Source organism: Chrysemys picta, chromosome 23 (assembly GCF_011386835.1).
Source record: "Chrysemys picta bellii isolate R12L10 chromosome 23, ASM1138683v2, whole genome shotgun sequence".
NCBI lineage: Eukaryota > Metazoa > Chordata > Testudines > Emydidae > Chrysemys > Chrysemys picta.
Window position 1 is genome coordinate 13,774,777 of NC_088813.1, and position 54,051 is coordinate 13,828,827.

The window sequence follows — 54,051 nt, forward strand, 5'->3', positions numbered from 1 at the left end:
CTCCAGCCAGGCCCGTGGGCGCGTCCAGTGCATTGTGGGCCGGCACTAGCAAGGGATCAAATGGCAATGTGGGTACAGCCATGTGGCACGTGATGTCGTGGCAGCAAGGGTCAAGTGGTTTAGCCCTAGCTGCCCAGAATGGTTCAGTCCTGTCAGCCCTCCTGGGAATGGTACCTGCCTGCGTTATTTCCCCCACCCCCCATTTTCTGAGAAATGGTACTTTCCCTTTACCTCCCCCCCAATGGTAAACTTCGGTCTGACCAGACCCCTATTCTTCGGAATGGTACAGTCCTGCCAACCCGTTCCTCCTTTTCTCCCCCTTCTCTGGGAATGGTACAGTCCAGGAACACTTGCGCTCTACCTATTGTGCTAATCCTACCGCCCCGCCCTACCTGACTTCTCATTGGCTGCTCCGAGGGAAGTGGGGACAAGCCACTCCCCGATAGGTCTGCTGCCCCGCGGGGGCGGGAGGAACTGCTCGCGGGGTGCTTGGCCCCCGGGGCGCGTTCGGTTGCGCTGCGGGAGGGTTTGGTGCGGTCGGGCGGCAGGAAAATGGCGCTGACACAGGGGACCAAGCGGAAAGTCTGTTACTACTATGATGGTGAGAGCCCCGGGCCGGTCCTCGCGGGGGGTGAGGGGGGAGCAGGAGGCTTTGGGCGGGGGAGGGAGACATAGGATGGGGGCGCTGGGGAAGGGCCTGCGGGGGGGGCGCTGGGGAAGGGGGCGCTGGCCTTCGGGGGGGTGAGGAAGAGGAGGAGGGGGTGCTGGGGAAGGGCCTGTGGAGGGGGGGCGCGGAGGAAGGGTCTGTGGAGGGGGGCACTGGGGAAGGGCCTGCGGGGGGGTGAGGAAGAGGAGGAGGAGGAGGGGGGCACTGGGGAAGGGCCTGTGGAGGGGGGGGCGAGGAGGAGGAGGGGGGCACTGGGGAAGGGCCTGTGGAGGGGGGGGCGAGGAGGAGGAGGGGGGCACTGGGGAAGGGCCTGTGGAGGGGGGGGCGAGGAGGAGGAGGGGGTCGCTGGGGAAGGGCCTGTGGAGGGGGGGCGAGGAGGAGGAGGAGGGGGGCGCTGGGGAAGGGCCTGTGGAGGGGGGGCGAGGAGGAGGAGGGGGGCGCTGGGGAAGGGCCTGTGGAGGGGGGGCGAGGAGGAGGAGGGGGGCGCTGGGGAAGGGCCTGTGGAGGGGGGGCGAGGAGGAGGAGGGGGGCACTGGGGAAGGGCCTGCGGGGGGGTGAGGAAGAGGAGGAGGAGGAGGGGGGCACTGGGGAAGGGCCTGTGGAGGGGGGGGCGAGGAGGGGGGCGCTGGGGAAGGGGGTGCTGGCCTTCGGGGGGGTGAGGAAGAGGAGGAGGGGGTGCTGGGGAAGGGCCTGTGGAGGGGGGGCGCGGAGGAAGGGTCTGTGGAGGGGGGCACTGGGGAAGGGCCTGCGGGGGGGTGAGGAAGAGGAGGAGGAGGAGGGGGGCACTGGGGAAGGGCCTGTGGAGGGGGGGGCGAGGAGGAGGAGGGGGTCGCTGGGGAAGGGCCTGTGGAGGGGGGGCGAGGAGGAGGAGGAGGGGGGCGCTGGGGAAGGGCCTGTGGAGGGGGGGCGAGGAGGAGGAGGGGGGCGCTGGGGAAGGGCCTGTGGAGGGGGGGCGAGGAGGAGGAGGGGGGCGCTGGGGAAGGGCCTGTGGAGGGGGGGCGAGGAGGAGGAGGGGGGCGCTGGGGAAGGGCCTGTGGAGGGGGGGCGAGGAGGAGGAGGGGGGCGCTGGGGAAGGGCCTGTGGAGGGGGGGCGAGGAGGAGGAGGGGGGCGCTGGGGAAATGCCTGTGGAGGGGGGGCGAGGAGGAGGAGGGGGGCGTTGGGGAAGGGCCTGTGGAGGGGGGGCGAGGAGGAGGAGGGGGCGTTGGGGAAGGGCCTGTGGAGGGGGGGTGAGGAGGAGGAGGAGGGGGGCGTTGGGGAAGGGCCTGTGGAGGGGGGGTGAGGAGGAGGAGGAGGGGGGCGTTGGGGAAGGGCCTGTGGAGGGGGGGGGCGAGGAGGAGGAGGGGGGCGTTGGGGAAGGGCCTGTGGAGGGGGGGGCGAGGAGGAGGAGGGGGGCGCTGGGGAAGGGCCTGTGGAGGGGGGGGCGAGGAGGGGGGCGCTGGGGAAGGGCCTGTGGAGGGGGGGGCGAGGAGGAGGAGGGGGGCGCTGGGGAAGGGCCTGTGGAGGGGGGGGCGAGGAGGAGGAGGGGGGCGCTGGGGAAGGGCCTGTGGAGGGGGGGGCGAGGAGGAGGAGGGGGGCGCTGGGGAAGGGCCTGTGGAGGGGGGGGCGAGGAGGAGGAGGGGGGCGCTGGGGAAGGGCCTGTGGAGGGGGGGGCGAGGAGGAGGAGGGGGGCGCTGGGGAAGGGCCTGTGGAGGGGGGGGCGAGGAGGAGGAGGGGGGCGCTGGGGAAGGGCCTGTGGAGGGGGGGGCGAGGAGGAGGAGGGGGGCGCTGGGGAAGGGCCTGTGGAGGGGGGGCGAGGAGGAGGAGGGGGCGCTGGGGAAGGCGCTGTGGAGGGGGGGGCGAGGAGGAGGAGGGGGGCGCTGGGGAAGGCGCTGTGGAGGGGGGGGCGAGGAGGAGGAGGGGGGCGCTGGGGAAGGCGCTGTGGGGGGGGCGAGGAGGAGGAGGGGGGCGCTGGGGAAGGCGCTGTGGAGGGGGGGCGAGAGGGGGGGGGCGCTGGGGAAGGGCCTGTGGAGGGGGGGCGAGGAGGAGGAGGGGGGGCGCTGGGGAAGGGCCTGTGGAGGGGGGGCACTGGGGAAGGGGGTGCTGGCCTGCGGGGGGGGGAGGAGGGGGGCACTGAGGAAGGGCCTGTGGGGGGGGGTGAGGAGGAGGCACTGAGGAAGGGCCTGTGGGGGGGGTGAGGAGGAGGAGGGGGGCACTGGGGAAGGGCCTGTGGGGGGGCGTGAGGAGGAGGAGGGGGGCACTGGGGAAGGGCCTGTGGAGGGGGAGTGAGGAGGAGGGGGGCACTGGGGAAGGGCCTGTGGAGGGGGAGTGAGGAGGAGGGGGGCACTGGGGAAGGGCCTGTGGAGGGGGCGGCGAGGAGGAGGAGGGGGGCGCTGGGGAAGGGCCTGTGGAGGGGGTCGAGGAGGAGGAGGGGGGGCGCTGGGGAAGGGCCTGTGGAGGGGGGGCGAGGAGGAGGAGGGGGGCGCTGGGGAAGGGCCTGTGGAGGGGGGGCACTGGGGAAGGGGGCGCTGGCCTGCGGGGGGGGTGAGGAAGGGGAGGAGGGGGGCACTGGGGAAGGGTCTGTGGAGGGGGAGTGAGGAGGAGGGGGGCACTGGGGAAGCGCCTGTGGAGGGGGAGTGAGGAGGAGGGGGGCACTGGGGAAGGGCCTGTGGGGGGTGTGTGAGGAGGAGGGGGCACTGGGGAAGGGCCTGTGGAGGGGGGGCAAGGAAGAGGAGGAGGAGGGGGGTGCTGGGGAAGGGCCTGTGGGGGGGGTGAGGAAGAGGAGGAGGGGAGCACTGGGGAAGGGCCTGTGGAGGGGGGTGAGGAGGAGGAGGGGGCGCTGGGAAAGGGTCTGTGGAGAGGGGGCGCTGGCCTGTGGAGGGGGGGTGAGGAGGAGGGGGCGCTGGCCTGCGGGGGGTGGTGAAGGAGAGGGGCACTGGGGAAAGGTATGTGGAGGGAGGATGAGGAAGAGGAGGAGGGGGTGCTGGGGAAGGGCCTGCAGGAATGGGGGTGTGGATGATGAGGGGGGCGTTGGTAAAACACCTTTTGGGCTGTGTGAGGAAAAGCGGGTGCTGGGGAAGGGCCTGTGGGGGGTGAGGATGAGGATGGGGGGGTGCTGGGGGAGGGAGTGTGGCTGGGACACTGGGGAAGGGTCTCCTCCTTGATACTTTTGAAAACTTTCAGATCTATAGTGGTAATATCAAACGGACCTTTCTCTTTCTGTCTTCCTTCAGAACAGCTGCTTGCTTTTAGTTGGGGATGTTCTGTGGCCGGGGTATTATTTAATATCAGGCATATGCTTGGTTGGATTGTGGGTGTAGGTACTGGCTATGGGCGGCAGCGCTGTGTGTGTGTTTAATCATTCCATGACACTTCCCCAAATGTTGGGTGTTAGCTCCTGGTGCCCTGGCCAAATTGCAACCTGGGTAATTCTATTCTGCCTCTCCTTCTTCCCCCTGTAGTTCAGTGGGAGAAATCACAATCACATAACTGCTGTTTGCTGTTCCACACTTACTGCTGTGTTACTTGCCAGCAGGGGGTGTGCTTCAGTGATGGATGAAATGATCTCTTACAGGTTGTGATCTTCCTTCATAAAAGATGTTGTGGAAATATCATGTTTATCATAATTTTTTTAATCCTTGTAGCAGAATAACTATTAGTGGTCGTCTTGTGGGGTTAGGACAGGGTGTGCAAACTACGGCCTGTGGGATTGCCACCGCCGTGGGCCCTGCACCCCTACTGGAAGCAGCCAGCACCAGGTCCCTGGGGGAGGGAGGGAGGCAGAGGGCTCTGTGCACTGCTCTTGCCTGTGGGTACATCTCTCTTCCCCCTCCGCAGCTCCCATTGGCCAGGAATGGGGAACCACGGCCAATGGGTGCTTTGGGGGAGGTATCCACAGGCAAGGGCAGCACACGGAGCTGCCCGTCCCCCCTCTTTCTCCCCCTCCCCCGAACTCCCAGGCTGCAAGGACGCAGGCAGCGCACCACTGCCACCCCAGAGCCGCTCCTGGCTGGAGCCCACACCCCAAACCCCTCCTGCACCCCGCAACCCAACCCCCTGCCCTGAGCCCCCTCCTGCACTATGCACCTCTCCTGTGCCCCAACCCCCTGCCCTGAGCCCCTTCCTGCACACTACACTCCCTCCCGCACCCCAACCCCCTGCCCCAGCCCTACATTCATGGCCCTGCATATATTTTCCCAGATGTGGCCCTTGGGCCAAAAAGTTTTCCCACCCCCTTGGTTAGGAGGTGCTTGTAGTGATCATTCAGGCATTTTAGTATGATTAATTTAAGTGCTCTGCTCCATCAGGTATATATCAGTGACTTTTATCTCTTCAGTACAGTAACTTGCAATGTTAGGCCCTGGTTCTAAAATGAGATCCACCCCTGCATGCGCACTGTACCCCATTGATTTCAATGGAGTGCTAGACAGGGGTCGACCCCTGCAAAACTTGTTGCTGGATTGGGACCTTAAGTTAGGCCAGTTACCATGATATTGCAAGTCTGACTTTCATCCTTCTAATATCCACAGGTGATATGTGCACATTAGATATAAAATCAAAGTATTTGTGACCTATCAGTGCCACATTAATGCCCTGAGGTTTTTGGTGCATCCTTCAGGGTTCCTGGAAATACTGGTTTCTGGTGGTGGTAGTTGTGGGAATGTTGTACCTATGTCAGTGACTGTCAGATGGTGAATGAAGGCTCTGTTTGAGGGTCCACAGTGCCCCTCTGGTCTGGAGACACACAATTTTCACACGTGTACTCACGCATTGGTGATAAACTAGCGCTTTGTTGTCACGGATACAAAGGTGGTGTTTGTTTTTGTTTTTATTGGTTTTGTTTTTTACAGAGGATAACTAACATGCCGTTAGTTTTATTGCTGTAAAATCTGAAGTGGGGACAAGGCACTTGTAGTTTTTATAACAAGGTAGCTAGGCAAAGTCAGCACTCTAGCTCCTCCACCGCCTGCTTATGCTTGATCTAACAGTAAAATTATGGTGCTTTGTCTCTAGCGTGTTCTTACAGCGGGATAGGTAATGCCTGTTAGTGATGATAAAACTTTTTTTTTTTTTGTAATCAGTCTATACATAGACTGGATGCTAGTAGAGTCTAGCTTGTAATAGCATCTTAAGGTACATCTACACAGCCAAAAAAATAGGGCGGGGGGTACTCAATTTAGTAACAGTGAAGATCCAGCAGCTCAGGTTAGCAGCTCAAGTTCAGTACAGGCTCCCTTTAGGCTTTAACTTGAGCCCGTAACCCAACTTAAAAGCGGAGTTGCCATGTCTTTACTGCTATTTTAACCTGATTTTGCTAACCCAAGTTAAGAACACACCTTTTTTTGCAGTGTAGACATGCCCTTAGAGGCTGCAAAGATATTCCCACTGCTTATGAAAAGAGAGATGGTAAATAACTTTTTGGTTTAGTAAAATAAACCTCAAGATAGACTGGTCAGTTCAAATCACTTGTGAGTTGCCCACTGCATTTCATTGGAGGGTAGAAGACAAGTGACCATTCTCTCCTAGACTGCTGTTAGTTTGGTATTTAGAAGGTGCTGGCTGCCAGATGATTCCCTAGCTAGGCTCTTCAGCTTTCTCTGTGGTTCTTTCAGGTCTTGTTAATGCTTGGGATTAACCTAATTTTCAGCACTGGTATTGCTGCACCAGTGCAAAGTTCTGTGTTAGACAAGGAAAGCTGCAGTCTACCCCAGTTTCAAGCAGAGTTAAATTCCACCAGTGGAAATTGTGGTTTTATTCTTGTCTACACTAGGGGAAGCGTAGAAAAGGTTTCAGTCTCTGCAGGCTGCGGGGGCAGTGAAAATTACTCCTGAATGTTGAGATCTATGACGAAACATTACAGACTCTCAACTGAGTCACCCGCCAGACCAGATTGCCTCTCTTACCTCCTAGGATGGTTTGGGGTTGTGAAACTAGTTGACTTTTTTTTTTTTTTTTTGGTCAATGTTGAGTGTGAATCACGCATAGGATAAGCCTTGATGCACAGCCTGGTAAGGACGGATGAATTAAAATAATTGGGGCCATAAAATATTAGGATTTTGTTGATCTTCAAAGTGCATTGCAGGCATTAACTGTCTTAGCAGCACAATACACATACACGTCTGCCCCTGCGAGTGAGGAAACATTATTGCCATTTTACAGACGAGGAAGATGAGGCAGAGAGTCCAAGTGATTTGCTTGAGGCTATTAGACAAGATGTTGTCTGAGCTGGCATTAGAACTCGAGAGTTCCTGGCTCCAGACCAGAACTTCGGCTACACAGTGCTTCATTAAATACAGCAGAGTTACAATTGATCCTAACCATATGGAGGTGACCCTAGAAGGTTTCGAATTTTGGGAGATGGCGACACTAAGAGACAACTATGTGTAAAATGTCTGGCAATGCTGTTCTTGCCCCTCAGAAGCTGCTTGTACATGGTGGGATCTTTCCGTGTATGGTACAAACTCGATTAACCAACCCTCAATGATTTGCAACAGTGTCACGTTCCCCAACATCTGTTAATTGCCCTGAAAACTTCCTTGGTTTTCCAAGACATCAGTTATCCAGGCTCCCATGAAACTATGATAGAGTTGGTCCAAATCTGTGAAGGAAAAAAAAGGGGGGGGGAGTGGAGGAACATGACAAGCATACATATTGCTGTAGAAAAGAGAAAATGACAAAATAAAGGTCAGATGGGACGGAGCTCCAGGTGGCTCCTGTCATCTTCCTCTGCAGTGACGCTGCTCAGAGGAGAAAATGTTCTTTTCCACTGTAACCAAATGCTTATCGCTCTCAGGGGATGTTGGAAACTACTATTATGGCCAGGGCCATCCAATGAAACCCCACAGGATCCGAATGACCCACAACCTACTGCTGAACTACGGCCTTTACAGAAAAATGGAGATATATGTAAGTATAGGCCCAGACACAGAGAGAGAGAGAAGTAGGAAGCTTGTATGGAGGGGCTTGATCCACTTCCCGAGCTGTCACTGTATTGCAATGGCACAGGGTCTTGCAGACTCTCACGTGTTTTATTGGGAAACTTGTAGAGAAACAAGATGGAGGAAAAAGAGTTGGAAAATATTCCTGGGGAATAGGTCAGGGTGAAGGTAATTCAAAGAGATTGTTGCTTTTAAGATTTCCACTGGTCTTGTGTTTAGCAGGGTGTTCCTTGTTTTGTTCCAAAGTTCAGGTAATCTATATATAGGAAATGTTTTTCTCCCTATACCGTGACTGTTTCGTATGGCTAGGCATATAATAAAAAGCCCCAGTCTCCTATAATAACATTCCTCTTCCCCTTAGAACAGGGGTGGGCAAACTTTTTGGGCCGAGGGCCACATCTGGGTGGGGAAATTGTATGCAGGGCCAGGGCAGGGGGTTGGAGTGCGGAAGGGGGTGCGGTGTGCTGGAAGGGGCTCAGGACAAGGGATTGGGGCAGAGGAGGGGTGCGGGATGTATGAGGGGGTTCAGGGCAGGAGTGCAGGAGGGGTGCGGACTGTGGGAGGGGGCTCAGGGCAGGGAGTTGGGGTGCGAGGTGCAGGCAGAGGGCTTAGGGCAGGGATTTGTGGGGCAGAGTGCAGGCGGGGGATCGTGCTCTGGCCCGGCGCCACTTACCTAAAGCGGCTCCGGGGTGGCAGCGGTGCACACGCTGCACCACTCCAGGAAGCGCTGCGGCTCCTGGGGGGTACGGGTGGAGCGGAGGGTTCCATGTGCGCTGCCCTTGCTGCGCCTTCAGGTACCTCCTTCGAAGCTCCCATTGGCCGTGGTTCCCCGTTCCCAGCCAATGGGAGCTGCGGGGGGCAGTGCCTGGAGGCAAGGGCAACGCACGGAGCCCTCTGCCCCCATGCCCGGGGGCCGCAGGGCTCGCGGTGTCACGGGGCGATCCCGCGGGCCGGATCCAAAGCCATGAGCGACCGGATCTGACCCGCAGGCCGTAGTTTGCCCACCCCGCCTTAGAAAGTAGACTTATTTTTGCTTTAATAGCACTGGCTTTAGCTGTTGCTATTCTTGAGAGTAGGCAGGCATTGGAGTAGGAGAAGGAATATATGTCAAATAAACCTTGTTTTGTTCTCTCCTTGCAGCGCCCCCACAAAGCAAATGCAGAAGAAATGACCAAGTATCATAGTGATGACTACATTAAATTTCTGAGATCTATTCGCCCTGATAACATGTCTGAGTACAGCAAGCAGATGCAGAGATGTAAGCCATGCGTATGGTATTGTAGCTTCTAGCCTGAATAGCTGTAGTCCTGGGAACCCTGGTTAGCTCTTAGAGCTCATTGTCAAAAGAGCAGGGAGAATCTTATGAAACTTGTCTCTTTTTATTATTATTTTCATGTTAACCTAACCACTTAGATTATTTTTTTGCCAGAGTTCCACACTGTTTTCCTCCATTGTGGTTCTGTCCCTAACTCCTTTGATGTTGAGATTTGGTGGAAGCTCTTTCATCTTCTTTTCTAGCTTATAAACGGAACAGTGTGGACATACCTGTACAACAGATATTCTGCATAAGCAACTTGTAACCTAAGGTTCTGGAGTTGTTAATAATGGTGACGTTCTGGGGACCAACTTTCCCAGATATCGGTAGGATGGGTTTTTTGAAGCAGGAGTACTGTTGTTGGTCACAGCATGGTAGATATGCAGAGAGCCGGTCTTTATTTTAGAATCTGTAGATCTATGTAATATTTTCATAATCTGGGAATACTAGTGTCACTATTTCCTATTGTAATAGGAGGTATATTGTTGGTAACTGTCTTCCTTTTGGGGATATTTCTAGAGATCTGTGGAATTCATGTCCTTACCAGTATAAAATATTCTGGGATTTTTATCAGTCAGCATCAAGAAATCTGGCTGCTTAAATTGTGGCTTCACAATTCGTTCTATTCTGACTAAGATTTAGATCCTGCAAGCCCTGAATTCAAATTGACTTCAGCTGAAGTTCTGTGCACTGAAGGCTTTGGGGACCAGGCCCTCAATGCTGAAAGTGGTGTTAGTTTCAGTTCTGATGTCACACCTGACAGGCAACTTCATCTGTATTATGCAGGATGTTGGACTAAATGACTAAAGTTCTTTCTGGCCTTAGAATATCCTTAGAGGCATGGATTTTTTTTTCTCTCCATGTGGAAAAATCTTTTGCAGCTTTCATGTTATAAAATCTTAAATACCTTTTCAGACTTTCTGCAGCTCTGTGCTAACATTTTCCAGCAATTAATAGGTAATGAACTATAGTTTTCTGGCTGATTTGGACAAATAAAATGGCTAGGAGTTCACTAAAACAGTATATTGGTTGTGTGCACTCTCTTCATTCCTGAAATCTGTAGTATTGTTGGCCATGGGGCTTATTTTTATGAAGTGTATATGTAATCTCCTGTTAACTCTTGAAAGAGTTAGTCTAGAGAGTGAATTATATGCACTTTTAAACTATTGTGAGCCAAAATGCACACTGTATTTAGGCACCTGAGTGTAACGACTAAAGGAATGAGTAATATCTGTAATCTGTACCAAAGTACTTCCTGGGGTAAATAATATGCCTTAACATACTAAAGTACATATTTACACAAGCCTAACTGCTTACCACTGAGACTGGAATGGCTCATAAACACCCACACTGGTCTCCCTCTGGTCAGCTTGGCATTTTCTATACTGTACTTCAAGCAAGGGTTTTACTTTAAGGAAATTAAATGTGAAATTTTTTTAGTATGTATGGAGGTGAGACAAAAGCCAATTCACAATTCAGTCCAATGACCCCTCCTTGACAGGGGTTGCAAAATATATCCTCCACCACCTAGCCAGAGGACTAATCCTATGAGCCAGAAATAGAGATTAAAGATGGAGGTAATGGGGCCCACCACCCAAGTGCAAGGACAGTGCCTGGTGAGGAGCTTAGCCTCCTTTCTGCTCTTAGCTGTTGAGAAAGGAGTGGGTGCTGGGATTTCCACGGGGGTGCTATCATGGGGTCTCCCATCTTTGATATGAGTGGCCTAATGGGTAGGGCACTGGACTGGGATACCTGTGTTCTATTCCTGGCTCTGCCACTGGCTTGCTGGGTGACCGTAGGCAAGTCACTTTGCCACTCCATGCCTCAGTTTTCCCATCTATACAATGGAAATAATGATACTGACCCCCTTTGTAGAGTGCTTTGAGGTCTGTTGAGGAAAAATGCCATATAAGAGCTAGGTAGTATTATATTGGGCTCTGACTAGTGGGCATATCATACATATGATGCTCCTGACCCTGCTCTAGCTGTTGGAAATGAGAGAACTTTTTCTCTTCCCTGTCCAGAGCCACATATTGCTGTAAAAGGCTTGATATCCTGGCTGCTTTGAAGGGCTTGGTGGGAAGAGGTCTCCGTATGAATGAATAGCTCCACCATTTGCTTCTGCTTATACAGAGGGCCATATCTTTGCCAAGCAGAAGCAGTCACACTATTAAAAATTGTCCGTTTTGCTGCTGCCCACAAGGTTCTGAATGGTAGCAGTGATACTAAACGGTCTCTTTAATCTCAGTCTATCGATAGATATTCTGTCTGTCTGAAGACTCAAGAAGATTATATTGCAGCCATAAGGGCTAGAAATTTAATTTGTTGTAATGGGAAGCTTACATTCTGCAGCAACAGACCTCCCCACTTGCTGGGAATAGATTCCCACACATCTCTGATAAGGGAACTATTCAACTATTGCTAATTACCATGCCCCACTGGAACACTTGTACAAATTGGAACATTTCGTTTTGACTCTCCTGATTCTTACAGTCCATTAGAAACGAGTTCCATTTAAATCTGGAGACTGCTTAAACTTGCTCATTCAACTGTACTGTCTCCATGATTTTTCACTAGCCTTTTTGGAGGCGAAGAATTGAATGAAAGCAGCATTTCACATGCTGGGAAGATTCATGCGAGATGAGTCCTGCCTAAGTACAAAGGGAAAAGTTCCGCTCAACTTCATTACAACATACAGATTTTTGTAAAAACAGGTTTTGCAAAACATAGGCCCTATGAAACTTTTTAAAAATAATAAAAAGAACAGGAGTACTTGTGGCACCTTAGAGACTAACAAATTTATTAGAGCATAAGCTTTCGTGGACTACAGCCCACTTCTTCGGATGCTCTAATAAATTTGTTAGTCTCTAAGGTGCCACAAGTACTCCTGTTCTTTTTGCGGATACAGACTAACACGGCTGCTACTCTGAAACCTGTCTTTAAAAATCATGTAAGCATTTCTAACAGGAAATAAATGGTTTCCCTGCAGTGTTTCCAACCCAAACATGCTACAGGATTGAGAACCTAGAAGAAAAATTTGCCTTTTTTTTAATCCAAGCTATGAAATACGCAAAGTAAATGAACAGCATACCTCATGAGACTCAAACTGAACTTTTGAAATGTTCAGTCTTGATAATCTAAGGTGATGTTAGTGACATATTGAAGGAGACCTGTTTACAACATGTGTGTTTTTTTTAATTGATAGTGTCACGACTCACTTTCTAACACAATTAACTGACAATTGGGTTTTATTATAGCTTATTCCACTAGGTGGTGCAACTCTAGTGTAGATCCAGAGTGCATGTGAAATGCTGGTTTCATTCTTTAGTGTCTTCTCAAAGTGCAGCAGGGGACTTGCACTTATAGCAGCTCTCTGTACCAACGGAGAGCTTTTACAACCTTAAGTGCCGGTTCTGTCCTTTCCTGCAAGCTGTCACAGTAATGGCAGTGGGCTGAGCAAAGACTGAAGGGAAGGTTGCATCAACTGACTACTGATACAATGAAGTCTTTAGTGAAGGGATGATTGTCTACTTCTCATTGAACACTTTATTATATACATGTAAATTAAATAAATGATGCTAATATATTTGATGCTCTACTGAATCTGTTTATGTCCTTAAGTTAGATTTACTGCATAAACTTTGCCTCTGGTATGCAGGCTTGTCCTGCTAACACTTACTTATGTCTTTCTTTTTCAAGTCAATGTTGGGGAAGATTGCCCGGTGTTTGATGGGTTGTTTGAGTTTTGTCAGCTGTCTGCAGGAGGCTCTGTTGGTAAGCACAAGAATCCTAGATGCTTTCTCTTTTTAGGAGAATGTCCATAATGTCGCTCTGTCAGAAAAGAAACATGATGTTGGAGACATTTCTAGATTCCGTAAAAAATTGGTCTGACATGTTGTGATCATTCTCAAGCCCCGATGCATTGGAATGAGATTGGTCAGTGGTTGAGAATGCTTTGACTGTATGTAAGGTCTGGGTCTTCAACATTAGCCATATTCTCACTCATCCAAAGATCATTTAAGTGGTCATGTTGAGGAGTTTCTGTGTATGGAATGAAAGCATCGTGAATGACTTTGTTTCAGTAAAGCTAGCCCTCTGTTGTTGAAACCTTGGTTTATTTAAAGATATCTTGTTTTTTTTATAAAAACTTGCTCCAGGTCTGTGTGACCACAGCCTCAGAGCAGGTGTTTTGTTTTACAAAAAGAAATCCACTTGTCTCTCTCTTTTGATAAGAAGGAAAAACAAAAGCAGGAAGATTTCAACAAACTCTCTAAAACCTGTATCATTTAAAATAAAATGGCATCCTTATTCGTGAGTTTTTGGTACAGTGTAATGCAGCGTTGAGAGACTTTTACTGAACATGTGCTTAAAAGCTTTGTGGCTTACTACAGACTGATAGATATCCTTATTTTCTGAAATATAAAGCCTGACTACACTCAAACTCCAAAAAGATAAACATATGCTTGTCCAGCTGACAGACACATCTGAAGTACCTATTCCGGTCTCTTATCACTAAGGCTCTGATCCTACAAAAGGATTCATCTGTGCTGACCCTTAGACCCATGCAAAGTTGCACTGAGCATAAGAATGGCCATACTGGGCCAGATGGACCTTTGGTCTGACCCAGTATCCTGTCTTCAGACAGTAGCCAATGCCAGGTGCCGCAGAGGGAATGAACAGAACAGGGAATCACCAAATGATCCATCCTCTGTTGCCCATTCCCAGCTTCTGGCAAAACAATTCTAGGTTCTACCAAGATCTGAACCGCATGGAACCACACAGTGGAATTGTGTGCAGGCTCTAGGGTTTGTGGGAAGTCCCTTTGCCTAGTTATCTATACAAAGGACTAAACAAAGCTAACTGTGTACATGACATAAAACTATCCATGAAAGGTTCTCTTTAGGAAACTGATAAATAAAACTAACCTGTACTTTAACCGTGACTCGAGCTAGCAGGCTGTGGACCTGTTTTCAAATCAGGCTCCCCATTTATGTTCTGAACTAGAGGTGTGGCATGGGAGCAAGACTGTGCTGTAAAAATAGATGCTTAATCTGAGCCCTCCCAGCACCTTTACATTACACTGATCTCTCTTCTACAGAGATATTACACTAGTGTCACCCAGTAGTGTCACCCCAGAAGACCCCAGAGAGTCTTCTGCCTTACTGGTTTGTATGAGAAATTCAGTGTTTAAACCTTTGATATTTGTACTGTTATACATGCAGGCATATGGAATGACACTTGACCCCACAGGGCATGCTGCCTTTGTGTGTTCTCCAGAGTTTGTCAGGGCTCTAGTCTGTCTTTCTTGCTAACGTTCTGCAATTCTTCTCCCTGCAGCCAGCGCTGTGAAGCTGAACAAGCAACAGACAGATATTGCTGTGAATTGGGCAGGAGGCCTTCACCACGCTAAGAAATCGGAGGCTTCTGGCTTCTGTTATGTCAACGACATTGTCTTAGCCATCTTGGAGCTACTAAAGTACGTGCAGTACTTCTTATCCCTTTTGTTTGTCCGTTCTGCTGCATTTTCTTTGAGTCCTTTCCACTTTCTTCCTAATTTGCTCCTTTTTGTTACCTTGTTAGCTGTCTTTTCTCAGGAGGGCTTTATCAGACGTCTTTTTTTGGATGCGGTGCCCTCTCTTCAGCAGGGGTTGCTGTACTTATGGTATGATGCAGTAGATGAAAGGCCTCTTTGGTGCTTCTTCCTTGGCACAAAAAAGTGGCACTCCTGTAATTTGTGTCCTGATGGTTACCATCCTGGCGACTTTTGGCATGAGGCAGCTCTAAGTAGGAGGCTTGGACATAAAATGTGCGATTCACTGGTTGTCTGTATAAACGGAATTGATCAAAGGTCAGTTGCTGCAGCAATAGCCACTTCGATTTCCTCGGTGATTCTTTTCCGCTGCCAACCAGTTCAAGGCGCATGTCAGTGCTCTGCGTCTGTTTTGCTGAGAGACTCCAGAGCGAGACAGCAAATTGGTAACCATACAGCCTGGGGATTAGCACCAAGTTCTTTACTCTCCTCCCATTTGCTCTGCTGCTGAAGACTGTTTCCATTCTGAAGAAATGCAGCATTTTGACTCCCTTCTGATTCTAGGTACCACCAGAGGGTGCTGTATATTGACATTGATATTCACCATGGAGATGGCGTGGAGGAAGCCTTTTACACCACAGACCGTGTCATGACTGCATCCTTTCATAAGTATGGAGAATACTTCCCAGGAACAGGGGATCTGCGGGTGAGAATGGAGGCTTAGTAGAAACTTCCCCTGGAATTTGATTTGTTCCATCTATTCACTATCCAACTAATTTCACCAAAATGCTGTTTCTGTGTTCGCTGGTTTAGATGGACTCTCTCAAAATGGCAGCTTTTGTTTAATAAGAAATGTGTGTGACAATTAACTTTTGTAACTCACTCTTTGAGGGAGTGCTGAGTCTCTGTGGTGTTATATCTATTATACAGTAACAATGCCCAGACATCAGATGTCAGTTAGTCTGCAGCCTCATAGCGTGGGACTCTGAACATCGCATCTTGGTGGGCCGTATTTATTGGCAAACTGACTTCCATGCTCCCCTTCTGGCCCTATTGCTTTGATCTCACAAGTTATGCACGGTCTGGCCATGCCAGTCCTTGAACGGGAGACCTACAAAGGAGCACCTTGTGCTGCGGAAATGATACTGGTGATTCAGCAGGTGCCTTTCCTCCCTCTGAGTTGGTGCTGAGTCTCATGGCCCATGCTGGGACATGGTTATCGGGCGGTGCTGTCTTTCAAATGAGACACAACTGTGGTCCTGCCTGCTTCTCAAGAGGTAGGGATGTTAACCCTAGAGTCATGGTCTGATACCAGTTAGGGTAATGGCATTCTCCTGACCTAAATTCCCTCTTGAGTTTTAGTTGGGTGTAGAATTGTTATATGTAGACTGTCCTAAGTTATGGGGTGATACGTACTTGTAGCTAGCTGCCACATTCGATCCTAGAAGCGGCCACGCTACAGCAGTGAGTGAAATTCTGTTTTGTCAAGTGCTTTGGTATGGTACTGTGCGCTGTAGATAGAAGATATTGAATTGTTTTTAAAAATCAAAACTAAACTCTTGTAAGATTCCTCCAACTGTAAATACTGCAGGCTCAGCCTGGTATCGGACTGCAGCCTGATTTGCATTTTGCTCTGTACGTCCTTGCCAACAGTGTAGAGTCTGGAACTGGAAACTTGACGGCCAGTTTTCCGCTTTCCTTGATGTGGGAGAGAATAAAATCTGGCTTTTCTGCAGCACTACTGGATCTGCACAACATATAGTTTTTACTAGCAGAATGTACAACTGAGAACTCAGACACAGAGTGAGACAGTAGATGTCAGTAGGAATTGATCCTTCCCATGTATCCTGTCACAGCAAGATGTTCTTCGTGTCTGTTCCTGGGATTGAACTTTCTGGGGCAACCAGTAAAGTATTCTCAGTAGAGCATCCTTGCTTGTGGAACCTGTTTCCTCTAAAAAAATCTGCTATTGGCTTGTAACTGGGGCTGATACAAGGCCCACCTGTTTGGACTTTTTAATGACCCTTTCAACGAGGCCCAAGTTTCATGGAACTTGTGACTCCAATTTGACTCAGTTGAATGTTTGACTAGATGCTGAGGCAAGGGCTGTCATGTCAGTAGAATTCCAAGGTGCTGTTTTACTCCCTTTCTTGATTATAACCTCGCATTACTCTCCGTTAGCTATGTAATGTCTAGATTGATTAGTTGAATGCAAAGGCCAAATGTATCCACTTACCCCACGGCTAATCCTCTGTTGAAGTCACTGGAATCATGCCCGCTGATGTCCCCAAGTGCCTTGGTGGAATCTTAGACTTTCCTTTCTGCGTTGGCACATATATGTTGGCGTTTCTCTGGTGACCCTGTGGTCTTTCCTGTCTCTCACTGTAATAGGATATTGGTGCAGGCAAAGGCAAATATTATGCTGTCAACTATCCTCTCCGGGACGGAATTGACGATGAATCCTATGAGGCAATATTTAAGCCGGTAAGCCTCTTTTTCTGAGTGAGTCTTGGATGCTGCTTTGTCTTTTTCTAGTGGCACTCTGATGAGGGGAGATGCAGTCCTGTGCTGTAAGATTCCCTAGTGTTTATTCCTACTTGACAATTACAGCGGGTCACTTGTAGACTCTTATCTGTAAGAGCTTCAATGTCACCAATATGGGAGGGAGGCAACAGCCAGTGAAGCATCAGTGAATATCTCCAAGTCAGCTGCTGACATGGATTTCATTGTGTTGCTGTGACACCGTCCCAAGGGAGTGTGTAACAACGGATTTCTTGTCCAGGTGATCTCTAAAGTGATGGAGACGTTCCAGCCTAGTGCAGTTGCCTTACAATGTGGATCGGATTCTCTGTCAGGGGACAGATTGGGCTGTTTTAATCTGACCATCAAAGGTAAGAGGACACTGCTTCTAGCAAAGCAGTCGAACCAGGGCGGTGGCCTTGAGGAAAGCTCAGACATGTAAAATACAGTATCTGTGGTGGCACTTGTGTGATTGATGTAATCACTGTGTTGAAAAGCTTACTGTCCAGTTACCCAGTGAGGCTATGAACTTTCTCCCATTCCCTATGCTGCAGGTCATGCCAAGTGTGTGGAGTTCGTAAAGAGTTTTAACTTGCCTATGCTGATGCTAGGAGGGGGTGGCTACACAATCCGCAACGTGGCTAGATGCTGGACTTATGAGACTGCTGTGGCTTTGGACACGGAAATTCCAAATGGTAAGACTATATCATGTGTTGTATTGAGAGGATGGGTGTCTAGTAATAGAGCTTGGGGAAAATTTTAAATTGCTCTGAGTAGGTGTAGGAGTCCTGTGAAGTAGCCTGGACACTTCACTGGCTGCTGATTTTTATTGTGTTAGAGCTCTCTGAGCTACCGCTGTGGATGTGATGTATTCTAGTCCTCCAGTGCCTCCTTAGAAACCATTTTTCCCCTACAGCACACAATGGTTGGTGTGTCCTGCCATCTCACTGAAACTAAAAGGCCTGTTGTGGGCACCATGGGGTTAAAGCAGCGAATAGTCTTTGGCCCCACTGTCACAAAGTTTGTTTTTCTGAGCATCCCAGGAGAGCTCCAGTCACCCCAAAAGGAAATGTTCCATTTATTCTCATAACACCTTGAACCTCATGTGATGTTTGCTGTTTCGATACCAGACCAGTAACCAATCAAGGTTATTCTGTGTTCTAATCTTTGTGCAGAGCTTCCATATAATGACTATTTTGAATACTTTGGACCAGACTTTAAGCTCCACATCAGTCCTTCGAACATGACCAACCAGAACACCAATGAGTATCTTGAGAAGATTAAGTAAGTGTTGTCTGTTACTCCTAGCAAGATTGGTCCCTTACACTGGGGGCTTGTTTCTGTTAATGCCTTTTAGATCACCAGCATGTGGGGGTTTTGGTTTGTGTTTTTGCTGGTTGTAGGCAGCGGCTATTTGAGAATCTACGCATGCTCCCTCATGCCCCTGGTGTCCAGATGCAGCCAATTCCTGAGGATGCCGTGCAGGAGGACAGTGGAGATGAAGATGAAGAGGATCCTGACAAACGCATTTCAAGTAGGTGCCCGGCTGGGGGCATAAATTGCCTTGCGGGATCATGGCCCATGCTGCTGAACCTTCCCTTGGTGTAGCAGTGCTGTTGCTAGATAACTTCCTTAACGAAAGAATCTAGATTTAATATTCGAGCTCGAACTATTGCCAAAGCCTCCTGTGGGGAAATGACTGATGAAACACTGAAAGCTGCACTGTCCGTTTACAGGCTCCCGCTGTTCTAGCAAAAGTCGCCCTTTAGCTGTGAAAACACTAGCTTATATCCAGGCTGTCTTATGCCCTTTGGGTCTGGGAGTCAGATTTTCCCAGTGTGAAGTTAGTTAACCTGTTTGTGCTGGCAGCTCTAGACATCCTGCTGTAAACCTAACCCAAGGCGCATATACTTGTTACACTGAGAGATCTCCGGTTCTGACCTTAGCTGTTGCAAGTAGCTGGCTAAGCTGTGATTCTAGTAGGATTGTTGTATTGCTGCACAGTAGTAAAGATTTTTGGCACGGCAGAGCATTCCACATGTACCTTCCTAAATATGTTTATTGCCTTACGGACCCCTGGGAAAAAGACTCCAGTATGACTGAGGTAGCTTCTCCTTCTTTGCTCTCAGTGCGCTCTGCTGACAAGAGAATAGCCTGTGATGAAGAATTCTCAGACTCTGAAGATGAAGGGGAAGGTGGTCGCAAAAATGTTGCCAATTTTAAGAAGTCCAAGCGCGTAAAAGCAGAAGATGATAAGGAGGAGGAGGAGAAGAAAGGTGGGTGTAAAACTGGAACTAGCCGTATGTCGGACTGCTCCCTAGAGCAGGACTCTGTAATGTGAGGGATGAGTAAAGCTGCGTTTTTGTTGCAGAAGTTAATGTTTCTGCGGTTCATCTTATAGATTGCTGACGATTGATGTGTGAGAGATGTTGTTTGAACCACTCCACTAACAATGGGAACCTTGAAGGAGCTGCCAGAGTTAAACCCGGGTTGCCTGGCAGGCTAATAGAGAACAGGAGTTTAGTAACAACACCCCAGTGACGCATGGGACTGACACAGTGCTTAACATAGTCTGGAAAGAGCGTGTTGGCGTGGGGTCTCATAATCTGGGGCAGCTGCTTTGATAAGACAGCGCTTAAAATGCGACCTGGCTTAATTCAAACAAACAAAAACAAATGTTGCCAGGTCTGTGACCCCGTCTAACTGTCCCCATCCTTGCATTTTAAGCACTGACTGGTGTACTCTCCATGAGTGCTCTAATTTCACCCAGGCTGGGGAAATTTCTTCTTCCCCAAGGCAAAAAAAGACTCTGCTCTCTCCGATTCTGGTTTTAGGTGGGTTTACCAAGGTCAGCTCTGGTCTGGCAACTGTTAAAATCTGTCCTCGTGTCACCATCCCAACAATTACCACGAAGATGGAAAAACGAAGTATTGGGCTTTGAGACAATGTCTGATACTTCTGTGCTATTGCCCTCATCGCTCTGCTCCAGCAGGCCTAATGATGATCATCCCTCTGCTAAAGCTTCAATGTGAGGCTTTAGGTATTTTGGGAAGAGGAGGAACAAACATCTGAGTCGTCTGGTTCCTTGGGGTTATAGGCGTCATAACCCCAAACTCCTTCAGAATACCACATTGTCTAGCCACTAGCCCTAATTACCTTTGCACCGACTTGCTGCAGTGGGGTCCTCCTAGTGTCTTTCTTTGGTGACAGTTCTCTTCGTTGGTAGAGTGAGCGTAGTGCTGTGAATCAGTGGCTAATCTATCTAACAAACCACAGGCCACATGTGCGCAAACGCAGCCTGAGCCACTGACCGTTCTAACCTGTTCCAAAGAGAAATGCGCATGTAACAAGCTTAGAATGAGGTGACTGTTAGTGGAGTCCTCAAAACAACTACATAAAGGCTACAACCTGAGCTGTATCATTGCGGGCTCCCTGAGATCTGGTATAATACAGCGTGTTGCCAGATTTGCAAAAATCCTTGTCACTGCCACCCAGAAACATTCTGTGGCTTCAAACGCAAGCTGTCTGACTCTCTGCTGGTCTGTTCTTTCTTTTCTTGTTGCTGGGACAACTGCTGTAGTTACTATGAAGATTTATGACTCAGATTGGAGGACAATGGAATACAGAGCTTCAGGGTGCCACAAGTGGCTCAAAACAGGTTGCTGCCCCAGACTATGGCTTCAAGTGTGGATACCTGAAGGGTTCGCCGGTTTCCAGACTCTGCCCCACACATGCAGAGTAGCTGGCATTCTGTTTTTCTACTGTAACTGCCTCACCAGTGATTTCTAATGTAATTGGACCTCCCTGACTGGTGTCTGATCCTGCCAGGTGGGGCTGGTGAGTGGTTGCTGTTTCTCTGCTGCTTTGCTATTTGGGTTTTTTTTTCTTTTCTAGATGAGAAAGAAGAGGAAAAAGCCAAAGAGGAGAAAGCAGAACCCAAAGGGTGAGACCTACTTCTGCCTTATGGATCTCATCTGTAAATTATAGATAATACCCAAGGCCCTCTTTTTTGGTAAAGCACTTTGAGGTCCTTGGATAAAAGGTGCTAGAGAAGTGCTTAAAAATATTTTGCAATGTGTGTAAAACTTCATTGTGTGTGTAAGATAAGGACAGTTGTTGGTGCATCTGTTAGGACGGGACCTAAGGGTAAAGGCTTTAACATGTTACTCCACTATTTTGCGACAGCTTGATCACAATCTGATTCTCTTGTCAGTTCCTTAACGCACGCTCTCCACTCTTGGCTCTACAGGGTAAAGGAAGAGACCAAATCAGCCTAAGATGACTGCAGCTGGACAATACCTTTCAGTACATAGTTACACGTTTGCTTCTCTGGTAGCCTCCCATTCCACAGGATTTATATTTTATATGTTTCTGTATATATTTCTATATAAATATATAAATGACTTAAGAACTGTAAATTATTCCTTGCTGCATTCCGCTGAGAGCAGATGGGGAGGGTTCTGAGTAGACAGACCTGCACTATTCAGAATTAGTGACGGGGAAGTTTCACTCTTGCCTTCCACTGCCTCTCTGGTGTGTGTTTTTAAAATCATTTTCCTCTTCTCTATCCTCTCTTTGAAAGAGCCCTTTTGGAGAATACTTTTTTTTTTTTTAAATATAAAGTAGAAATAGTGTCTGACTTTCAGGTCAGGTGGAAATATGGCCATGAAACTTTGGGAGAACTTTTGAGTTCCCAACTTATGCCTGTGAGAGAAACTGCTCCTATGGTCTTTGGTCCAATAACACCATAGTAAGTAACTGCAAGCTGATGCCAGTTCTCAGGGTCAAATAGTGCAGTTCTTGACTAAAGTTGGCTATCTACCACAGTGGATTTGTGGAAGGGGTTGAAGCAGTTTGAAAGCAAATATGTAACGTTCCCTGGTGTATCAGCCCAAGGTGCCCTGTTCTAAGGTATAGATCTGGATAGCACAAAATGAAAACTGCCAGCTAGCTGGTGTTTTAAATAAAACTTTCTAAAGTGGATTCTTTTAAGTCAAGTTAGGGTGGCAGCATTATACATCTCATATGAGAGAGAAGGGCTCAAAAGAATATTTTTCTTCATATACCAAAACCCCTGTGTGGGGGGAAATGCATTACTGCCTATTGTCCTCCTGCGTAGCTCTCCCTGCTTTTTCCCCCTCTCAAGTTCCCGTGATTACATAATGTGCATTCTGAGTGCTGATCTCGGTCCTAGACTGAAACCACTACAGAAATCCCAAGTCAGCTAAAGACCAGCTTGTGAAGAGCCTGGTTGAAGCTGCTTGTCAATGTGGCACTTGCTGAAAATTCTCATCTGATGTGAAGCACAAATGTTTTTAGATAGGACCTTTCTCCTTGTTGTCCAGGCCAGTAACTGGGGGGGGGAAACCTTTTGAACCTGCAACTTAAGCTGCTCTCTTTGTAATGGAACAGCAGCACCCCCTGTCGCTTGAGAACAGAACTGGCCTTTACCTTGCATCTCACTTCTCATAACTAATCATTGGACGAGCTTTCTGTGAAATGCTTCACTGAGCTCCAGCCTTGCAGAAGTTCTGCAGGCAGCTTTCACTTGCTGTTTTCTCAGGGGGATACCTCTGTCCACTAGAGCATCTGTACCTCCCACAGAGCGCTGCTGATGGTTTCAACTCCAGTAATGCTGCTAACTTAACACAGGTTATTTTTAAATGTTTTATTTTTTTAAGTACTCTTCTCTTCCACCATCTCTAGTCTCTTGAAGCTGACTGCAGCTCCTCCTGCTCTTTTACGTTTTTGTGAAGTGAGAGATCGCTGTATCTGTGTGTCTGGGGGGGGAAATATATTGTGGTTTTTTAAAAGATGCTTTTTATTTTGAAAATCTTTGTAATAAAAATGACACATTTCTATGTTGGTGTGAATCTTACCCTTCTTTGTGGTCAGAGGACATAAAAGGGAGGGAGGGGATCTACTTGTTGTAGATCATAGACTAGTGATGACAAAATAATATAGATCACTGTTGAAAAACTTAACCATTGAAATTCAAGGCTTTGGGGAATTGCTTAGTGTGTCCTCTATCCCTATTGGTAAGAAAACTGGCCTGTATTCATCTTTTGAAGCCACTGTATTTATAGCAGGACTGAATTTGCTCTGTTGCTCATTTCATTTACAGGTCCCTGTATAGGCCTTACCTTCCTAAAGTGTTTACAGTATCCTAATTCTCCAGCTGCCCCTTTGATGAATGGCTGGGTCTGTTTGCTATGGTTCCTGCATTGTATCTCTCCCCCCCCCCCCCCTACATTTTACACTAAGCATTAGAGAGGCATTTCTTCTCTCTGCTCCCTCTCAGCTGTTCTTGTGCACCACTGTCCTCGCTGCAACTGGGGTGTGCACCTTGGTTTGGATTTCCCTTGGAGAACAGAGTAGGTCAAGTCTTTCTCATTGCTTAGAACGTTGTTTCAGTCCTTCCTGAAGTTGATTATCTTCAGTCTGCTACTTAATTAGGAGGCAGTGACTGCTGGTATAATTGGAAGAGGGGAAAAATGGAGTCAGGCATAGCACTGTTTTGTTGTAATTCAACTGAAATCTAGAAACATCTTAAATGAGATGAGTGGGTTATTGTGCCTGATTCAGTTCTAGGACTCTTACTTGCTATTGTGTAAGGTGCAGAAAATCAAAGGTTCATAAACTAGTATTTCCCTACATGGGGAGCAACCTATTCCAGCAGCAAGCCTAGTGATGGATCATAATTTGATCCTTTTCATTTATCCCCTTTATCAATTAATTTGAAGGGGAGGAGGATGGGCATCTCTTCATTTCCAAGTGATGAGGCAGTGACTACAACCCATGTTGTATTGTCAGCTTGTGAACATTACCATGCAAGTCTCTGTGGTTCAGTAGTACTCAAAATGGCTGCCACACAGCTCTCCGGTACTGGTACAGTTAACCCTCTAGCAGCACATACCATTGCATGTGTAAGAACATAGGTTGTAGAATGATCCCTACCGGTAAGTGAGCTGTGCCTGTTTCCATGGACCTGCAGCATGTACCACCTTCAAAAGGTAAGTTAAAGAGGTGACTTCTTTCATTCTGCAGGACAATATGGACAACACACCAGCTGTGCTGAAGGTACCAGTTTCATAATTATGTATTGGAGATGAGACTTGAGCTAGAGATCAGTCAAGTTTAGCCTTATAGCACTGAGGGTAGGGTGAATGCTCTACCAGAGGATAGTTAATGGGGTAAAGTACTTGCCATACATAGTGATTCTACTATAGCAGCTGTCAGTCATTACAGGCAGCAATCCACCTTTTGCAGGAGCGGCCTCTAGCTGCACAGCTGAGTCAGCAATCAGTGCCCCGAGGAACTGCAACCACAGTGCCAGTTGGATGCAGGCGAGAGTGACAGCAGAAGGCAAGGGGGCAGAGAGCCAAGCAGAGGGCCTCCCTTCCGGGCCTCTCCTTGGTATTGCTAAATATATTGTAATAAATCCAGGGCCACTAAGGAATGCCCCAGCGGTCACTATTCTGCACCCCTTGGGCACCAGCAAGGGTGGAACCCTGATCCCTCTGCACCAAAAGCACAGGCCTGCTCGAGCTGCAGGAGACTCTCCATTCCCTACTGGCAGTATAGGGCCTATGACTCACAACCAATGAGTTTTGTTTCCATCCGGAAAAGGGCGGCGGTGCTCATGCACACTAGTCAGTCACAGTATTAAACCCATCCCCTAAATGTAGCTGAGATCCATGTTTATTCACAATGTGACCTCATTGTTTGGAGGCTGGGGGTCCTGCTGTCCTCTCATCTCTGCCTGAATTCTGACTGTAAAGTGTTTACTTCCCTATCTCAAGGGCTCTAGCTTAAATTAATTACCAAGTGTTCCCCCTCTCCCAGTGATCAGCCATGCATCTCTCACAACCCCAGTCAAGTTGTTACAGGCTTTGTCTATCAATCCAGGTGGTCTTTTAGAATTAGCTTATTACCTCTCTCAGAACTGGAAGGTCATCAAGTCAAGTCCAACCCCCTTCCTTCATTAACAGGACCAAGTACTGATTTTTGTCCCAGATCCTTAAGTGGCCCCCTCAAGGACTGAACTCACAACCCTGGCTTTAGCAGACCAATGCTCAAACCACTGAGATCAATATGTTGTAGAGGCCATTAACTAAATTCATTTAGGGAGAAGAGTCAGGTTCACACAACATGCAAAAACTTTACACACAGCATGGGGCAGCCTGGGACACAGACCCTGCAGAACAGGGTTATGTAGCTTGTCCAGCTTTAGATGTGCTCAAGTCAATTGAGTGCTACTACAGTTAGGAATAAAGTGATTAAGTGCAACAGCCATTAGGCTAAATAAGCAACTCCAGCCTCAGTATCTCCTTCAGTATCCTAGACAAAGTCAACAAGTTACCCAGGAAGGGGTCACCATTTATTCCTTTCAAATGTTACAAGGAAACCCAGACATTTTTTTTTAGAGTTAGAAAATTGCAAATCAAATGTTTTGGCCATTAAAAATTATTTACAGAGAAAACAAAAAAAACTTTCACATTATACACTTTGCACTCTCCCTCTTCCCCCCCCCCCCCCAAAAAAGTTGCCCCTTAGAAGTAAAATTAAACACAGCGGACTTACAAGCTTTATGGTTTTAAGCCAATAGTAAGACATTATAAAAAACTAACCAGATTAGCTTTTAAACTGTTTGTTTCTATAAAAAGCCCAAAATACTTTAAATGAAGTCAGAACCAGGAATTTAAACCAAGAAAAAGAATCCGTTGAACAGTCAGTGGCTTATTGGACTTGAAAGCTGCTTGGAGGATTAGTGGAAACGAGGCAGTAGATCAGCAGAGAGTCCAGAGTTTGGTGTAATAGACTGAGTGACTAGATTCCAGTTATGTCCAGGATCATCTTCCAAGTTTTAAAGGATTCAGGCAAACTAGTTCCAAGTGGTGGTGGTGGGGAATCCAGACCAGTTTTCCAACAGTGAGCTGCATGGAGGGGTAAGGAGGGAAATAATTCAGGCATCTTAATTAGGTGTTGTCAGTTCTACTTTGAACATACAGGTGTGTGGGCAAGGCAGCAAGTCCACGGTGTTATTGGGATGAGGATGGCACAAAGTCTTTAAGTTATGACCATGTCAGGTGGGCTCTATTCTTCCTTCTGTTCAGTTGCTGCAGGTGTTGTACTGGCCTCAGGCTCCACAGGTTTTGAGGACTCCTCGGGCTTAGCGGGAGCCTCCTGGCTTTCCCCCTGCTCCTGTTCCTCTTTCTCCTGGGCTTCCCCTGCTTCTGCATCTTCCCTTTTAGGCTCTGCTTCCTGCTGCCCCTCGGCAGCAGCCGGACTGCTGTCCACTGCAGCAGCTTTCTCCTCCGCTTTCCCTTCCTGTGTTGTACTGGTCTGCTCAGTTTCATTGGCAGAGCAGGTAGGGTTCTCCTCCCCTTTGGCTTCTGCTTTGGCCTGGTCATCTGTGGGAGAGGACACAGCAGCATCCCCAGCCTCTTTCTTGTTCTTCCTGAAGGAGATCCCGCTCAGCTTGAAGGGCTTCTTGAAAGAGAACTTCTTCTTCTTCTTGGGGGTCTCCTTGCAGGCTGCAGCACCATCAGGCTTGGCCTCCCCACTGTCAGCAGCTGGGGCTGGCTCGATGGCATCTCCACTGCCAGACTCTGCCTTGGTCTCCTCGGTGACTGGCTCAGCAGATCCATTGCCATTCAGGGGTGGGGCTTCTCCGTCAGCCTTGGGTGAGACATCCCCGTTTATCTTCACATGGCCATTCTCCTAGGGGAAGAGGGAACCATGACATATTAGAGACTAGAGCTAGACACCCTGGAGATGCAGAATACCACCACTTCCCCCAGACCTCCCTGACTTTAGCTGGTAGGATTAAAAGGCGTTTTCACCTCCCAGAGATGTTGGTGTTGGCTATAAAACCCAATTCTTGGGAAAACTGATCAGGAGGCAAAAGCTAGGTCAGGAGCATGCCCCAGGATATGCTGACTAGAAGTCCAGGGGCTCTAGAGCTGATGGGGCATGGTGGGGGAAGGGGGCACAATGGGCAGATAGGGAGGAATGTGCTGGTGGGCGCAGTTATAACCCTCTATCTGGACCCCCCCCCCCCCATAGCCTAATGGAGCAGGCGTGCCCCGCAATTAACCCGGTGCTGGAGAGTCCGGCAGAAACTCAGTCCCAGGTGGTCAGTTGCCAGCGCAGGTGAGCCGGGCTCTAAATTCAGGAGGATAAAACGGGGGGTGTTCGCCTAAGAGGAACCGCTCCTGCGCCGCCACCAGCGGGCGCTCGCGCTCCACCTCCAGAGCCCGGGCGGGGTGGGGAGCTTGCTGCCGCCCGCCAGAGGCATTGTTGCACGATGCAAGCCGGGGGGGGGACGCTGCAGCCGTGATTACCCCCCCCCCTTGCCCAATGTCCGCTTTCCATTAAAAAAAAAAAAAAATCACTCTTGTCCCTCCCTGGGGGAGACAGCCCTGCAATCCTCCGCCGCCGGGTAGAGCCGCAAGGGGGGGGCCCTCAGCCCCCCGGGAAGAAAACCCCTCAGTGATTCGAATTGCAGAGGTCCTTAGCCTGGCTGCATTCATTGTCCTCCCCAGCAGCGTTTCCCTTCGCGTCTCCTCGCCCCGCTCCAGAGTGCGCCCTAGTGACCCCCCCCCCCGTGTGATCCCCCGGGGCTTCGGCCACTGGTGCATGTGGGGTGGGTAGAGGAACGCAACCCCCCCCCCCCCATTAACTGGAGGCGCTTAGAAAACGCGTGAGAAGCTCTCGCCCCTCCAAACCAGACCCCTCGAGCCGCCTGGGTCCGCCCGCGGGAGCTCGCCGGGGTTCGCCCTGGAACGCGGCCATCGCCGCCCCCACCCCACGTTCTGGACCCGGATCCTGCCTTTGTTTTCCGCCGAGCACTCGGGGCTGCCCGGGGCTTGAGCGCCAAACAAAGGCAGCCCACGGCGCGGTCTCCAGCAAGACCCGGGGAGGGGGACCATGGCAGTAAAACGCGGGGGGGAGAGTATTGGAGATTGCGGGGTGGGGTCGCACCCCTCCCCCATGTTTGGGGCACGATCCCCTCCCCCAGCCAAGCGGGTTTCGGGGGGCTCACTCGCAGGGCGCCAGGGCCATGCTTTCCGCAGAGAAAGGAGCCAGGTGGAAGGGGCAGCGCCTAATTCGCCTCCGCAAAGCTGGAGGGTGGGGCGGGGGGCAAAGACTTTCTAGTAGCCCTTAGCCCATCCCTAGCGATTCCAGGGGGCTTAAACCTCCCCCCGGAGAGCCCCCTTCTTATACCGGGGGGAGGGGAACAAAGCAAAGATCCAAGCGCCCCCCTCCCCGAGCCACAACCCCCCCCCCCAACCGGGCATTGAAACCCACCTGGCCGTTTGATTTGGAGGGAGACACCGCAGCAGCATCGGCTGATTTCTGAGCCATCACGTCTCCTTTAGCCGGTTTGGAGCCCTGGCTTCCCATGGTGGCTGGAGGGAGGGAATGGAGACGCACGGAACAAAAAAGGATGGTGAAGCTCCTAAAATCCTGAGATGCGGGGGGAGGGAGGGGGGTTAAAGCCGCTCCCCGCTGCCCCAAACTTCTGGGCAAACTCCTGGTAGTACAAAAAGCAAAGCGACAAATCCGAGGAGCGAGGGAGACGCGCCCTCACCGGGGAGATCAGCTCGGTGCCCCCCGTCTCCAGGGTCGCAGCCAGCTCCGCGCACCGAAGTAGGGACCGACGGAGAGGATCACTACGCCCCTCCCCGCCCCAAGCGCCTGCTAATAAGCGCGCAAAAGCAAGGGGCGTGTCGGGTATTTAAACACCCGCCCAATGGCAGGCGTGGGGAGGGGACAGGCAGGAGCTGCGCCCCCAGTACAATGGGGAACGTGCTCGGGCTGGGAGATGCTCAGTGGGAAAATAGGCCGTTTATCCCCCTCCCTCCACAGCGTTTGCAAAGCGGGGTGCAGTGTGTGTGTGTGGGGGGGGGTGTTACAGGGGTGGGCACACGCTAGGTGTGTGTGTGTGGGGGAAATGCAAGAGAGGCCGCTGCATCTTGCCAGCCCCGCTCAGTTCTTATTTGGGGAATATCTTCTATTGATTTCTTGGCTGGAGGAAAAAGTGCAGAGTCTGGCCCAACGGGCTACAAGACTTCAGAGCCTCAAGGGAGTTTTTCGTGGCCGGGGGAGGGGAGAGATTGGCGTGGTAATCAAATGTTGCCCACCACCGGCAGTGTAAAAATGAAACTGATTGGAAACAAAAGTGAAACCGACCAGTCTGTTTTCACTCTACAAGGTGAGTCAAAGGCAGAAATAAACACATACAGGTGGGAAATGAATTGGATTGTTGCTGTGGTTTTAGTTTCCCAGTTAGTCCATCTGATTAAACATCGCCCTTCTGTCTGAAGTTTGTACAGTGTGGTCTTACAACTCAGTCACCCCTTAAAATGTCTAGCGCTCCAAGAAGTCATTTTTTCTCCATTTCCCTCTCACTTTGTCTATGCTGTGCATTTGACAACACTTTGTGTCAAGTTAGTTTCCCTGTTTCTTTGGTTTCCCCTTGCTGTTTGTGTGGGACTTTCATGCAGCAACAGGGGAGAGAAAGATCTTGAGCAAAATAAGAAAACGTCATTGTAAAACCACAACAATTTCAAGGCAGATGTAGCATCTGAAACGACATCCAGCTCGGGTTTTTTTAAATTTGACTAGATTTCAAATGGACAGTGTCCCTATAGAGGGTGGTCTTTATAACACAGAAGAGAATTTTCTTTTTAGAACCTATGCATGGGCTTCATTTTCATAAGTGCTGCGCACATGCAGCTCTCATGAATGTCAGCTGGAGTTGTCTGCACTCAGCGTTGCTGAAAGTGAGGCCCTTACGATGTTTAACCTGGCTGTGTTCATTGTAATACATCAGTAATTTCATATGTAGGCCTTGGTCCTGCTAGTCCTTGCCCATGGCACAGCAGGGACACCAAAGATTTCATGATCCGGAGAAGATAGCACATGGGCACACGTAAGGGCATTGTGGTCCACATGCATCGGTTGCTGTAGCAAAGGGATGGGGTACGGATGGAGAATGGGTATGTCTAAGGAGACATGATTTTAACTATGATCATTCAAATAAGGTCCTTGGCTACTGGCTCTCCATGGTGCCCTCATTCCTGCTATGACATGGATTGCATAGCAGTGTTTCATTCCTGCAGGACTGGGGTCCCCTGTGCTCCCATCCTGTTCATCACCTCTTACTTTGGGCTTCTAGGTGCATTGCTTCTCCCCAGCCCCATGGTTACCCTGCCGTCTTGGGAGTCAGTGGGCTTGAGGCTCAATGCAAACCGTGAATGCTTTGCTTTAACTGCCCCATATGTAGCTTCGCAGGAGTGCAAGAGCCTAGTGCACCCAGCTGCGGCCTGCACAAGGCAGTGTAGGATCAAGGCCAGCAGCATCTAGGATGGAAAACAATGGGTTGTTGTGTTTGTTTTACCAACAAGGTCATGTTTTGTCTTCCCCCCCGCTGGAGCAATATTTCTGTGTTAATTATATTGGGCCACAGTTGTCCTTATTGACTCTTGGTTTCTAGTTGATAAAGCCTTTGAATGGCTGCCATGCGGCTTCTTATTTGTCTTCCTGATCTTTAATCCATATCTCAAATCTGGAGTTGCCCAATTGGCCACAAGGGTTGCAAAGGAGCCATTGAGGATTTACAGGAGTTAAATAATGCATGCTTTCCGAATTAGCACATGTAGCTAGGCCCCCATTTGCTGGAAAGAGGTGAGTGGGTCTAGTGAATCCATAGGGTGTGTTGAGTAAACACACTGTGATGTTTGAGTTCAGCATGAAAGATTTTGTTCTTAAACAAAGAACTTGAGAGCAACCCTCACCCCCTCTCTTTATCTACTGGGACACAAAGAGAAAACAGCCAGGGAATTGGAAGTTACAGTTGTTGCGCTTTTTTGCAAAAGCAGGCGTGTCAGTCTTGTTTGATGTTTTCTGGCTTTGGTCAGTTTTAGTGCAATCCCTAATGTTATTAAACCATAGCTAATTAATTTTCTTTTTGAGGGGTTGAAGTGACTTTACAGTAGTGCTCATGAAAGGGACCATCTTGACAGCCGTGGAGACTAATTGTCTTCTGTTTATCTACAAAACAGGTACAGTACGGGGAGCCCCATAGCACATCACCAATATTTCTCTCCCCATAACTGGAGTAGAGACAGGAGAATTCCGTCTTTGGAGTCCATTCGTTCCTTGGCCTCTCTCCTGACTCTGCCAACACGGAGGCCAACGGCAGTGCCAGCTTTTGTGGACACCACCGAATAATCATTTGACAGTCCAGTCTTCGCTACACCTAGAACCTTGGTAAGCACGAGTAATCTCTGACATGCGCAATCATGCATGTCAACTGATCCCACTCAGAGTGCCCCATCTCAAGTGTGTCCACCCTCTGGGCCCCTCCAGACCAGCAGCCTCACCCTGTTGGTACTGGTGCATTCTGGGAAAATGTGGACACTACAGCTATCCCATGCTACCTCAACTACCCGTGCAAAGGGTAGAGAGCTGTAGGGTATTTTTCACAGGGTGTAATACGCTTTCCAATGTCCCCCTTGTGCAGAGATCTGGGGGACAGGAGAACTGGCCAACCCAGTTACACAGACAGGGGTATATGGGGCTGGATACCCGGCAGAAGAACTGTGTTAGATCCCAAATACAGCCTGTTTGTTATGTTAATGAAAGCTCAGTTCCAGGGCATGGTCCAAATGCATTCTCCATATGGTTTGGATCTACGTATATGAGCTATGTTGTTTGACAACCCAGCCTGGGTGCAGTTATAACATCACTTACAGTTCATAGTCCACCTTTCTGGGTCACCCCTAAACTCAGCTGGGTTTGAAACTGGCGTAGAATGAACGGCTCCAATCTCCGGAGCAGTCTAGCCTCCCCCACCCGGGTGGGGCGGTTGTTGTATCAGATTAATGTGACTTCCATACCTAGCATGACTGTCTGTCTGTCGTGCAAAACCTGTACAAACCTGTGCCTATCTCTCTAGCGATAGGAAGTGCCTGGTAGAGGGTCTGTGAAGTCTGAAAATGCAACTACAGTCATTGAAAGAAAAGCTAAAGCCAGGGCTGGAAACAGGCATGGGAGGAAAATGTCCATCAAACTAGCTGGATTTCCCTGTGTTGGCCAATGTTCTGCTTTTCCAGTGTTTGCAGAGATAAAGTGGTGTCCTGTCCCGTATGCGGTTTAGTTTAGTCTGCATTAGGTGCTGTGTGTGTTATCATTTTGCGGGGGGGAGGGGAGACACCAAACACAAAACCCTCCCTCTTCCTACGAGCCTGCCCCGTAGCAGCGAGCTCTGTGGAGCGGTTGTATTCTCCCTGACACCGTTGCGCCGTGTAGCATATTATGTCTCATCTACTCCAGTGAAAGTCCTGGGCTGTCTTTGCCAGTCTGTCAGAGCCGGGTTTGCTGCCGAATGCATTAATGACTGGAATGCTGTATGGGATCAGTGGAGCGGGAGCCTTGGCTGCGTGTTATCAAACACAATCTATACACCCTTCTCCCCTATGGCTATTTACTAGGCAGGGATTTTCCTCTGTGAAGGAACAGGCTAATATTATATGGACGACGGGGCTTGTTTATCGGAAAGAGGGGATTTTGGAGGGGATAACAGGGAAATCTACTCCACCAAAGCTGCCCTGGGCACATTGTGCAGCTGCACTAATGCTACCCAACCTGCCCCGCCAGAGCTTGGCTAGCCGAGTTTTCCATCTGTGATTTCCCCCCCCCCCCCCCCGTGCAGAACCTGTCTCTCTTTCATTTTGCTTGAGGGGGGGAAGCGCTTGACACCCCGCTGCTCTCCTGCCACAGCAATCATGGACCAGAGCTGAAGTGAAGGGAGGCAGGCGTGATGTTTCTAAAGGGCGAACTGTAGTGTGATGAGACAGGTCAGGATGCAGACCTGCAGGGGAGAGGGGAAAAAAGCCCCTTTTTCTCATTGGAAGAAATACGATAAATCTCACTGGTGTTCCTGTAGATTTCACCCCCAAAGATCCCCAATCACCAGCTCTTTCTCGATCCCAGTCCTTTAAACCCCAGGTCTTCTGTGAGGCCACCAAGGAATGTGTTTGTAAGTAGAGGAAGTCCCCTCTGGATTTCTAAGTGGGCCCGGTCTTCTAAGTCTTTGTGAACATTCCTGAATGTCTATCCTTTATCCAGAACTGATTCTAGCAATGGTGGACATGCTGAATTACACCAGGAGCAGGCCTGTTTACCTCTGTGTCAGGAAACCCTGCTGTTATGTAGATGTCCCAATCCTCCACCCAGATGTGCATGGGATTCTGGGGGCAGTAGTCCATCTGTGCAGATTTGGGACCTAGTCTTCTGACCTTTCAACTGTACACTTTTTAGGGGGGGATGGACTGTGTGGGTTTCTGTTTTGTACCTTGCTGGTACAAGGCAAATGATACGTGACCAATCTCTTCACGCGTGTAATCACGATACCACTGCCGTGCAGCTACTTCTGGGGTGGAGGTCAGCAGCAGCACAGCACCCTGCACAACAGTGGGGTTTACAACTTAAATTGGAAAAAATCCTTTTGTTTAAAAAGGTGTGATTCTATAAAATTACTGTAATAAATGTAGAGGAGAGAAGATGGATGAGCATAAAGGGCCTCCATGGAAAACTCACTGAAGTCAATAGGAGTCCAACTACTTCTGTTGGCGAAAGCAACAAGCTTTCAGGGTCCGCGGCGTTGAAGAGCTCGAAGAAGAGCTCTGTGTAAGCTTGGTTAGCTTGTCTCTTTCACCAGCAGAAGTTGGTCCAGTAAAAGATATTCCCTCCCCTACCTTGTCACTCCTTGTACTCATCACTCCTAAAAGAGCTCATGGAAGCCCTGCCTGCCTCTGTTATTTTCCGCTTTCAGAGCCTAGTTAAGATGTTGATGATGATGATTAATTTATTGTGTGTTAAGTGCCAACAGCCTGCAAGACGCAGAAGCAAACATTGTCCCTGCCTGGAGGAGCTTCGAATCTAAGCAAATAAGCAACACACCCTGACCCTCCTACCTTTGTTATGCCTTCAATTTGCATGCAAGAATTAGTTTGGTTAGTTATTCATTTATATAGAGCTATTCACAAGTGTCTTATCACGGCTAGTGCATCTTAACCAAGTTAGCAGCTCCCTCCACCCGCCCAGCACAAACAGTGAGACTCAGAATAAAAGAGAGAGCCTTTCATGTAGCTTTAAAAATAGCAATGGCATTAACTAATTATCTCTCTCTGGGGAGAGAATTCCAGCAGGGAGAATCTGGCCAAAGCTGCACTAGGCCATTGGGAAAGGATGGATTGTAACAGATTCTGACACCGGCATCGCAGGAACTTGGAGAACAGCTCCTTCAGACATCCCTTGGCCCTTTCAGAGTCTTTGCCCAGTGTTAGGCTATTAAATCCATATTTAGGCCTTGCCTGCGCTCCAAAGCTGTACCATTTTCAATATAGTTAAAGGATAGTTAATTCTGTACTGCTGTGCCGCTGGACAGTCCACACGGTACCGCTTTAGCTCAGTAGAAAGGTGTTTATACTGGTAGAGTTCCAAGGAGGAAGAATACGCTCTATGGGTATAAGGCACCCTAGCCCTATATGAGTGCAAGGTACTATTATTATATTGGTGTAACGGCATCCACACTAGGGGTTGTATAGCTGTAAAAAAAATCACAATCCCACCGACTTAGCTATTCCAATGCAAAAACTATGTGTGAACCAGGATTCCTAGATAATTGACCTGATGTTCAGACACCTTAAGCACTCAGCAGCTCTCACTGGTTGTGACAGGTCTGGTTTTCATCATGCCCGCTGCTTGTGTGAATGACCGAATGGCAGGGTAATAGTGTGTGAGTAATGAGGGCAGTGTAGATTGGAAGGTAAAGAGTGGACGGAGTAAATGGGAGAGCAGCCAGGAGGCAATTGTAGGAATTCGTGAATTACACCCTGCAACCCCCTAGACTTCAAAGCACTGTTTGTATTTGTAGCAGAGGCATAGGAACAGAAAGTGTCTTGCCATGGTGGATTTGTGACTAAAACAGCCTCCTGTCTCCTGGTCCCACACCTGACCCACTGGAACAGGTGCTGTGCTGTATAAGTTACTGTAGCGACTGGGATAGGGGTGGTGAAATTGAGAGCAGACTGTTGCCCATTCAACACTAGCGTGAGTGGGGACTGTCACCTTGATGAATTACTGAGGGGGGGGTCTGCATGGTGCTGCTCAGGAAAGTTAAGCCAAATTAACTAACAGTGTGAATTTAAAATGCACTAGTTAAACCCCTGTGCGCTCTCACTCAGAAGCAAAGTGGCTTTCGTTTGCTTTAGCTTAATTCACTTCCGAAGTGGAAGAGAATGTCCACACGGGGGTTTATAACGCACTCTAAATACACACCATTAGCTAATTCAGTATAACTTTCCTGAATCCTGAGCATCTCGGTGTAGACATGCCCAGAGTGGCCAGACAGCAGGGTAGGTGGAGATGCCACAAGGAGAGAGAGAGAGCGAGCAAATCAAAACAGTAGAAAGCTCCCATTTCAGGCACCTGGTTGTGAGGTCATTGTGAGGAGTCACTAAAGTGCTCAGCCTGGCACTAGGTGTGGACCAAACCCTGCTGAAGCCTTGGCCCTTGCAGGCCTGTGGCATGGCTCAGGAATGTGGTTAAAACATAATTCCATCCTCTACCCTCCAGGTCTGAACTGTGCTTTAACCATATTGTACCTGGCTCCGGCCACGCCATCGTTCGTACAGCGTAGGCTTCTGCAACGGTGCGTTTGTAGCGACGTGCTTTCTTGGATGGGATCCCTCCGTTACTTCCGAGTCGGTCTGTCAGGGTGGCTGGATATTGCTAGTGGGTATAATGAGGCAGGGCCACAAATAACCGTAAGTGCTGAGGTGAGGAATGATGAGATTTTGCTCAGCCAGCCCCAACTTCTCCCTCTCCACTATACAGCGTTGGGTTACTCGGTGCTGCTGCAGCATTTGACTAGAGACGCGGCACTCAAGAGTCCATCCAGCCTTGGCTCACGGTGTCTGGTACAGGGCATCCTCAGCGACCTTTATGTTCTGGGCAATTTGCAAGGGATTGAAAAGATTAAGGGGGGAAGAAGAATCAACCCTGTGGGTTGTGCAGTAACAACACACTCACTCTTCTGTGTTACACGCAAGGAAAGAGATTACAGCCAAGCCAACAATGGCCAGATTGTGAGCCTTTGAAACACACCTGGATGAGGGGCAGGTTTGATTTCCAAAGAATACGATCGCGGTTGGGGGCTGGGGGGGGAGAGTTTGAAGAGTGGAGGCTTTCAGGAGCAGAGGCGGCTTCGAAGATGATGTTTCCTGGTTTCATCAGCTGACGATACCAGTGGGGTTTGTGCAGAGGCAGGTTGCTGGGAGCGTGTTAGCAGCATGGCAGATGGCTGCTTCTCCATGGTCGGGGTGGGTGGGGGGGGACGTGACTCTTGATTGGACAGCAGCTTGTTAAGTGCTTTGGGATCTATGGATGGGAAAAAAAACCCTGTTGCTACTCTCTATTTTTAATTGGGATCATTATGTTGTTGCTGCTACTTGACTGGATAAGGAATGACTGGCCTTGAACTGGGTGATCTCGTATCTAGCGATGCTTTGTAAAGTACCCATCGCTGGAAGCACTTTTGAAGAGAAATCAGTGTCTTGTATTACAGAACCTGCTATTTACACAGGTGTTGGGTTCTGTAACATGCTTATGACATGGGTTGGTCCTATCTACACAGGCATGACCAAGTCATGAGCAGATCCCATCAGGGCACCACCACCTTTGGGGTAGTGTGTTGTAGCATGATAAATGTTGTCATGCAGGCCACTCCTAAGAGAAAGAAACTGAGGGCCTGATCTCCCCAGTCACCTGCAACTCCATTGAGTCGACTGGATTGACTCCTGATTGACAGCAGCGTGAGAAGAGAGCTGAGGCTAGACAGACTAGCAGCTGTGAGTCAAGAGGGGAGAAAGAGAGAGACACTTTGGCTCTGACCTCTGAGGCCATTTACCGCCTTCTAGGAGAAGCGTTTGAACACGACCCAACCCCAATCAAATAGCCACCGCGTACCAGGCAGGCCGAGGGACAAGGCTTCAGCCAGTGTCTTTGCTGCAGCCCCTTCTCTTCCTTCCGTGCCCACGAATGGTACCAAGCCGGCACCTCAGGAGCTCAGAGTCTTCTACTTCTCCACAGAACAGGCCCAGCGGCATCATGCCAGCTTGCCCTGCGCACAGCCCACCGCCTGCCAGTGAGTCTCAGCCTTCACCTGCAGGGACCCCTGCTCGATGGGAGAAGGGAATTCAGTCTCCAGGGCCCGTTCAGTCCCTGATCCCTCTGCCGACTGTGGTGATATTTGTGCTACTGAGAACTGCCCCTGGGAATTAGACTGAGGCCTACCCAGTGCCTTGCTGCACATGGCAACAACTGTCAGTTGCGTTTCATCTGGGACAGATTTGACCCAACATGCTGGAGGGGAAAGACTCCGTATCCCCTGGCCCACCCAGTCTGGGTCTCTCTGTTCAACCCAAGAGAACAGAAGCTTGTTGCATGTTCTCACCAGCGCAGGACGCTCAACCCACACACCTTATCTCCCTCGTAGGCTGCACTTGAGCTGCGATAACGGGCTTCCTGACCCTGACCAGCCAGTATGTTGCCGGTTCGGTGACGTTACGACAGCAGGCTGGCTGCCAACGCTTCTCCGGGGAGAAACCGGGCCATGACTTCCAGCTGGCAGCGGAGGGTGGGAGGGCAGCACGAGAGGGCGTCAGGGTGCTCTGGAGACCTGGGCAGAGCTCTCTGCCCGGCACAGTCAAGGCTGCTGCTCACTCAGCTTTTGGCAGGAACGTCGCGGACGGGGGCTGAGGGGGGAGCTCATTTTCTGAATCTCCTCCTCATTAAAAGGGAAGTTTATAGTGGAAACAAAAGTGACTTTCAGTCCCAGTGGAGCTCGTCCCACTCGATTTCCTCTAGAGTCTCAACGGAGGGGCAAGGAGGGTCTTCCCGTACTCCACACACTATCACGTGGTGGGGGGCGGGCTGTGTTAGAATGGGGGTTGGACACCCCCCCCCCCCAACCACGGGAGCGCGTTAGAGCCCTGCGGAGTACCTGCAACTCCATTGCTTCAGCGCTACAGGCCCTGCAGCAGACGCCCATCCCCTCTCTAGATCTGGCCCCAGGATTTCGGATGTGGTTCTACCATGTGGTGGCGGATTAGCCACTGGGCCACCAGGGGCCCTGGCCAATTGGGGCACCCCGGGCCCCGCTCCACCTGGCGCTCCTGCTGGGGAGCGGGGAAAGCTCCCGCACGCCAACTCCACTCCTTGGCAGGAGCGCCAGGCGGGGAAGCCCCCATGCCCCAACCCCATTTCCCCGGCAGGAGCGCCATGTGGGGTGGCTGGGGGGGGGGGGGACTGCAGGTGGAAGGGGTGGAGAGGAGCCCCCAGTTGCTCTGGCCCAGGGCCCCACAAACCCTCAATCCACCTCTGATATCATGGTTTTGTCCCATCTGCACAGGCAAGGCCAAAAGCAGATAGGTTTGGCGCTCCTGCTCCCGTTGGAGTTGGAGGCAAAGCTCCCACTAAGCCCAAGCAAAAGCAGACCTGCCTGGTAATGACCTGTCTGGAGCTGCTGATGTGCACGCTGCTCTCTCCTAGCGAGAACACCCAGAGAAAAATCCCTTCCCTGCCCTAGGAAAGCCCTGGATCAATACAGCAAGGCAGTCACTGGTGTGGGATGATGCATCTGAATCTGAAGCAGATGGCCAACGGGGAGTGCAGTGCTGGCCAGTCACCACAGGATGTTTTCCGGTTTGTTTCCTGCTCTGTCCAGGACATGATGCTACAGGCAATGGTGCTGGAATGCGCGTGGGAGCAACTGGGGCTCCAGGGAAAAGATCTCGTGTTCCTTTTAGGTTGGAATAGATCGTGGGGTCTTCTGCTTGTGTGGTGTTTACTCCGGTGGAACTTGGTGGCCAGGCCAGGAATCGGTCCCTTTCCGTTGGTTCTCTGCTCCAGGCCCATGACTGACCAGCCTCGGAGGCTATGTCTGTGCTACACTCTTTGGGAAAATCTTTCATCGTTACACTGCCCGAGCTCCACGGGTGGTAGCCAGAGGCCAGACCAGGGCACTAATGTTACAACTGCCCTGCTCGGAGCAAGGCCAGAGGACACCGGGATAAAAATGACGGTGCCCTGTCTGTACAAGTGCCCCCCGTCGCCCCCCCTCGCTGGAGGAGCTGCACTGGTGCCAGTGTAATGGTGGGAGATTCCCTAAGACGGTCCAGTGCACCCAAGGCCTGCATGGTTGGAGCAGACACCCTGCACCTCCTGACCAGCAAATTCCCCCTGCTGGTCTCCACTCGGCGCCTGCTGCCCAGGAGTAAAACCAGCTTTTTGCCCCAGTGGAAAGAATCATGAAACTGAGCTGCTCAGCCCTAGAGCAGAGAGTTGCAGACTCTGGGGCAACCACCGACCTGACCCTCCTTTGGGATCAAGTTAGACCCTGGCTCCGGGGCACCAGAGCTCCCCAGAAATGGGCTCGAGAACTACAGACTTGCAGCCATTGGACAAAGGCCCCTTCCCGGACTAGGTGGCATCTGTCCCGGGTGTGTAGCTCTACTGATTGGGGCACGGGAAAATCACTTTCTGATGCTCCCTTTGGCACGCTGGGCCCCCACCCCCCCAAAGGCAGCTCTGCAATGTATGGGCCTCTTTCTCCAGGCCAGTCAATGTGTCTTTTTGTTGTGCTGCTGGGGTTTGATGCCTGTGAGCAGAGAGGGACAATACGTGGTATTGTTTCCTTTCAGCAACATCTGACGATCCCGGAGAGAGTGAGAGAGAGAGCGCGCCAGCGTGTGCAGAGGATGGAGATGGGGGGGGGGAGGGGATTTGACCAGGGCAGGGATGGGGGAAGAGCTAACCAGTAGTGTGGGCTGTACTAGAATCTGCCAGGGAGAGGATAGGGAATTACAGCTCCAGAAAATCTGTGTGTGTGTTGGGGGGGCGAGGGGGGGCGTGTGGCAAAACATCCGTTGACCTCAACTAGGAGCAAGATGGGGCTGGAAACATGCCATGCAGAACAGCAGCATTTTGTGTCTGGCTGCAGAGAGCTCTGCGCTTTGCACCCTAGTGTTCTGGGGGTGTTTTGAGGGGGCAGGGGTGTTGGGGCAGGTCTCCTCTGCCATTTCCCCTTCTGGGAACAGGGCAACATTCCCGAGGAAGAACCTGCTGGGTCTTTTCTGTGCTTGCTCCTTCCTGTGAAACGGCACTAGCTCTAAGCTCCGTCAGGGCAGGAAGGCTCTGTCCATACTCTGGCCTTGACCCTGAGCGAGCAAGTGGAGTTGCTCCTGTTTATTCTTTGCTGCCAGCTCACCATCTCTGGAGAGCAGCTAGCCGTGACTCTTCTGGGGCTTCTGCAGAATGATGAGTAAAGGTCAGGTAGAAGAAAGAGGAAACCCAGGGCAGAACTGCAGGAATCTCTTGAAGTTTCCACCAAAGGGGCTTTTTCTGGTCTCCGCAGTTTGCTGCAGCTATTGGGTGAGTCTGAGATGAGCGGAACAAAACCCTGCCTCCAAAGATCTGGATTGGAGGTTTGTGGCTTAGGCCCTCCGGCAATGAGAGGCTGATGTGTATGGGGGGGCGGTAGCAGTCTGTCCGGAGAAGATGGAGGTTGTCCTCCATGTAGCCTCCTCCAGTAAGATGAGATGATGATGAGGTGAAGACAGGGCCTGTGTAGAAAATTAATACCAGGGGGGAGAGAATAAACCTGGGGCAGAGGATCGGTGCCTTGCTTGATGCCCAACTAAAGCCACTCAGATGCTGTGGTGATGAGCATGGTGTGAGAACCTAGCTGGACGAGGACAGGCGGAGTGGCGAGCGTCACATCCCCCCCGTGCGACCCATGGCTCTCTGGCCCTTGTTCCATCTCAGTCACATTGTTTCTGTTCTCTCCAATACCAAGGCTAATGGTTCAGTGCAGCCAGTGTCCACCTCTCAGAACCACCATCGCCAGCGGCACTGGTTGGCCCATTGGTCAACAGCCTCAACAAAGAGGTTGTGGGGTCTGGACTCTCTTCCGTCTCCAAGGGGTGGCTTCTCCGTGGAAGCACATAGGTGGGGCAACATGGAGGGGCCTGTGTTGCCCCATTGCATGTGGCATCTGTAGGACTAGGGATGTCTGCCTGGCACCCTCCACTGGCATGGCATTGACTTTAAAATAGCCCTCAGCTTGAGAGAAAAAAACATTTAAAGAAGTTGATGTTACTGTTGCATTAAAGATGACTTTTAACTGGCTGGTGGTTTACAGGCTGGGTGCTGATTCTCTTTGGTCAGATCGGTGGGCACAGAACTCCAGGGCTTAGCCCTGGCTTTGCTGGTGTCAGTGGGGCCCGACTGGCCCCCTGTGTCTGCAGATCCCGGCCCAGGGAGGAGGGGGAACTGAGGTCTCTCTGGAATGGATTGTTTTCTCTGGAGTGGCAGTGACACAATGGATAGCCAGACCTCAGGGGTGGGAGGCCGCGTGCTGTTGTCTTTTTGCAGCCTCTTCCCAAACAGCCTGAAACAACAGCACTGAGAGGTGCAAACTCCCCCATTCACAGTAATGGGCTGTTAACTTTAAAGCCCAATTAGGAGCCCTTAAGTGTCAACACCATTAACCTTTTCACTGTGGCTCCCTCTGCCAGAAAATCCCAGCGAATTTGCAGGGTTAATTCACTTGGGGCAGCCTGGGCCCCATGCACAGGGCAGGGGATTGGAAGGGACGATCCCGACTCGCCTTTGTGAAGTGATCAAAGGTTGGCGGAGGAGAAGTGTGATATAAATGCGGAGGATTATTTATGATTGCTGGGAAAGGATAATTCCAGACAAATAACCATGTATCCTAGAGCTTAGAAAGGGAAAAGTCCCTCCCCACTATGTCCCATCCAATGTGTTTCCTGACCAGGGAAGAATCCCCTAAATTCAATGCAGCACGTTTTGAATACATTGGCAATGCGATTTCAGCTCTTCGGGCAATGGAGTTGTTTGCCACCAGCCTTTAAAAGATAAGGGGAAAGTTTATAGCTTGTTTTTAGGCAGGGCTGGCCAAGAAATAAGGCAGGAGTAATCAATTTTTTTGTCAAGGTCAAAATTTCCTGGTCAAGGTCCAGACTCGAGAGAAATGTTTTTCACACCACAACAATAATGATGATGATAATAAGGAAATAAAAAGATTTCGCAGTCCATTCAAAAGCGTCAGGTGGTCCGGATTTGATCCGCGGTCTGCCTATGGACTACACCTGAAATAAGGTTTCTGTTTGTTTTGCAAACACCAAACCAAACCAATAATAATAATAAAATAAAAATGGAGGTTTTGATCTTTGGTTTTGTCCCAAGCGGAAGGAAATCCAGACCTTTAGAAATCTTCTGCAAAAAAGCAGAGAGGGAAAGAGACTCCAGAAGGGCATTTACATGGGATGTGGAAATCCAATTTCAAATCACTGCTCTGCTTGATTAGGAGTGGGGACCTGAACCTGCATCTCCTGTATCCCTGGACATAGAGTGCGGGGAGGGATAGCTCAGTGGTAAACCCAGGGTTGTGAGTTCAATCCTTGAGGGGGCCATTTGGGGATTTAGTTGTGGATTGGTCCTGCTTTGAGCAGGGGGTTGGACTAGATGACCTCCTGAGGTCCCTTCCAACCTGGTATTCTATGTTAGAGTGTAAGACCAGAAGGGACCACCAGAGCATCTAGTCTGACCCCCTGTAGATGCCAGCACCCACACCCGAAATTAGACCAAAGTATTACAGCCCCCGGGAAACTAGACTGTGCCCCGGCCACTGATCTATTGGTGAGTCTGGGCTCTTTCACTCACTCGCTCACCAGAAATGCCGCCCTGGATGTGAGAAACCTACACTGCAACCAATCAATGGTTTCCAATGAAAAAACTGTCCTAGGAGAATTCCCAACCGGCCCTATTTATAGTGTCGCCCGTGAGTTGGCTGCTGTCAGCCCCAGGCTGCTGCGTGTGGGGCTGGGTGGATTTCTATCAAGCCTGATTCAGCAGCACGGGAGTCCGTTGACTTTAATATGCTACCCGGTCTGCGATGCTGCGGCGCTGACGTTCTCCATGTAAATCCCAGCTCATGCCCTCAAGCCCGCCCCGGGCCCAAAAGGCCAGCGTTTGGCTCTGTTTGTTAGGGGTCGCGTGGGCTGGCTTGGGCAGAGCAAACCTCCCAACAGTCCTGGCTTTTGTGGGACTGTACTGCTTTGACCCCCAACCCCGATTGAAGCAAAACATTTCCTGCATTCAGGTCGTCCGGGGGGACGGGAAGCAATGTTTCATTTGTGCCCTGGCACCTCTGGGTTTGGCAGTTCAGAGCCCTGGCACCTCCGGCGCTTGCTGCATCAGTTATGAATGTAAAGAAATGGCTTGAGCCCCAGCACCTCTTTCATTACAAATTAAGCACTGGGGGGGGGAAAGGGGCGGCGGGCGTCTCCGGGGTGGTGCCGCCTCCTGTTTTAACCACTAGCAATGCTGGGAGGCATGGGAAGGTGTGGCTCCAGGGGGAGGAGCAGGGGCAGCGGGTGGGGACTCTCTGCCTCCCCTCGTGCTGGGGAATCATGCACCAGCCTGGCCAGATGGATGGATTGTTTGCAACTTTCCACCAGAAATCCCCCCCTCCCCCAGCGCACTATCAGCCATTGCTTAATTACCAGGAATAAAATTCCCCTCTCTCAAAACAAAACTGAAAGTGCTGTCACCATGACAGCAGCAAGCAGGCAGGAGCCCACGCAGGGGTGAAAGGGCAGGTTCGGCTCCTGCCGTTGCGGGGCAGATCCCCGATAAAGAACAGGGCCGAGACACCACGGCGATGGGCATGTTTGAAAACTCTTTGCATGGACATCTCATTCTCGCCTCCCAGGTCGTGTGCTCAGATTTCTGGCCCCCACCTCTTTCTGGGCAAGCAGGAGCGCCCGGAGCTCTTGGGGCCATGCGTGTGACTTGGAGCCCCGACTGAGCTCTCTGCTTGGCGTATGTCAGCCCAGCCATGTTTCTGCAGTCCCGGCTTAGTGACCCTGCTCTGTGTCTCGTTTATCTCAGCTGACCCCGAGAGCAAAACCCTGCTGCTCCCCGCGCCTGACAGGCCACAGGGGAAGGTGATCTGTGGCCCACGGAGGGTATTGCTGACGGCAGAGAATAGTGTAGGTGACAGCAGTTTAGCACTAGCTGAATTTCAAGCTATTTCTCTGTCTTTCCTGTATCCAGACGGGCATACTGTGGGTCAGTGAATCGTGACACTGGCAGGGCACGACAGGGGACAGCGGTTGTAGCCTGCCTCTGCTGAAGATCAGGGTTGGAATTTGCTAAAGAAGCACGAGCAGGGACGGCCAACCTGTGGCTCTTTGGAAGTGAATATGCGGCTTCTTGCATAGGTGCCGACTCTGGGGCTGGAGCTACAGGCGCAAACTTTTCAATGTGCCAGGGGTGCTCACTGCTCAACCCCTGGCGCTGCCCCAGGTCCTGCCCCCACTCCACCCCTTCCCCCAAGGCTCCTGCCCTGAGCCGGCCGTGCCCTCGCTCCTCCTTCTTGCCCTCCAGAGCCTCCTGCATGCCGTGAAACAGCTGATTGTGCTGGGCAGGAGGGAGGGAGAGGAGCTGATCGGTGGGGCTGCCGGCAGGCGGGTGGAGCTGGGGGTGGATGCGGGGAGCTGCTGACATGTTACTGGGGCTCTTTGGCAATGTACATTGGTAAATTCTGGCTCCTTGTCAGGCTCAGGTTGGCCCATCCTGACCAAGAGGAATCGTGGGGGTTGGGGGTTTCGGTCTACGCCGTTGTGGAGGTTAGTCCATAGAACAAACTCAGACCAATATTTAATTAGTAGCGGACTCAGTCCAGGGCTGGACTAGCAGAGGGGCCGCAGGTCAGGATTGCGGGGCGTTAGCGGAGCTGTGTGCAGGGCTGGAACAATCCTGCAGGTTGAGAGTTGGGTGCTTTGTCAGGGCTGTGTCGTGTGAGTGACTCCAGGACAGGTTGGGGGTGGGTGGGGGGCTGCAGGACGACGGAGGATCGTTACAGTAGGGTTATGAGTGATCTTGCCACAACCAGAGGAGGAGCGGGGACATGTCCGGTCCCTGTCCCCAGCACCAGCCTTGCTCACTTACCAGCATGGAGCTCAAATACCCTGACGGCATGTGCCTGGGACCTGGGCCACCATCTTAGGCACAGACTTCGAGCATGACTAGAGGCTTTTCTACAAACGCTGTAGCACTTCAGCGTAGACACTCCCTGCGCTGATGGGAGGGGTTCTCCCGTCGCTGGCATCCACTCACCTCCCCGAGAATGTGCTGTCGGAACTGGGGGGTTAGGTCGGCTTAACGACATCGCTCGGAGGAGTGAATTTTTCATCCCTCTGAGAGATGTAGCTGGGTCGACCTTGCTTTTTAGTGTGGGCCTGGCTGCACTCAGCAGGCGCCGCAGGTCATGAGAGCAGAAACCTCCAGTCTAAGCAGACTGAATGTAGCCGCTGTCACACCGAGCATCTGTCCCCACCGCCACAGGCGCTCTCTGGCGATGGCTAGCTGGGCTCTGCCATGGGAGACGGGGTAAAGTGAAAGCAGCATTTACTCCAGGATCAGGAACCAGCAGCTTTGGGTTGTTTCTTTGCTCCAAGGGAAAGTGTTTGGACGTTGACAGGAACAATTTCCATACACGATAGAGCACAGCTAAACACAGACATAGCTGCCCTTCTCCACCTCACACACACAGAGGGACATGGCTACGCAGCACACAAGTGTGCACACGCTAACATGCATGGGCACACATCTACATACATGTGCATGCAAGCACACAAGCATGCACAAGACACACATAACACAGGCCCATACAATACATGCATGCGGGGTTACTTAAACGCATAGGCATATACCAAGGTATTATACACACATACAGATCCATAGACACAAAGACCACCATGCACACACATACACAAATCTTGAACAAGCATTCTCACACAGACACACAAATTGTGTGATTGCGTACAATCTAACACATCATCCAGAACACAGAGACACATACACTGTACCCCCCACAGGCGAATTCATGGGACATGGTGTACACATCACACACACACACACACCGCAATTCTCCCCTCCCCCCACATCCTCACCCCTTCAGGGCATTGGTAACTAGGCATTACCTTCAGGTATTTAGATCACATGTGTGCACACACGCAGCAAACACCTGCTGTGTACACCATGCACACTCACACACCCCTCCCAGCCACACCGCATGCATACAACACAGGGCGACAGCCCTTTTGTTACCATCGTCAACCCCTTTCGCCCCCAAAGAGCCAAGAAACAGCCTGTGATTAGGGACAATTCGGGGCTACAAAAGCGCTTCCTTTTTAAAACAAATCTGAGCCTAATGTGACCATTGTGCGGGTCTCCATGGAAACGAGGCCTGAGAACACAGGTCCCTAGCTTGTACGGTGGGGGACCCGTCTCTCTTTCCCCCGCTCCCCCCCAATCCAGGGTTTACATCCTCCCTCCCTCTCTGCCTGGCTGCGGCAGCTTGAGGCGGAGTGGAGAAGCCCCTGGGGACCCTGTGACCTGTTGGAAAGGGAAAGGGCAGCTCAAGGTTTCCAGACTCTACCACCTGGCTCCTGACCTTCAGGAGCGCAGAGGCCATGGAAGTGGTGGTGTCATTGCTCACCAGAGAGCTGTCTCTTAGCAGGGACTTTTCCCCTAGGTTCACTCGGCACTGGAGAGCCTCCGGCAGCCCCGAGTGAAAGGCAGGGCTGGAAGGGAACCAGTGAGCGTCCTATGCCGCTAAGGCTGGCCGTGCTTGGTGCCTCTAGCCCCCAGCTCTATCGGCTACCCCCAGTGCGTGCGGGGGATGGACAGGCCCCCTTTCGGAGGGGGCACTGGGCTCTGAAAGACATGCTGCAGAGGGGGAGACCCCTGGGCTCGGACCCTGCGCCCTGCCAAACCCATCTTGTTTGGGCTGGGACAGCTTTGGATAAACTGGTTTGAAGTGCGAATGCAGGAGCCCAGTGCGGGATGCAATGGTCCGTTGGCTCAGGCAAGGGCAAGATAGCGCTCCCCCGACACGGCACTTGGGCCCAGATCCTGGCTACTCCTGCAGGGATGTGCCAAGAGAGCCCCGTAGCCGGGCAGCCCCAATCCCAGTGCTTGTGTGCCTTGAACAAGAGGTAGGTGGGTGGGGGTGGCTGTCATGGTCAGAGGTGATACACCCAAAGGGGGGGCGGAGTTGTGATCAGTGCCACCACCTTGGCATGCTGGCTGATGACTAGGACGTACCTCCCTATAGCAGATGCAAGGCCCGCTTCTGAGCATGCTTTTCCAGAGACATCTCTCCTGCCTCAGCACTGCAGTGGCCCCCGCCACACCTAGTGCCTTCCACGCTTTAAATATCAATCTATCTGGCTCTTGATCTTAGTCAGGAGGACATGGGGAGCCTTGCCCACACTACCTTTTCTTCTCTCCCTCCCCCACATTGCAGTGGTGCAAGGGCTAGTTTAAAAAAGGCACCAGTGGTGTGGTGCTGCCCTGCTCTGAGCAGGATTAGACAACACCATAAACACCAACGCTCCCAGCATCACTACCCCTTGCTGGAGCTGCCCCTGGGCTCGCAACACTGGGACACTTTAACCAGGGACGATATCAATCTGCAGACGCAGAAAACCCACGGCTCTGAGGAGTCTGGGCCCTCTCTTGTAGAGCTTCAGTTGCTGTTACAGACCTCACTTATGCTGGAAAAGCGGTAAATCATTTTTTTGTTGTTGATCAGGTTAAACCAATGCAACTCCCTAATGTAGACGCACCCTAAACCAGTTTAACCTCCGCTTTAAATAGTGTTAGCTTAATGCGATCTAGCCCAATTTAAGGGAGAGTTAACATGGTTTTTCCATTGGGGAGGTACAAATGATTTAACTAGATCACTTAAAAACTGATTTAAACGGGTGCGGCTTTTCTCCTCCAATCAGGACCTAAGATTTCATTTTAAAGAGAATACAGCCCTTGAGGCTGTCTCCCCAATGCAATTGATCCCCCCCCCCAACAGGGCGCTAAGTGTACTCTCTAATTATTGCCATTAAAATGCTAATGTCATTATCCATTTCATTCCTGATTCTCCAAAAGGCCTTGTCCAGGGTTTGAAAGGCTCTTGCCTAGGAGGAGGTTCTGTGCTTTGAATATGCAAAGAGCTGGCTATTACATCAGCTTCTTTTGATTATTCAAACGATTGGGATGCCTGATGCTGTCCTTAGGTAGGAGGGTCCTATTTGTTTTCACACTGTGAGCAGAAATATGTTGGGCGTTGGTTGTGCCGAGCTCAGGATTCTGTGGGATTTCAATGGGCCCCACTGCAGGACAGGAACAATTGACCCTAACCAGGCTGAGCCATCGGTGAACACAGCCCAGTCACAAACTCAGCAAAGGATTCAGTTGTGGTCTAGAAGCAGCGAAAGGCCTTCACTTAGAACCGAACGTATTTGAGCACGGCTTCCCTGGTTTTATAAGAAGATCTGGTATGGGGAGGTGAGAGTATCTGAACAGGAAGGAAATCAAACATTACCAGCTCAGAAATTCTACCCATTGAGGGGGGAAATCATTGGAGATCTTGCCGCAGTCCCCCTAGATTCCTGCTTTCCCAGCCCTGCAGGGAAGAAGAGACTTTGGGTACGTCTACACAGGGGTAAAAGAACCATGGCACAGCCACGACTGTCCCGTGTCAGCTGACTTGTTCTCATGAGGCTCCGGCTGTGGGGTGAAAAATGGCTATGTCGACATTTGGACCCTTCACCCTCACAAGGTCCCTCTCAGGCTCCAGTCCGAGCTTGAAGCTCTACACAGCAGTTTTTCAGCCCTGGAATCCGAGTCCCATGCGCCCAAGTCAGCGGAGCCAGGCCAGTCGTGGCTTTTGTGTCCCCGTGTAGATGTACAGTAAGAGACCCGTCAGGAAGGACTGAGGGTAGCTGTGTCTGCTGATTAACGGGTCCAGAGTGCATCTTGGCGCTTGTGCAATCTTCGCACTGATGGGCCAGTCCAAGGCCTTGTATCCACCAGGGAATTTTTACTAAACTTTGCCCATTCAGCTCCATTGATGATGGCAGTGGTGGAAGCATCAGGTTCAAGGTGGCTACCCACCATTTAGCCACCGTGTCATGTGTCCTGCTCTTAGGGTGACCAGACAGCAAGTGTGAAAAATCGGGACGGGGGTGGGGGGTAATAGGAGTCTATATAAGAAAAAGACCCAAACATCGGGACTGTCCCTATAAAATCGGGACATCTGGTCACCCTACCTGCTGTGAGCAGGGTTAGATGGACATGATGCCTTTACCTGTGCCCTGTTTCCTGTCCTAGCCACTAAGGAAGCCCCAGGCTAGCTTCTATCTATGAACCAAGACCACAGCAACTTCACAGGTTGCTGATTTCTTCCCCCCCTCTCCCCGCTTCTCCCCCACCATCCGCTGTGCAAACTTCAGTGACAGATGCATCTTCGCCAAGACTTGCATGTCCGTAACCATGGAAACAGCTGTTCAGACTCCAGGATGCCAAAAGGAGAGAGGGGAGAACGAGAAAGAGAGAGGAGGAAAGAGAGACAGGGAAAGAGAGGGAGTGAATGGTGAGTTAGCCTGTCTATTTCTGTGCCTATCAGCTGGCTCATCTGTTTGCCAGCAGGACAATAGCACCTCCCTCCCCTTCACCACCAGGCCTAGATGGGAGCTCAGATGTGCCTGGGAATGTGAACGGGGATTTATAGCAGGAAATACAGTCGGAGCAGGGCAGGGTGGTGTTCAGAATACAAGCCACGCGGACTGGGCCAGGCGCTGGCTAGAAGCTTGCAGATTTAGCCTTAAGGTTTAGTAGTCAGTTATTTTGATTTACCACATTTCAACCATGAGAGAGACGCCACTGACAAACCTACAGCACACTGCCCACGCATGCATCCGTGCAGAGACGCTTGCAAATCACACGCACATGCTATGCTCATGGATGCATATGCATATAGAAACAGAGTTGGGTGCATACCTACCAGGGCCGGCTCCAGGCACCAGCCCAGCAAGCAGGTGCTTGGGGCGGGAAGGGGCGGCACGTCGGGCTCTTCGGTGGCAATTGCCGCCAAAGAAGACAGCAGCGCGGTGGAGCCGATCGCAATCGCGGCTTTTTTTTTTTTCCCCACAAAAACCATGGAGCCGGCCCTGACACATACTGTACATATATGCCCATACACATGTGCCCAGACCCAGAGGTAGGCACAAATGCATGTGCTCCCATCAGCATGCACGCACACAGTCCTATACATGACCACCTCTACTTACACACATGCATATGCACAGAGGCATCTGCACTCCCTTTGCACATGTACTGTCCCCTGCACACACTGTGCACACGGACAAACACACAGAAAAGGCAGGCGGCACGTGCTGGTTGTGAGAAGAGTGAAAGAATGTGGGGGAAAGAGGCAGAGAAGAAATCGGGGAAGTGGCAGTGCCGGGGTGGCGAGGTTCCCAATCTTCCCTGCTCCAAAGGGAGCAGAATAGGAGTTGCTGTGCAGGGTGGGAGCTGGGGATGGAGGAGGAGGGGAGGGTGATATACTCCGCGGCCAATTGACTTCATGTTCATACTGTTTGTTCCTTTTCACCTGGGTTGGGCCGGGCTGTAGAAAATTGCAGCCTGTCTGCTCATGTGTTCCTGCCCGTGGATTGCCAGCCCAACGCCCCATTGTCTGCTAGTTAACTTTTAACCAAGGGCTCCCTTTCATCTGTTCCCCTGGCCTCCACCCCACCTGTGGCTGCCAAGGCTGACACAGGATGGCCCTGGGATAGCTGCTTCCAGATGGCTCTGGGGAGAGAGAGCTTGCTAAGGACTAAGCTCAGGGAGCGCCTGTTCCACCTCCGCCCTACTGACTTCAATGGGAGCTGATGGCTCTCCATGCCTGGCAGCATCGAGCTAGGGCGGGGACCTCTCCGGGTGTAGCTGGCTGTTTGCAAAGTGCCCACAAACTGGGTACCTTCTGGCTGTCTCTCCCCTTCATCTCCTGAGGCAGAGCTTCCCCTCCTCCCAGCAGTTCTCTCTGTCAGCCCCCAGGTGCTTGCCTGGCCTCGGTCTGTCTGGGCAGCTTCTAGCCATTTTGAATGGTTCCTAGAGCCCAAGCGCCCGCTTCTGAGCCCTCTGTAAGTTGCTGCTGGAGACTGGTTCAGCTGGGCCCCAGCCCTGCTGCTGGCTTCTCTCTCCACTTCATCCTTCGGTCTCGAAGGCACGTGCCATGCAGGCCTCCTTGCTTCCTCCTGATCGTTGTTCTCCTGGGAGAAGGGCTCACCTTGGCTGGAGTGGGGGGGAAGGTTGGTAAATTTCAGTGGCAGACTACTTTGCACAGGAGTCACATTCGTTAGAAGAGGGAGAACCTGTCTCCGGAGCATTACACAGAGCACAGCAAACTGTGAGGAGAAGAATGGAAGGACAATCTCCAGCCAGGGAAACCTGGACATTGGCTGCTAGGGTGGGAGGGACGGGACCAGCTCAGGTCGGACACTCGGTGAAAGGACAGAGCTGGGACTGGCTGTTCGCCTACAGCCCTGTGTAGCTCTGCTGTGCTGGGTCCAGGTGTTATTGCCTGTCTGTCTCTGCTGGGCCAGCCCCCCTGGGTCCTGTGCCGGGTGCACTGCCCACCCCCTCATCCCTGCTCCAGTCTAGTGTGCGCGTGCTCCTGCCGAGGGAGCTGTCAGTGCTGATGGTTTGGCAGCGAAACAGCTCAGCTGGAGAAAAAGCCTCCGGCGCTCAAGTGACCCACTAACCTTGTTCTTCTTAAAAATGCACAAAATGCAGTCTCCAGCCTATGGGGACTTCTCTCTCTCTCTCTCACACACACACACACACACACACACACACACAGTCATGTTCTCCCTCTCCTCTCTCACCCACTCACAGCCACATGCTCCAGTCATGTTCTCACCAACACACACACACTGTTCTCCCTAAGAACACTCCATACACACACACACACACACACACACTGTTCTCCCTAACACCCCTACACACACACAGCCACACGTTCAGAGTCACATTCTCCTACACACACACACACACACACACACACACACACACACACACACACACACACACACACACACACACACACACACACCCCTCTGCGCTGACTCTCAGGCTCCTTCAGATCCACTCTAAGACATGGGGCCTGATTCCGGGCTCTGCTGCTGCTCCACAAAGCCATGGTTAACAGCCTCCGGGGAACCCCCGCTACAGGGCCACCCTACCTATGCCACCCCTGTGAAAAGGTGTGCCATAGGTGTGGCCATGGGGCATGTTAGGGTGCAAGGGGGAGTAGCTGACGTGCTTTGTGCTCTGGCTGGTCTGGAGCAGGCCTCCATAGTGGCCCAGAATCCCAGACAGTACCAGGTACAGGCCCCTTGCAAACCGCTGGCCCCATGCTGACCCTCCTGGGGTGCCCAGCACAGAGCCTGGCACATGGATCCTCAAACACACTCCCCTGCTCCAGAGGGGAATCTGAGGTTTTGTAGAGAAAGGAGCCAGCGGCAGAGGGCGGCGGTGGAGCTAACCGTTCCCAAAGCCCGGGAGGTGTCTGTGCCCTGGATTTCCTTCACTTTGGGTTTGTGTCTGGTTTTCAAAGGTATCCACCAATGAAGCATGTCAGGGTAGCTTATGCTAGTAGCCAGCACCGCACAGGTCACCCAGAGACCTGGGGGAGGCGTCTGCAGGAGGGCAGAGCAGGGAGGCAGCAGGTCCATGCAGTGCATATGCTGCCGCCTCTGCGCTATTTGTCTCTGGTTATTCTGCTCCCATCTCCTCCCCTCTCCCCGTGGCCAGCATGGCACGGCTGCCCTCGCAGACAGCAGGCCTGTGTCTGCCAAGCTTGCAGCGCTGACCTCATTTCTCTCTCCGCTTCCCAGCACTCCTACGCTGGAGCCAGGCGGTCACCATTCCCAGCACTCTCTGCCCCAAACTGCTACGGGAAAATCCTGCAGCGGGGCGGGGGGGAGGGAATCAGCTCGTAATCTGGGCTGACCTGGGGGCTGTGGGATCAGGCAGACCGGGGAGGCTGGTTTCGGGGAAGATGTGAGCTTGCCAGCCAAACGCCACTGCACGGGGTCAGGCCAGCACAGACTGACAATGCCCAGAGGCCTGATCGCTGTGATGGATACTGTTTAATTAAGCTCCGGCTCTGTGCCATTGCGCCGGCACTCCGGAGGGAGGGGCTTCCCCTGCCCCCATCAGGGCTCTTCTGTTCTGAATGCCAGCCCTGCAGGCCTTGTCTGCTCCCCCCTCCCCTCACCTCCCTCCCTGCCTTTAACCTTTCTCAAGCTCTTGTCATGGGCACCATCTCCCCATCCCGGTCGGAGCAGCCTGTGGGGCACAAAGGAAGCCCTGCCCGCTGGGCAGAGCCATGCTAAGGGTCCCCTCCTCAGCCCCTCTCTCCAGGAGCATTTCGAACCTGGAAAGGTCAGATGCGCTGTCAAGGGGTTGGTTTCCCTCCAGCTGATGTCTCTTTAATTCACCAACACAGCCAGGAACGAACGAGGATCCATTGGCTACAGTGTGGTGAGAGCTAATGGGGGCCCAAGGGCTTTTGAGACTCACCCTCCCCTCCCATGCACGCTTCCTCCCAACTCCTTGAGCCCGGCACTGCCCTTAGCTGGCAACAATCAGTTGGGCCCTGCACCTCTGCTCTGATCCTGATTCCACCCTCAGTGGCTGGCTCCCAACCCCCCAGGGCACACCCTGCCTGGGTAGATGGCTGAGGCCGGGGTAACGCTCTCTGCTGGGCTTTCATGCCTGGTGGTAATTCACGCAGCTTTTCCTTCTTGCTCCGTCTCTCTGTGCCCTGCTGCAGGGCTCTTGGGAAGCCGGTGTGCAGCCTCCGTGATGCTGCAGAGGCCTGGTCTGCGCACAACCGTTTGACTGGCATATAGCTATGGTGGCTAGGAGTGTGAAAAGCTGCAACTGACATGGCTTTGCTGGCAAAAGCCCTAGCGCGGATGCAAAAAAGGACTTGCTCTGTTGGGGGACCTGGTATAAGTGACGCCAGCTCACGAGCTCCTCTGCTAGTAGAAGCTGCATCTCTACCCGGCAGATTTGCCAGCAGATCTC

The 54,051-nt window shown here is 51.3% G+C and overlaps 2 protein-coding genes across 2 annotated transcripts; one reads left to right on the forward strand and one right to left on the reverse strand.

Moving 5' to 3' along the window:
- The first annotated feature begins 366 nt into the window (after positions 1 to 366).
- Positions 367 to 22,808, forward strand: HDAC1 (histone deacetylase 1). The gene is made up of 14 exons (XM_005302198.5): positions 367 to 601; positions 7,438 to 7,550; positions 8,723 to 8,840; positions 12,597 to 12,671; positions 14,235 to 14,373; positions 14,992 to 15,133; positions 16,819 to 16,911; positions 17,210 to 17,318; positions 17,502 to 17,642; positions 18,123 to 18,231; positions 18,351 to 18,481; positions 19,077 to 19,223; positions 20,842 to 20,890; positions 21,197 to 22,808. Exons 1-14 carry the CDS (start codon positions 553 to 555, stop codon positions 21,222 to 21,224), a joined length of 1,443 nt encoding a protein of 480 aa, XP_005302255.1. The 5' UTR covers positions 367 to 552; the 3' UTR covers positions 21,225 to 22,808.
- Positions 22,809 to 25,314: 2,506 nt separating this feature from the next.
- Positions 25,315 to 28,810, reverse strand: MARCKSL1 (MARCKS like 1). The gene is made up of 2 exons (XM_005302199.4): positions 28,261 to 28,810; positions 25,315 to 26,670 (listed from the first exon to the last, which is right to left on the reverse strand). The coding sequence occupies exons 1-2, from the start codon at positions 28,354 to 28,356 to the stop codon at positions 26,044 to 26,046; spliced, it is 723 nt and encodes a 240-aa protein (XP_005302256.2). The 5' UTR covers positions 28,357 to 28,810; the 3' UTR covers positions 25,315 to 26,043.
- Positions 28,811 to 54,051: the final 25,241 nt, after the last annotated feature.

Coding starts and splice junctions, on each gene's coding strand:
- HDAC1 (XM_005302198.5), top strand. CDS start 553: ATGGCGCTGACACAGGGGACCAAGCGGAAAGTCTGTTACTACTATGAT. Junction 12,672..14,234: donor GTCTGCAGGAGGCTCTGTTG/GTAAGCACAAGA, acceptor TTCTCCCTGCAG/CCAGCGCTGTGAAGCTGAAC. Junction 18,482..19,076: donor TCCTGACAAACGCATTTCAA/GTAGGTGCCCGG, acceptor CTTTGCTCTCAG/TGCGCTCTGCTGACAAGAGA.
- MARCKSL1 (XM_005302199.4), bottom strand. CDS start 28,356: ATGGGAAGCCAGGGCTCCAAACCGGCTAAAGGAGACGTGATGGCTCAG. Junction 26,671..28,260: donor CCTCCAAATCAAACGGCCAG/GTGGGTTTCAAT, acceptor CTCTTCCCCTAG/GAGAATGGCCATGTGAAGAT.